Source organism: Gopherus evgoodei, chromosome 14, assembly GCF_007399415.2.
Source record: "Gopherus evgoodei ecotype Sinaloan lineage chromosome 14, rGopEvg1_v1.p, whole genome shotgun sequence".
Classification (NCBI taxonomy): domain Eukaryota; kingdom Metazoa; phylum Chordata; order Testudines; family Testudinidae; genus Gopherus; species Gopherus evgoodei.
Window position 1 is genome coordinate 22,879,332 of NC_044335.1, and position 72,089 is coordinate 22,951,420.

Genomic DNA, 72,089 nt, shown 5'->3' on the forward strand with positions numbered 1-72,089 from the left:
AGCACTTGCTCTGCTCTGAGCTCATCGCTATCAGGAGATGTGAGGTTTCTACAGAGGTCAAAGGAACAGAAGAAAGTTTCAGAAATCAGGCTTTGACCTCACCTGACTGGACATTATCTGCCAATCCACTGCACTTTACTGGCATCCCCTGGTCTCTGACTGTAGCAGACAGTCTATGTGCCCACACTCTGAATGTATGTTTAAACAGAGAAGCTGATAAGGAGCGCTTGTCTGTCAGCAGGATCTGAAGCCCACGGCTCTTTGAGAGCACTTGGGTTTACTTGGCGGGTCATGCTGACTCCTTGTGAACCATTTATCATCAGAAAAAACTCCAGAGCGGTTGGCACCATGCCAGCGTCTTCCCTCCACCCCCTCCAGCGTATTGATCCTACATCAAAACAGACTCTGTCTCAGCTCACAAAGCAACAGAACATTTTGCATAACCGCTGTATGGGAGAGCAAGCCAGACCATTGTGCAGTAACCTGGAACCTGTTAGGTGATTCCTATATATTTTACTGTTTTCTGCCAAAAATGTGGATAGGCTAAAAAAGGAGGGAGGGGGGCTTTGGCATTGTGTTCCAGCCTTCATCCTTCCACTGAGGGCATGATTCAAGAAAGCATTTTAGCTCGTGCTTAAGTCCCTTGACATCAAAGGAATTTAAGCCTGCGTTTAAGCGTGCTCCCGAAAAGGGATGGTTTAATTAAAAGTAAATGGCATACTTATGTACTCTGCTGAGTCAGGACTTTAATGAAACTAAAACTGAAGTTCAGATTTACACTAGGCTTTAGTGGAAATGAGAATCAGACATGGAGTCTTTCCAGAATCAGGCTCTATATGAGGATAGGGAGATTCTCCACACCCATTGGTTGACCCTTCACTGAGAAAATACTAGGTGAGCCAGTGCATAATTGTGATCAATTAGTACAAAATGTCACTGACACTAGCCTAGTATTCCCCCTTTTTGCCCTTTGGTTTCGTCTACAATGGATGGTTGTTTCCTACCACTCCCCCACCAGTGTAATTACAGTAGTTACCCTGGTGTAAACTCTGCATGCGCACACACTGCCCTGGTGTAAACTCTGCATGCAGCCGCACTGCACTGGTGCATAAAAACAATTTGTACCAATGCAGCTTACCTCAGTCTGAGACTATGGCTACACTTGACAGCTTACAGTGGCGAAGCTGCACTGACATAGCCTTCTAGTGTAGCCGTTCTAAGCCTCCAGGAAAGAAATCACCTGTCAATTTAATTAATCCACCCACAATGAGCAGCAGTAGCTATGTCAGCAGGAGAAGCTCTCTCGCCGACATAGTGCTGTCCACACCAGCGCTTAGGTTGGTGTAACTTACGTCACTCAGGGGTGGTTTATTCACACCCAAGTGACATACATTATACCAACATAAGTACTGTAGACTTAGCTTCCAAAGGGGCTCAGAAAAACTCCAACGTAGATAATTCCGTAGCTTTGCTACCCCAGTGACACTTCTGGACTCACAGGGGTGAGCTTCAGCCCTTTAAATGCTCTTCAGGTTCACTGAATCTAAACCTTAAAGGATTTTTACAAAGTGTTAATAGTCTGCAGTGACTCTATATAATCCAGCACAGAGGTGTGAGTTATCACACCCCATTGTCATCTCATTAGTCTGCAGACCTCAGAGAGCACAGATGTATCCTGTGTTCTGATTGGTGTGCAGTCTGTCCCATTAACTACCCAGTGCAGTGCCCACATGCAGCTGTCCACTCACAGGATGGACAGCGAACATCCTTAACATGAGCAAGCACAATTCATTGTGTAACTTTAGATTGCAGCAGGTTATCACTGTGAATTTCCCCTTAATCTTGTTCATTAGTGCACCTGACAATGGCTTTGTTAACTTTATCTCCACACTTTGCCTCAGGCAGTTCAACGAACACCTGGAAGTTTGTATCTGGTAACCAGCCAGGGAAGACTTTTCAGGAAAATGTAGTAGGGTTCTTCAATGTTTCTAAGAGTAAAACTGGTTTTTGGTAGCCAATTTTCAGTGTTGTTGTAGCTGTGCTGGTCCCAGGATATTAGAGAGACAAGGTGAATGAGGACATTTCTTTTATTGGACCCACTTCTGATGGTGAAAGAGAGAACCTTCTGAGCACATACAGAGCTTTCTTTTCCTTTTTTTCCCCCAGGTCTTGGAAAGGTACTAAGGCTACGTCTACACTACAGGATAAATTCGAATTAGCTTAAACCGATTTTATAAAACACATATTATAAAGTCAATTGTGCGTGTCCACACTAGGCACATTAATTCGGTGGTGTGCGTCCATGGTCTGAGGCTAGCGTCGATTTCTGGAGCAGTGCACTGTGGGTAGCTACTGTAAAATAATGAGGCCAATAACATCGATGTGCGTCCACATTAACCCTAATCCGATATAGTAATATCGATTTTAGCGTTACTCCTCTCATTTTGTAAGAGTACAGAAATCTATTTAAAGAGCCCTTTAAATTGATATAAAGAGCAGTGTAGTGTGGACGGGTGCAGCATTAAATCGATTTAACGCTGTTAAAATCGATTTAACAGCGTAGTGGAGACCAGGCCTTAGGTACTAAATACCAGGTGGAAAAGATTGTTTAGCATAAGGAGCTAACATGTAAATGACCATTCAAAGTGAAATGGGCAGTTAACACTTCTGAAGTCATAGGACAAGAAAGGATTAGAGGGATATAGATTGTTGTAATGAATCATAAATCCAGCATCTTAATGAAGACCATGATTTTTACGGTCTAACAAAAGTTATGAATTTTTAGCTCCCAGGTTTGTCTGTTGAACGTGGTGTGCAGGTTTCTTTGGAGGACAAAGACTGAGAGGTCAGGTATGAAGGGATCATTTTGTGAAAAGTGTTCACCTGTCAGTGATATGTTTTTGTTTTTTATTGTTTTTCTGGGCCCATTCATTCAAGACCATAGCGATTGTTGGATTTCACCCACATAGTGGTTATTGGGGCATTTAGTGCTCTGGATGAGGTACACCACATGTTGTAATAGGCATGTGTAGGACCCATGGTGTAGACGTGCAGACTCACCCCTGTGGTGCCTTCTGCTGGTCTCTCAGGGAATTAGCTCTTTTTCCAGTCAGGAGCTCCCTCTGCAGGCCAATGATCTGCCTGTCCTCTTGGTCCCCCACGTTCCTCCCTGGACCCCGGTGCCTTTTTAACTGGGGTGCTGCCCCTGGCAGTACCCCACCAATCTGGGCCTCCCTCCCCTGTGGAACCCCCAACCCACTATCCCCCCTTTGCCTCAGTTTTGGCTACTGCCCAGTCTCCATCTAGCCCCCATTCACTGCGGCAGACTGCAATACCAGCCACTCATCATAGGCAAAGGGGTTTGGACCTGGTGCCTTTGCCTACCCCTGGCTGCCCCCTGCAACCCCCAGTACCTATCAGCCTTGTGCTAGGCCACAACCTGGGGCTTTCCAGGCAGGAGCTCCCCAGCTCCTCTGCCTTTCCCCAGCCCTGCTTTCCTCAGGTACCCTGTGTCTAGCTCCTTGTAGCTAGGCCCTTCTCCCTCTACAGGCAGAGGAAGACTGGTTGGGTGCCTGGCTCACAGCCTTTTTATACAGGCCTGCTGTGGCCTGACTGGGGCATGGCCCAGCTGCAGCTGTTTCCCCAATCAGCCCGTCTTTTAGAGCTGCAGCTTTCAAGCCCCCCCAGGCTGCTTTTTAAACCCCTCAGGACAGGAGCAGGTAACAATCTTGCTACACATGGATACTGAAAGGTGTGTTGTGGAGGATATTGATCATTGTATCAATGAAGATATGTTTGCAGGTTTTGCATCTGTTGTTTTGGCACAATCTGGTGCTGCTTTGAGTTGGTGGGTCTTGATCTATTGGGAGCTTGCTTCTGATGATAGCTTGGAGAGATTGTAGGGCTGGGGGGGCTGAAGGCCAGAAGAGAGGGTTTGAGAAAGGTTTCTTTCAGGATGGGGTCACCACTGAGTATAGGATGTAATTGTTTAATGACACCCTATATGGGTTCTAGTATGGGGAGATAGGTGACATCTAGGGATCTGTGGTTGGAGGTATTTTTTTCCCCTCTATATTGAAGCAAGTTCTCTCAAGATATTTGGGTGGCCTATTCCATGATGCAATCTACTTCTCTGGTGGAGTGTCCTTGTTTGGTGAAGGTGATTTTCAGTGTATTAAGATGTGTATCTTGGACTTTCTCCTCAGAGCATATTCTGTGGTATCTGAGTGCCTGGCTGTAGATAACAGATTTCTTAATGTGTTTGGGGTGTTTAATGGATCTCTGAAAACAAATGTGGTGATCTGTGGGTTTCTTGAGTATATAACTGTCTGTAGGGTTCTACTGCTGAAGTTTATCATGATGTCCAGGAAGGGAATGCTGGTGCACTGAATCCTGCCGTAACAACAGATGCAAAACCTGCAGACATATCTACATTGCCACAACACACTTTTCAAGATCCATGGATCCTACAGATGCCTACTACATGTGGTGTATCTCATCCACTGCACTAAATGCCCTAATATGAACTATGTGCGTGAGACTAGATAATCACTAGGCTTTTGAATGAACTCGCCCTTAAAAAAAAAAAGACAAAAGATTAAAACAGCATATCACCCATGGATGTGAAACACTTTTCACAAAATGACCACTCCATATCTGATTACTTAGTCCTTGTCCTCAAAGGAAACCTGCACAACATCTTCAACAGATGAATGTGGGAGTTTAAATTCCTAATCTTGCCAGCCACTGAAAATCAATAAAGACGCTAGAGTTATGGTTTATTACAACAATCTGTTACTAACACCCCTTTTTTATCTATGACTGCAGAGGTTTTAACAAGCCACTTCACCTTGAAGGGGTCTCTTAGAATATGTGTTTACTCCTTGTTCTAAATAATCTGGTCCACCTTGTACTTAGCTGTGATGCTGTGAGGCCTGGCCTACACTAAAAAAAATAAGGCTATGTCTACACTACAGACTACGATGGATAATTTATGTTGCTCAAGGGTATGAATAAACCATCCCCCTGAACGACATAAGTTACACCAACATAAGGGCTCATAGGTGCTGTGCTATGTCGGCAGAAGAGCTTCTCCCACTGACATAGCTTCTACTGCTCGTGGTGGTGGATTTTTTATGTCAATGGGAGAGATGTTTCCCACTGACAAAGAGGGTCTTTGCCAGAGGTGCTGCAGCTGTATTGGTACAGCTGTGCAGTTGCAGTGCTGTACATATTGACATGGCCATAGGTTGATTTAACTACACTGTTTACGGGTGCGAAAAATCCACACACCAAATGGCGCTGTTAAACTAACCAAAGTAGCCATGTAGGCAGCACTAGATCAACAGAAGAATTCTTCTGTCAACCTAGCTCCCGTCTTTTGGGGAATGGGTAGTGTCTAAACAGAATCACTACAGCAGTGAAGCTGTGCTGCTATAGAATTTTAAGTGTAGACAAGCCCTGAGTACCTTTCTCAGACCTGAAAAGCTCTGTGTAGCTAAAAAGCTTGTCTCTTTCACCAATAGAAATTAGTCTAATAAAAGATATGACCTCACCAACGTTGTTTCTCTAATATCCTGGGACCAACACAGCTACAACACCACTGCAAATAATAAATTACATCCCACAGGTGTTAGATCAGCGAGGAAGAAGCATTAAAAAACAGCCAAGCATGCTGCAGTACAGGGTCCATGAGTGACATTCATTTATCATCTATATATAATTAGGGCCAAATTGTGGCATTTACACTGTGCTGTTCACTCCTTCTGTACTGTAAGGGAGGTGTAGAAGGGTAACACTGCAATGGGCGTGTTCAATTATCCTAAAACTCAAATGCATGACTATTCATGGCAAGCTAACATTAAAGGGGGTTGGAATATGCCCAAAGAAAAGTAATGAATGAATTCCAGTGTATATTCATGAGATTGTGCTTGCACCTAGGACTAGTTCAAACTCTGACTTTAAACATAAATGTGTAAGGAATCATTCCAGAGTTCTCATCTCAATGCACTTTTGTACACATCTCAAAACTACTACAAAAGCTGGTTGGAAAATGGTGTTTAAAAAATGTGTATGGAAAACGTTCTGCTGATATTTTCAGTTTTTTGAAAAAATGTTGGCCAATGCCAACTGCTACAAATTTCAGAATGAGTCAATGTGATTATGTTATTCAGTATGACTATGTGATTCACAGTCCCTGCCCTGGAGAAGCCCAGGAGTGGAACAGTAGGGTTGATGATAACGGGACCAAGGTGCATCTGCAGATCTATCAATCAGGTGGGGAGATGGGGGCACTCTGATTACCAGTAGGAGTGACATCTTTCTTGCTCCTGTTCCCTGGACTAGGAGCATTCTGATGCAATGGGACAGAAGGTTACATTTATTGGGTCTACAAATACCTACTGTCATTTTAAACCATATTTTACTATCAACTAAGGAAGGCACAAAGCCCTGCAGGGTATCACAAACAGCAGCACTGCTGTTCTAGTATTGCCACTCTCCGAAGAGAAAGCTACACATCAGAAACACCGAGTGAGGAAGGCACAAAGAAAGCAGTAACATACTGGCAGAGTGTGAAAAGCATCTGGGGTGTTGAAAGCATTTGGAAAACGGCTGCTGCCTGCCTTGCAATAGGCACTCTGCCGCCTGGTTGTGTAACATATACACTTTCTATGTTGTATCCTGCTAACAAACACTCTTGGTTGGCCTTGATGCTGTTTAGGTCAGTCACCGTCTTCAGCGTTTTGTTGATTGCCTGTTCTTTTTACGAACGTGGCATGGCATCTTCTGGTAAGTGATCTCAGAACATGCAAAAAGATGGTTTACTCAGTTTAACCATTGTTAAATTAAATGTTCTGTCTCTAGCTTCATTGTCTTCTGAGTTCATTACAAATTAATTATTAAAAGGCATCTATTGAATTTTAATATGCATAAAAGTAAAGACCTTTCCAGTTGCCATGCAACTAACTGGGACTCACAAAACAAAAATGTAATGTTTTAATTTTTATGACTAACCTCATATTTCTAGAAATAATGGCTCAACAGTAAACCATGCAACAAAGGAGAGGTGTAGTGTTAAAGACGTAGTGGATTAACTTTTTAATAGCTGGAAGCCTGTCTTCTTAACATTAATTTGACTAGAAAGCTAGATAAAGCCATAAACATTTTACCTCTGGAGACTTGGATTTGCATTCTGCATAGATGACACATATATAATCATCTATGGCCCAATCCTGAGAGGCCTTATAGACTATTATAGTCGAGAGAGCTCAGCAACTTGCAGGATAATACCTATAATTCTAGCACTTAAAAATAGGAAAGAAATTTGAATATTCAAGTTCATCCTTGACACTACAGGACTGTTTCATATAGACAGGATTGTTCTCTGTGTCCCATCTACTTTTAAATCTCTCAACCACTGGAGCTTTCAGCATATTCCTTGGGAGTCTTGAATTACAGGAACAATATTACAAATACATGATGCATTTATCACAACACATTTCAGTTTTACAACACTATCGCTTTAAAGTTGGAAGGCATCTTCTAATGGGTTGTGACTGAGCTAATGCAAATATATGAAACTTTATGCAATTTTTTTCTGTTTGTGGGTCAGCAGGTGAGTAAATCCCAAACCAGGAATCCTATATTTCCTCTCTCAGAACCAATGATCTTTGCTTTCTCACTCTAAACAACTGGTCTTGTTGTAAACAGATCCCAAGTCCTGCAATATCATTTACACCAAGAACTTCTTCAGTGGTTGATTTCTCCTGCTGTCGCCACACCAAACTGCTTGCTGCATGTTGAAGATCTGCAGATTCCAATAGATACAAATGCTGGTTTTTTAACTTATTTTTGCAAAGTTTTCTCTTCCATTTCCTCTCCTGTTTTCCTGCTGACAGCCCTGCCAAGGAGCAGTCATTCTCAGGTTATAATTTAAATCACAGGAGTGAATACTTGTACCAAATTTGTGTAAATGATTGATGGGTGTAGCTGGTAATTTAATTCATTAATTAATTTCTTCCCACATACAATTTATATAAGTAGTGATTATGGTCTTAACACATCTAATATTATTCCTTAATCCACTCAAAAGAAATGTTTGGCATTTAACTTTATAATAAAAGGTATCAATGAGGAACTGTCACGACTGTTTTCAGTAGTGATATCTAATTACTGTAGCTTGCTGTAGGCGATCTTGTTAAATTCTAGTTGAATGACTAAGTATTCCTGACAAGTTTAATACATTATTAAAGGTGTAATTTCTCAGTTATTGCTTGTGTAATTCTAAGTTAATAACGTGATATCTAAATTAATCACTTTTATGTTTATTGAACTTTGGTAAATTCACTTTGAGGCTCGGCTTGATATTTACTTTGTGGTCACCTCTCTCGCTTACTCTAAACTTAAAGGAAAATGGTACCTGTTTTCTCAGCTCCACCCGGTGAAACTTTCTATCAGGAATAAAGGTTGAAACATGTGTAATCAAGGATTGATCCTAAACGTTTTGCTGGCCAAGACAGAAAACGTTTCCCTGCCCCAAGTGGCAGAATCAAAAAAACAAAAACAAAACAGAAGAGACTCTAAGATTCATTTAAGGTTCAACCCAATACCCAGCATCAAGGTGTTGGATGTCTAATGAATGGGCTCAAGGATCTGATCCTTTGCATTTGTAAGTTGTATTAATTGAAATAATTAGTAGATCTAAATCTCCCTAGAGCTTTTAGCTCCTTTATATAATTTCTCTTGAGTGGCTCACTCCTTTTCCTTTGCCTCACTCTGTGAACACAGCCCATTGCACTATGCATCACACATTCTACAGCCCTTCATCTCCTAGGGCCGACTGTGTGGGTGCACTGCAGATATTGTCTACCTCACATCTACCAAATGAAAACCTTGACAAGCTAAAGTGGAATCATTATACAGTCAGTGAATCTGAGGTTATAAATCTCACTTCATATCCATTTGGAAGAAGGATCTTCAATTAAGCAAAAATTGATTTTCTAATGATTTTTTTTTTTTTTGCTCATGATTGGTGGACTGTTTGAAACTGCTCCAGCCCGACAAAGTACAGGGAGAACAATTAAATATGTGTCTTAGTTGACAGCAAGACTGTTTTTAAGTAAGTGAATGCAATTTAGCCCTTTCATTTTTGGCAAGAACAGAATCTTAAAATAATTATGGGGATAGAAAACTGCCCTTTTGTTAAATACTGCCAATGTCAGGCCTGCGGGGGAACCATACGAGGGAATGCTGTGAATGGTTGGGAACTCCTCATCTTATGGAATCCCATCACTCTCCTTCATTGAATACCACAATTAAGGTACTATGGTCTATTCTTATAAATAGGCCTGGCACTATTAGTGCCAACAGATACTTAGTAGACTGGACATTGTGTTCCTATTATTGATCTTTCCTGGGTAATGAGGGGCTCACCTTCTTTCCATGGACTTGGGCTCATGCCCTAAGTGAGGGACAGATGGCACTGGCTTAGTTCCAGGAATAACATGCACAAGTGCAGGGTAAATTGACCCAAACTACTCAGCAAATATATTTCAATCCTGATTTATAGTAATCCCTGGGTTTTTTTCAGCCTCTATTCAGCAGAGACTGCCAATAGGCCCAATTCTCAAAGGTCAGATCAAGCTTTGAATTTCCCCAAAGTTTCTGGATGTTGAGACCCAGGGTTTTTGTTTGGGCCCATCTTCACAAATTCTGCTTTGTGATGTGGACAGAAAAGGGCTAAAATAGGATCAAATCACATTCACATGTGACCCAAGCCTAGATTTAGACCATAGTCTCCACTGAAACATTGGTGTGCTAAACTACTATGCCATATAAACTCTCTGGAGTCAGTTCTGATCTTATGTAAACTGCTGTGAATTAGGTGGGACTACTGAAGTCCTTGAAACAACATTATTCATATTTATATTATTATGATGCATAACAGCACCAGTCATTGATCAGGATCCCATTGTGCTAGATGCTGTACAAACTCAGAACAAAAAAACAGTCCCTGCCTCAGTCTAAGTATGACATAAGAGACAACAGATTGATAGGCAGATGGGTGAGTACATTGAAACAATGAGGCAATATTGGTCACTATGACAGGCAGACGTCTCAGCGCACCAGTGCACTTACTACTCTCAAGCTTTGTGTAGGTATCACAGCCTCTTCTAAAACTGGTGTTGAGAACAGACTAAATCTAATTCTAATTCTGCCAGGATTACAGTGCTCAGTGTTTCAAAAGTGGATTTAGGAAAGGTCTCAAATTATAATCTCCTTACCTGCCCGAGAGAATCTGTATAGCCAGGGGATGACGTGTATTGCCAAGGGATGGCTTTCTCTCTCTTTTTTCTTGCTCTTAGCCATATCAAAAATCTGAATATTGCAGGCCTGCTGTGGAATGAAGGATGAAGCAATCAGGTGAAAGGTATATAGCTCCAGACACGCTGCTAGGCATAACTCAGGCATTAGGTACTTTAACCCTAGGGCTGGAAGCCCTACCCATACGAATCCTAACCCTAGCTCAAAGTGCCCTACCCATAGGAAACCTAACCCTCACTGCAAGTGCCCTACAGTAAGGTACACAAACCCTAGGGAGGGAAGCTCTACCCATAGGAACCGTAACCCTAGCTCCAAGGGCCATAGACATAGGAAACCTAATCTTAGGGCGGGAAGCCGTACCCATAGGAACTGTAAACCTAGCTCCAAGTGCCTTACCCATTGGAAACCTAACGCTAGCTCAAAGTGCCCTACTCTTATGAACCCCAATACTAGCTCCAAGAGCCCTATCCATAGGAAACCTGACGGTAGGGCGGGGTGACTTTCTCATAGGAACCCTAAACATAGCTCCAAGTGATCTACTCATAGGAACCCTAACACTAGATCCAAGTGCCCTACCAATAGGAACCCTAACCCTAGGTTGGAAAGGCCTACCAATTGTAACCCTAACCCTACTCCAAGTGCCCAACCCATAGGAACCCTAACCCTAGCTCCAAGTGCCATATCCATAGGAACCCTAACCATAGGTCAGTAAGGCCTACCCATAGGAACCCTAAGACTATCTCCAAGTGCCCTAACCCTAGCTCCAAATGCCCTACCCAAAGGAAACCTAATCCGAGGGCGGGAAGTCCTACTCATAAGAGCCCTAACCCTAGGGCGGGAAGGCCTACTCATAGGAACCTTAACCCTAGTTCGAAGTGCCCTCCCATATGAACTCTGACCCTAGCTCCAAGTGCCCTACCCATAGGAACCCTAACCCTAGCTTCAACTGCCCTACTCATAGGAACTCTAACCCTTGCTCCAAGTGCCCTACCCATAGGAACCCTAACCACAGGTCGGTAAGGCCTACCCATACAAACCCAAACCCTAGCTCCAGGTGTACTACACACGGAAACCATAACCCTAGAGCGGGAAGGCCTACACATAGGAAGTCTAACCCTAGCGCGGGAAGGCCTACTCATAGGAACCCTAACCCCAGCTCCAAGTGCCCTACCCATAGAAACCCAAAAGCTAGCTACAAGTGCCCTATCCATAGGAACCCTAAACCTAGCTCCAAGTGCCCTACCCATAGGAACCCTGACCCTAGCTACGAGTGCCCTACCCATAGGAACCCTAACCCTAGGTTGGGAAGGAGTACCCATAGCAACCCTACCCCTAGCTCCAAGTCCCCACCCATAGGAATCTTAACCCTAGGGCGGGAAGGCCTATCCATAGGAACCCTATCCCTAGCTCCAAGTGCCCTACCCATAGGAACCCTAAACCTATGTTGGGAAGGCATATCCTTAGGAAGCCTAAAGCCTAGGGAGGAAAGGGCTACCCGTAGGAACCCTAAACCTAGCTCCAACTCCTCTACCAATAGCATCCCTAACCCTAGTTTCATGCATCCTACCCATAGGAACCCTAACCCTAGGTTGGGAACACCAACCCATTGTAACTCTAACCCTAGCTCCAAGTGCCCTACCCATAGGAACCCTAACCCTAGGATGGTAAGGAATACCCATAGGAACCCTAACCCTAGCTCAAAGTTCCCTAACCATAGGAACCCTAACCCTAGCTCCAAGTGGCCTATCCATAGGAACCCTAACCCTAGGATGGTAAGGAATACCCATAGGAACCCTAACCCTAGCTCCAAGTCCCCTACCCATAAGAACTCTAAAACTAGCTCCAAGTGCCCTACCCATAGGAACCCTGACCCTCGCTCCAAGTGCCCTACCCATAGGAACTCTAACCCTTACTCCAAGTGCCCTACCCATAGGAACCCTAACCCTAGATCCAGGTGACCTACCGATAGGAACCCTAACCCTAGGGCGAAAAGGCTTACCCATAGCAACCCTAGCCCAAGGGTGGGAAGGTGTATCCATAGGAACTCTAACCCTAGGTCGGGAAGGGCTACCCATACAAACCCTAACCCTAGCTCCAAGTCCCCTACCCATAGGAATGCTAATCCTAGGATGGAAAGTTCAACCCGTAAGAACCCTAACTCTAGGGTGGAAAGGCCTACCCATAGGAACTCTAACCCTAGCTCTAAGTGCCTTATCCATAGGAACCCTAACCCTCCGTCGGGAAGGCCTACCCTTAGGAACTTTAACTCTAGCTCCAAGTGCACTACCTATAGGAACCCTAACCTAGGTCCAAGTGCCCTACCCAGAAGAACCTAAAACCTAGGGCGGGACGGCCTACCCATAGGAACACAAACCATAGCTCAAAGTGCCCTACTCATAGCAACCCTAACCCTAGCCCCAAGTTCCTTACACATAGGAACCCTAACCTTAGGTTGGGAAGGCCTGACCAAAGGAACCCTACCCTAACTCCAAGTGTCCTACTCATAGGAACCCTAAGAATAGCTCCAAGAGGAAAAACCTTAGGACTGGAAGGCTTTCCCATAGGAACCCTAACCCTATCTCAAAGTGCCCTACACATTCGAACCCTAACCCTAGGTCGGGAAGCCCTACCGATAAGAACCCTAACCCTAGCTCCAACAGCGCTACCCATAGGAACCCTAATCCTAGCTCCACGTGCCCTACCCAGAGGAACCCTAATCCTAGGGCAGGAGGGCTTATCCATAGCAACACTAACCCTAGGGCGGGAAGGTCTACCCATAGGAACCCTAACTCTTCGTTGGGAAGGCCTACCCAAAGGAACACTAACCCTAACTCCAAGTGTGCTACCCATGGGAACCCAAATCTTAGCTCCAACTGCACTATCCATAGGAAGCCTAACCCTAGGTCGGGAAGGCCTATCCATTGTAACCCTAACCCTATCTCCAAGTGCCCTACCCATAGGAACCCTAACCCTAGGTTGGGAAGGAATACCCATAGGAACCTTAACCCTAGCTCCAAGTGCCCTGCCCATAGGAACCCTAACCCTAGGGTGTGAAGGCCTACCCATAGGATCCCTAACCCAAGGGCAGGAAGGCATAACAATAGGAACCCTACCCTTAGCTACAAGTGCCTTACCCATAGAAACCCTAACGCTAGCTCCAAGTGCCCTACCCATAGGTACCCTACCCTAGCGCGGAAAGGCCTACACTTAGGAACCCTAACCCTAGTTTGGGAAGGCCAACCCATAGCAACTCTAAACCTAGTTCCAAGTGCCCTTCCCATAGGAACCCTAACCCTAGATCCAAATTCCCTCCCCATAGGAACTATAACCTTATGTTGGGAAGGCCTATCCATAGGAACCGTAACCCTAAGTTAGGAAGGCTTATCCATAGGAACCCTAAATCTAGCTCCAAGTGCCCTACCCATAGTATCCCTAAACCTAGTGTGGAAAGGCCAGCCCATAGGAACCCTAACCTTAGCTCCAAGTGCCCTACCCATAGGAACCTGAACCCTACCTCCAAGTACCCTACCCATAGGAACCATAGTCCTACGGTGGGAAGTGCTACCCATAAGAACCCTAAATCTAGGGCGGGAAGGCCTATCCATAGGAACCCTAACCCTAGGTCAGTAAGGCCTACCTATAGGAACCCTATCCCTAGCTGCTAGTGCCCAACTCATACAAATCCTTACGCTAGATCCAAGTGCCCTATCCAGAAGAATCCTCACCCTAGGTCTGGATGCTCTACCCATAGGAACACTAACCACAGGTCCAAGTGCCCTACCCATAGGAACCCTAACCATAGCTCCAAGTTCCCTACCCATAGGATCCCTAACCCTAGGGTGGGAAGGCCTACCAATAGGAACCCTAACCCTAGGGCAGGAAGAACTACTCATAGAAACCCTAACCCTTGGTAGGGAAGGCCTACCAAAAGGAACCTTAACCCTAAGTACAAGTGTCCTTCCCATAGTAACACTAATCCTATTTCCAAGTGACCTACCCATAGGACCTACCCTATCTCCAAGTGCCTAAAAGGTAGAAACCCTAACCCTAGGGTGCGATTTACTACCCATAGCAACCCTAACCCAAGGGCGGGAAGGCCTACCCATAGGAACCCTAACCCTATGTCAGGAAGGGCTACCCAAAGGAAGTCCTACCCATAGGAACCCTAACCCTATCTCCAAGTGCCTAACCCATATGAACCCTAACCCTAGGTCGGGAAGGGCTACCAGAAGGAATACTGACCCTAACTACAAGTGTGCTAACCATGGGAACCCTAACTATAGCTCCACGTGCCCTACCTATAGGATCCCTAACCATAGGTCGGGAAGGTGTACCCATTGGATCTCTAACCCTAGATCCAAGTGCTCTACCCATAGGAACCTTGACACTAGGTCAGGAAGGCGTACCCATAGGAACCGTAACCCAAACTCCAAGTTGTTTACCCATGGAAACCCTAACCATAGCTCCAAGTGTCCCATCCAGAGGAAACCTATCCCTAGGTCGGGATGGCCTGCCCATAAGAACCCTAACCCTAGGACGGGAAGGCTTACCCTTTGGAACCCAAATTCTACTGCAGGAAGTCCTATCCATAGGAACCCTAACCCTAGCTACAAGTGCCCGACCCATTGGAACCCAAACCCCTTGGAACCCTAACTCTAGGTCAGGAAGGGCTACTCAAAGGAACCCTGACACTAACTACAAGTGCGCTACCTATGGGAACGCTAACCCTAGCTCCAACTGCCCTACCCATAGGAACCCTAACCCTAGCTTGGTAAGGCCAATCCATAGCAACCTTATCCAATCATAGCAACCCATGGGAACTCAAACCCTAGTTCCAAGTGCCCTATCCATAGCAACCCTAAACCTACGTCGCCAAGGCCTACCCATAAGAACCCTAACCCTAGCTCCAAGCGCCCTACCCATAGCAACCCATAGTCCTGCTCTAGGGTTAGGGTTCTTCTGCGTAGGGCACTTGGACCTAGGGTTATGTTTCCTATGGGAAGAACTACTCATAGGAAAAATAACCCTTGGTAGGGAAGGCCTACCAAAAGGAACCCTAACCCTAAGTACAAGTGCCCTTCCCATAGTAACACTAACCCTATTTCCAAGTGACCTACCCATAGGACCTACCCTATCTCCAAGTGCCTAAAAGGTAGGAACCCTAACTCTAGGGTGCGATTTGCTACCCATAGCAACCCTAACCCAAGGGCGGGAAGGCCTACCCATAGGAACCCTAACCTTATGTCAGGAAGGGCTACCCAAAGGAATCCTGACCCTAACTACAAGTGCGCTAACCATGGGAATCCTAACTATAGCCCCATGTGCCGTACCCTAGATCGGGAAGGCCTAACTGAAGCTCCATGGAAACCCTAACCATAACTCCAAGTGCATTATCCATAGGAATCCTAATCCTAGGAAGGGAAGGTCTACCCATTGGAACCCAAAATCTAGTGCGGGAAGGCCTACCCATAAGAACCCTAACCCTAGATACAAGTGCCCTATGCACAGGAACCCTAACTCTACCTCTAAGTGCCCTACCATAGGAACCCTAACCCTAGGTCAGGAAGGGCTATCAAAAGGAACCCTGACCCTAACTACGAGTGCGCTACCCATGGGAACCCTAACCCTAGCTCAAAGTGCTCTACCCATACGAACCCTAACCTTAGGTCGGGAAGGACTACCTATAGGAACTCTAACCCTAGCTCCAAGTTCCCTATCCATGGAAACCCTAACCATAGTTCCAAGTGCCCTATCCATAGAAAACCTAACCCTAGGTCGGGATGGCCTGCCCATAGGACCCCTAACCCTAGTTCCAAGTACCCTAGCCAAAAGAATCCTAACCCTAGTTCCAAGTGCCCAACCCATAGGACCCCTAACCCCAGGGTGGGAAGGGCTACCCATGGGAACCCAAACCCTAGTTCCAAGTGCCCTACACATACCAGTGCTAAACCTAGGTTGCCAAGGCCTACCCATAAGAACCCTAACCCTAGCTCCAAGAACCCAACCCATAGGAACTTTAACCCTAGCTACAAGTGCCTTTCTCATAGGAATCTTAACCCTAGGTCGGGAAGGCCTACCCATAGCAACCCTAAACCCAGCTCCAAGTGCAATTCTCATAGGAACGCAAACACTAGCTCAAAGTCCCCACGCATAGGAACCCTAATCCTAGGATGGGAAGGCCAACCCATTGGAACCCTAATGCTAGGGCAGGAGGGCCTACCCATAGGAACCCTAACCCTAGCTCCAAGTGCCCTGCCCATAGGAACCCTAACTCTAGGGTGGGAAGGCCTATACATAGGAACCCAAACCCTAGGTGAGGAAGGGCTACCCAAAGGAACCCTGACCCTAACTACAAGTGCACTACCCATGGGAACCCTAACTCTAGCTCCAAATGTCCTACCCATAGGAACCCTAATCCTAGATCGAGAAGGCCTACCCATAGGAACTCTAACCCTAGCTCCAAGTGCTCACCCATAGGAACCTTAACCCTAAGTTGAGAGGGACTACCCATAGGAAACCTAACCCTAGCTCCAAGTTTCCTACCCATGGAAACTTTAACCATAGCTCCAAGTGCCCTACCCATATGACCCTAACCCTAGGTTGGCAAAGCCTACCCATAAGAACCCTAACCCTAGCTCCAAGAGCCCTACCCTTAGTAACCCTAACCATTGCTACAAGTGCCCTACCCGTAGGAACCCTAACCCTAACTCCAAGTGCCCGACCCATAGGAACCCTATGCCTAGGTTGGGAAGGCCTACCCATAGGACCGTAACTCTAGTTCAAAGTGCCCTACCCATAGAAACCCTAACCCTAAGGTGGGAAGGCCTACCCATAGGAACCCTAACCCGAGCTCCAAGTGCCCTACATATAAGAGTCATAACCCTAGGGCGTGAAGTCCTACCCATAGGAACCCTAACCCTAGCTCTGAGTGCCCTACCCATAGGAACCCTAACCCTATTATGGGAAGGCCTACAAATAGAACCCTAACCCTTGCTTCAAGGTTCTTACCCATAGGATCCGTAACCCTAGGTAGAGGAGGCCAACCCATAGGAACCCTACTCTAGTTCCAAGTGCCCTACCCATATGAATCCTAACCCTAGGGCAGGAAGGCCTACGCATAGGAACCCTAACCCAAGGGCAGGAAGGCCTAACCATAGGAACCCTAACGCTAACTCCAAGTGCCCTACCCATAGGAAGCCTAACCCTAGGTCGGGAAGGCCTCCCTATAGGAACCCTAACCCTAGCTCCAAGTGCCCTACCCATAGGAACCCTAACCCTAGCTCAAAGTGCCTTTCCCTTAGGAACCCTAACCCTAGGGCGTGAAAGGCTACCAATAGGAACCCTAATCCTAGGGGGGGAATGCCTAACCATAGGAACCCTAACCCTAACCCTAGGTAGGGAAGGCCTACCTATAGGAACCCTAACCCTAGCTCCAAGTGCCCTTCCCATAGGAAATGTAACCCCAGCTCCAACAGCCCTACCCATAGGAATCCTAACCCTAAGACGGGAAGGACTACCCATAGGACCACTAACCCCTGGGCGGAAAGGGCTAACAGTAGGAACACTAATCATACCTTCAAGGGACCTACCCATAGGAAACCTAACCCTAGTTCCAAGTGCCCTACTCATAGGAACCCTATCCATAGCTTCAAGTGCCCTACCCATAGGAACCCTAACACTAGCTCCAATTGCCCTTCCTATAGGAACCTTAACCTTATGACAGGAAGGCCTATCCATAGGAACCCTAACCCTAAGTCAGAACGGCCTACCCATAGGAAACCTAACCCTACCTCCAAGTGCCCTACGCATAGGAACCCTAATCCTAGGGTGGGAAGGCCTACACTTAGGAACCCTAAACCTAGCTCCAAGTGCCCTTCTCATTGGAACCCTAAACCTATATCCAAGTGGACAGCCCATAGGAATCCTAACTCTAGCTCAAAGTGGCCGCTCCATAGGAACCCTAACCCTAGCTCCAAGTGCCCTGCCCATAGGAATCCTAACCCTAGCTCCAAGTGGCCACCACACAGGAATCCTAACCCTAGCTCCAAGTGGCCGCTCCATAGGAACCCTAACCCTAGAGTGGGAAGTCCTACCCATAGGAATCCTAAACCTAGGCCGGGAAGCCCTACCCATAGGATCACTTATCGTAGTTCCTAGTGCCCTACCCATAGGAACCCTAACCCAAGAACTAAAGTCCATACCCATATGAACCCTTACCCTAGCTCCCAGTGCCCTACCCATAGGAACCCTAACTGTAGCTCCAAGTGCCCTACCCATAGGAACCCTAACTCAAGGGCGGGAAGGCTTAGCATAGGAACGCTAAACCTAGGGCGGGAAGACCTACCAACAGGAACCCTAACCCTAGCTCCAAGCTCCCTACCCACTGGAACCCTAACCCTAGCTCCAAGGTCCCTACCAATAGGAACCCTAACTTTAGCTCCAATTGCCCTACCCATTGGAACATTAACCCTACCTCCAAGTGCCTTACTCATAATGACCCACACCCTAAGGCAGGAAGGCCTACCCATAGGATCGCAAACCCTAGTTCGAGAAGCCCTGCCCATAGGAACCCTAACCCTAGATCCAAGTGCCCTACCCTAGGGAACCCTAACCCTGGTGAAGGACGGCCTACCCATCGGTCCCTTAACACTATCTCCAAGCACTCTACCTATAGGAACCCTAACCCTCGGACGGGAAGACCTACCAATAGGAATCATAACCCTAGCTCCAGGTGCCCTATCCATAGGAACCATAACCCTAGGCCTGAAACTCTACCAAAAGAATCCCTAACCCTAGCTCCAATGTCCCTATAAATAGGAATCCTAACCTTAGCTCCAAGGTCCCTACGCATAGGAACCCTAACCCTAGCTCCAAGTACCCTACCCATAGGAACTTTAATCCTAGCTTTATGTGCCCTACCCATAGGAACCCTAATGCTAGGGCCGGAAGCCCTACCCATAAGAACGTTAACCTTAGGGCGCGAAGGCCTACCCATAGGAACCCTAACCCTAGCTCAAAGTGCCCTATCCATAGGAACCATAACATTAGGGCAGGACGCCCTACCCATAGGAACCCTAATCTAAGGGGTAAAGTCCTACCCATAGGAACCCTAACTCTAGCTCCAAGTGACGTACCCATAGGAACCTGAACCTTAGGGCAGGAAGCCCTACCCATAGAAATCCTAAACCTAGCTCCAAGGTCCCTACCCATAGGAACTATAACCCTAGGCCTGAAACCCCACCCATTGGATCCCTAACCATAGCTCCAAGGTCCCTACCCATAGTAATCAAAGCCCTAGGCCTGAAGCCCTACCCATAGGAACCCTAACCCTAGCTAAAAGGTCCCTACCTGTAGGAACCCTAACTCTAGCTCCAAGTGCCCTAATCATAGGAATTCTAACCCTAGCTGAATGTGCCTAACCCATAGCAACCCTAACCGTAGCTCCAAGTGCCCTACCCATAACAACCCAAATGCTAGCTACAGGTGCCGTACCCATAACAACCCAAACCCTAGCTACAAGTGCCCTACCCATAGGAACCCTTATCCTAAGGCTGGAAGGCCTACCCAAAGGAACCCTAACCCTAGCTCCAAGGTCCCTACACTTCGGAAACCTAGCCCTAGCTCCAAGAGCCCTGTCCATAGGAACAATTATCCTAGGGCGGAAAGGCCTACCCATAGGAACCCTAACCCTAGCTCCAAGTGCCCTACCCTTAGGAACCCTAAACCTAGGTCCAAGTGTGTTATGCTTAGGAACTCTAAACCTAGGGCGGAAAGCCCTATCCATAGGAACCCTAACCATCGCTCCAAGTGCCCTACACTTAGGAAACGTAACTATAGATCCAAATGTCCTACCTATAGAAACTCTAACACAAGGGTGGGGCACCCTACCCGTAGGAACCCTCACCCTAGCTCCAAGTGCCCTACCCAAAGGAACCCTAACCCTAGCTGCAATAGTCCTACCCACAGGAACACTAACCCTAGCTTCAAGTACCATACCTTAAGGAAACCTAACCTTAGGGCGGGAAGAACTATCCATAGGAACCCTAAACCTAGCCCCAAGTGCCCTACCCATAGGAACCCTAAATCTAGCTCAAAGTGCCCTACACATAGGATCCTAAGCCTAGCTCCAAGTGCCATACCCTTTTGAACCCTAACCTTAGGGTGGTAAGCCCTACCCATAGGAACTCTAACCCTAGCTGCAAGTGTCCTACCAATAGGAACCCTAACCCTAACTCCAGTGTTCTACCGTTAGGAACCCTAACCCTTGGGCAGGGTGCCCTACCCACAGGAAACCTAATCCTAGCTCCAAGTGTCCTACTCATAGGAATCCTAAACCTAGCTCCAAGTGTCCTACCTGCACGAACTCTAATCTAGCTCCAAGTACCCTACCTATAGAAGCCCAAAGCCTAGCTCCAAGTGCCTCATGCTTAGGAACTCTAACCCTTGGGCGTGAGGCTCTACGTATAGGAGCCCTAACTCTAGCTCCAAGTGCCCTAGCATTAGGAACCCTAACCCTAGACCGGAGATTCCTACCCATAGGAACCTTAACCCTAGCACCAAGTTCCCTAACCCACAGGTCTACCCACAGGTCTGCTCACCCTAGCTCCAAGTGTCCTACCCATAGGAACCCTAACTCTAGCTCCAAGTGGCCTACCGATAGGAACACTAATCCTAGCTCCAAGTTCCCTACCCATAGGAAATCTATCCCTAGCTCCAAGTGCCCTACCCATAGGATCTCTAAGCCTAGCTCCAAGTGCCCTACCCATAGGAACCCTAACCCTAGCTCCAATTTCCCTACCCACAGTAACACTAACCCTAGCTCAAAGTACCCTACCTTAATGAAACCTAACTCTAGGGCGAGAAGACCTTCCCATAAAATCCCTAACCCTATCTGCAAGTGCCCTACCCATAGGAACCCTAACCCTAGTGCCAAGTGCCCTACCCATAGGATCTCTAAGCCTAGCTCCAAGTGCCGTACCCATAGGAACCCTTACCCTAGGGCGGGAAGCCCTACCCATAGGAACCGTAAGCCTAGCTCCAAGAGTCCTACCCTTAAGAACTCTAAACCTAGGGTGTGAATCCCTACCCACAGGAAGTCTAACCCTAGCTCCAAATGCCCTGCCCTTAGAAACCCTAACCCTAGGGAGGGAAGCCCTACCCATAGGAACCCTAACCCTAGGGCGGGGAGCCCTACCCATAGGAACTGTAAGCCTAGCTCCAAGTGTCCTAGTCTTAAAAACTCTAAACCTAGGGTGTGAATCCCTACCCACAGGAACCCTAACCGTAGCTCCAAGTGCCCTACCTGTTGCAACCCTAACCCTAGCTCTAAGTGCCCTACCCTTAGGAACCCTAGCCTTAGGGCGAGAATCCCTATCGATAGGAACCCTAACCCTAGGCAGGGTGCGTTACCCATAGGAACGCTAACACTGTCTCCAATTGTCCTACCCTTAGGAACTCTAAACCTAGGGCGGGAAGCCCTACCCTTTGGAACCCTAACCCTAGTTCCAAGTGCCCTACCCTTAGAATCCCTAACGCTAGGGCGGGAAGCCGTACCTATAGGAAACCTATTCACGGCTGGCTTTATGCCTATTCCACCAATTACCCTGAGTCAGGGCCTGCACCTAAGAGGGCCTCACACCCAGTGAGAATCCCTTCCCTGGCTAGAGGACCCTTTTTAATCTTTACTCACCCGGCGGCAGGTCCTTCACTCGCTCCAGGTCTTAGACGGCGGGTCTTTCAGTGCCACCAAGGACCCGGAGTGAGTGAAGGACCCACTTCTGAAGTGGCACCAAAGACTTGGAGCACCGCCCAGTGAGTACAAGCCTGTAGTGATGTGTACCTCCCCTCCAGCCCAGAGGAGGAAAAGCCCAGCTGGAGGCCAGAGTGGGCGGAGCTAAAGAGCTCTGAGCCCGCCCCGCAAAAGGTCAGGTGCCGACCCAGAACTATAAAGGCCGGCCCTCAGAACTCAGTCAGGTCTCAGTAGCCGGAGCAAGCAGACGTCCCTCAGGGAGCTCAACACTGGGAACTTCTGCGACTCAGAGCAGCCACCCAGACTGGCCTGAGCGCCCCCGCGCCTGCTACCCGGAGGAGCCGCCAGAGCTACCCTGGGCCGACTTTCCGGAGGAGTTGCCAGACCTACCACCCAGCCCCGGCCGCGACGAGCCCCTGCTCCTGGACCCTGCAGTGGCTGACGTCAGGACCCAGGTAGGTCCCAAGGGGGAGTTTGGAAGTAGCCCGGGGGCAGCTGACACCAGTCTGGCTGCAGCCTTACCAGAACCTATGTCAGTGTGTTGCAGCCAGGATCCCCACTGACTGATCCATGGATCATTAGCCGCTGCTAGGACCCCAGGCTGGGACACAGTGGAGTGGGAGGGCCTGTGTCCTCCCTGCCATCCCAGTCCGGCAGACTCCCCCTCTCCCTGGCCTGACGATGCCGAAGCTAGTGTTTGCTGCCCCGTCCTGACCTAGAGCTGGGCCTTAACTGTGATTGTTGCTCAGCCCTGCCTAAGGGCCTGAGCTTCCTGACTCAGTGTTTGCTGCCCTGCCCTGACTGAGAGCCAGGCTCATAGCAGGTATTATGGCTCAGCCCTATCGAAGGACCTGAGCCCTTGTCCCCACAGGGTAGGCGACTGCTGCGAGGACTGCCAGGCTATTTTCCCGGACCCACCTGTCTGTAGTGAGCTGGTGTGGCTCCCCTCCTCCCCCTGCAGAGAGGATCGAGCCCCGGCTGCACTCATGTACAAAGCCCCATGTGTTTTTTTACTTTTTTTTTTTTTTGGTTTAAGTCATCCTTTCTGGGGCCCCATCAAAACTGTTTGAATTGGGCCCTGCACTTCCTAAAGTCGGCCCTGCTCACGCCTGCATACCACACTTATCAAAGAGAAGTGATACAAGGAAAAGCTTTTCTCTGATTGGCTGGGTCATGGTCTAATAGGCCTAAAAGGGCTGGAAAATATTAGATGCATGGTCTTTGCATGAAAAGCACCCCTGTGAAGAGGGATAACATGAGGCCCACGTATCACTGAATTCCCAGGTCTGGTTTACACTTATACTGGAATAGCTGTGTTGGTCAGGAGTGTGAACAAAACACACACCCCCGCATCATAAGTGCCGACTCCGTGGGTGCACTGGGGCTGGCGCAGCCACGTGGAAAAAGTGGTGGGTGCTGAGCATTCAGCAGCAGGCTTCCTATCAGCATCTCTCCCTCCCCTCGTGCCTTCTGCCCATCACGATGAGCTGTTTCGTGGCATTTAGGAAGCTGGGGGGAGGGAGTGGGAGAAGCAAGGACAGGGTGCACTCAGGGAAGGGGCCAGAAAGAGGCGGGCAGGGGTGGGAAAAGGTGGGGTGGGGCAGGAGTGGGGCTTTGGCGGAAGGGCAGGGCCTGGGTCAGAGCTGGGGGTCGAGCACCCCCCGGCACGTTGGTAAATCAGCACCTGTGCCCCCTAGTGATGTAGCTATGCCAACAAAAACTTCAGTAGAGTTGCAACTATGCCAACAGGATAATGCACCCATCATGCATATTGTCTCACTACAGAGTTTCCTACTATTTTGCCTTGTGTTTCTAAGCTGGCCATTACACATTTAAACAGTACATTAAGTTGATCTCTAAGGCTTGAGTCCTAATAAATAAGACATAAGGATAGTGCAAATCCTGGTAGCTCCAGCTAGTAGAATCAGAGTGATATTTCCTTGACTCAATCAAGCGGCATCCCATTTTCTATTAGCCTAACAAGGAAAGTTTTGAGATTTTTAGCTTGCTTTCCCCTAAAATGTTAATTTCACCAGTGCCCTCATATAATTCTGCTTGATCTGACCTGAATCTGACTTATCACAGTTTCCAAACTACTTTTCACTCAGCGGTTAATTAAAAGATTAGGTCCCTGACACACTGCTTACAGCCCTTAGTGGCACCCATTAGCCCAGCTAGACTAATTCTCCTGAAAACCAGACCTCCTTATATGCCTGGGGTGAAAAGTTCAGATCCAATTCCTTAAATCTTTAACGTTCACTGTTGGTTCATTATTTGAACCTAGTTTTCTGTAAGAGTCTGTATTCAAATTTAGGCATGGAAAGTAATTCAAGAAAAACCAGTTTCTCATACAGATTTTGCACTTGCCAGCATGCTGCAACTGTGACTTCGTGCTGCCCTTTGCAACTGTAACAGAAAAGCGGGTGAGCGAGGAAATGAAGATTTTCTTTTCAGCTTCTAATGGACCTGGGGTTGTAATGAACATTCAGTGAAGAGATACTTTGTTGGTCCTGTGGATGTACTTCTGCACAGTGCAACACCCATGCTTGCTGACTGCCCTTGAGAAGTGGTATGGAAGCTTTTAAATGTACAGAGATAGCATGACATGGCAAAAAGACTTCAATTAGGAAAGTAGGGGAAAGGAAAGAGATACTTGCCCATGATAATTAAAACCTCTGCCATGCAGCACTATCACAGTAAGATTTAGCCTTTCCTGTACACATACGCTCTGCCCTTTTAACTAGAGATGGAACCAAGCTGCAAATTCAGGTATTGATCTGAATTTCAAATGGGGAACTTACCAGCACCCAGGTTTTAATTTAGTCCATTTAAATGGACAAAGGGGCAGATGCAAAATACAGATCCAGAGCCAGATTAAGATTCTGAACCCTCCAATGCTCAGGGATATTTGCATTGGGCCCATCACAGAGATGAAGGGCAAGCCATAATATATAGAACTGGACCTGGTTGGATTCCAAAAGCCCTGAGGCTCAGATGTCTGGGTCCCAAACTTTGATTCAAGCCCATCTCTACCATACCGAGATAGAACTAGAAGCAAAGTCCAGTTTATTGGATGTGTGGGAAGGGGAACAGACGACATTTAATAATTGAAACTATGTAGCTGTGCAAAACTTCTACTTAAGTTAAGAAGAGTTGTCATTAAACTCAACCTTTCCCCACCCCCACCGCCTGATTTCAGAAGAGCTCAGGCACCAATGACGACCTTATGTATTTCTTTTAATTATTCTAAAGTAACCTCCTCCAGACCCAAGACAAGCCCTCAGCTACTTCAAGCAAAGACATTCTAATGATTTCGATTAAATCTTGGCCTCTCCCCAGCAGAACACAAATTAAAAGCATTACTAGGAGGATACAAGCCTCAGTGCTTGGAAGCGTTATATAAAAAATGAGGAAAGTTGCCAAGGGCTTGTTGTCATTTCATATGCAGTGGGGGAGGATTAACCCCATGGTGGCTTTCTGTAGCCTAAGAAGACAGCTCCGATTATATGTCAGCATTCCCATTAGGTTCCTTCCTCCCACTTGTTTGCCCCTGTTACACTTGAAACTCATTTGAACCGACAGCTGCAAAAATTGCTTTTTGCAGTCTTGTTTTAATGAGACCCCATCAAGTAATTTAGGCCCCAAATTGGACCACCTTGTATCATTATAATTTGGTTAAGAGATGTCTGCTGGATTCTAAGAACCATCTGTCTACTGGGGCTTCAACCCTGCTTCAATATGCATCCTCAATTGTGAATGAGCAATTTTTACTTCTGTATACGTGTCAGCCCTCAGCAGGAGTCATCAGCCAGATTTCAACCCAGGAAAATTCAGCATTACATCATGAACCTCTCACTGAGCGGAAAGAGTAACTTCGTCAGCTGGCAGCAGTAGTAGGCTATTAACCCCTAGTGGTCCAGTCACTAATGAGGCATGGCACTCATTTTGCCCATGTAATACACATGCACATCAAATTGTATTAGGCATCTGCCTACCATTGACGCACGTATAAATTCTGTTTCTGGGACTAAACACAGGGATTTTCCATGTGAAATTGCAGGCACAAATGTAAAGCTTGCTTTTGAAACACAGTCCTACAAATTTTTTTTAAAAATCCATTGTGATGTTGCCAAGTTTAAAAAAAAGACAACATTGCCCATGCATGATCATAAAGATTTGTATAATACCACTCAAAGAGCTATATTGTTGTCTAGCGGTAAGAACAATAGGCTAGGCATCAGGTGAACTAGTTTAAACTCCTGGCTCTTGAACTGGCACAGATTGAGACCCTGGGAATATTTAACCTCTCTATGCTTCCCTTTCAGTTTTCCTCACTTGTAGATTAAAGATAACAATTCTGAACCTTGGTAAAGGGCTTCAAGATCTTCTGATGAGAAAACCCATCTAACTCCAAAAACCAGCTGTTGTTAATAAATAAAAATGATGTATTAATGATTGTCGTTGCTGATCTGCACAGGTTTCCAACAAAGACAGCACCAGAGAACCTGCCTACCCTGGACCAGATTGTCTACAACCTTGCACCTTGGGTAGCGATCTGCACCCAAGCGAGGTGAGGTAAATGTGCTATGAGATCCGAACTCTCAATGCACTTACTCCCACATTGCACAGTGGTAACTAAGTACCCAAGGGGCTCAGCAGTGGAGGATCAGAACTGTTCCATCAGTAGTAGTGCTTCAGACATGTGGAAACAAAGACAAGCCACATTGTCTCATGTCATGTTCTGTGAACAACAGAGGGTCAAGATCTATTGAATTTTCAGCTAGAGAAGGATTACAGTAAGAAATGCTATTTTCAGGCTTTTGGCTGAGAATTAAAAACAAAAGCTTAAAAACACCCCAGCAAAACCATAAAAGCTAGATTAAAAAACAAAAAACTTGACAGTATGTTTTGAAATGTGGTTGAGATGATATAGTGCTACTCAGAGACTGCGTGGGGGAGCTGAAACAGCCTTGCAATTCCTCACTCACCAAATTTATACTAACAAAAACAAGGAAGCACTAAAACATCAGGGTATTATCTCAATGAGATAACTAAAGAAAGTTTCATGTTTTAAAAACTCATCATCATCATTGTATTTTTCCTGAAACAGAGAAGTGTGATAAAATATCAGACACCTTTCCACACAAGGCCGTTCTCTTGAAGTAAGCAGTTAGCTAATTTTGTTCAAATCTTTAAAGAGATCATTGTGCTGTGTCTTACTCAACATATTTTCTTCCTATCTGGGCCTTGTCTGCACTAGCACTCATTATTATAGTTCTATGCATTGCAGAAGCACCTAGAGACCCCTGTAAGGGACTAAGGGTTGAATTGTACTAAGCACCACGTCCACACACACACACCAAAAAGTCTATCCCTGATCCAAACAGCTTACAGTCCCAGTTCTGCAAGGGACTGAGACACATGCCTAACTTTAAGCACAATTCGTACAAGAAGGAGTGAGTATCAGCAGAGGGAAAATTAGTTTTCATAGTGACCCATCCACTCCCAGTCTTTATTCAGGCCTAATTTGATGGTGTCCAGTTTGCAAATTAATTCCAGTTCTGAAGTTTCTCATTGAAGTCTGTTTTTGAAAATTTTTTGTTGAAGAATTGCCACTTTTAAGTCTGTTATTGAGTGTCCAGGGAGACCAAAGTGCTTTCCTACTGGTTTGTGGATGTTACAATTCTTGATGTCTGATTTGTGTCCATTTATTCTTTTGTGTAGAGACCACATGTGCCAAACTGGAAGCACATGAACCGTCCCAATAATCCCAATGGGATCAACTGTTGGAAATGGGCGACATCAACCTTGATTGCATTGGCCTCGTTAGCACTACAAAAGTAATTTTCCCTCTCTCGATATTCACCCCTTCTTATCAACAGTTGAGAACAGGCCACATCCACCTTAATTGAATTGGCCTCTGTAGCAGGGTGGACTCCTGCTCTGGGAGAGAAAGGGTTGAAACAGCCTTGGCAAGGGACCATAGCTGGAGCCGGAAGCCTGGGCTGATGGCAGGAGTGGCTGCAGCTGGGGGCCACACCCCAAACTGAGCCACAAGGCCTAATAAGGCGGCCAGGGAAGCCAGAAGCAGAAGGAGTCTCTCTCTGACTGGAGAGAGAGACAGGCCTGGCTGCTTAGGAACTCACCCAGGGGATCTAGAGGAAGGCAGGGCTGGGTGAAAAGCCTTAGGAGCAGGGAACCCCTAGGCCAGCAACTCCCCAGGCTGCAGGACCTAATTCTAGGCCTCCAAGGTAGTGGACTTGCAGAGGGGCAGCCGGAGGGTGGGTAAAGGCAGCCAGGCCAACCCCCCTTTGCCTATGATGAGTGGCTGATACTGCAGTCTGCCCCAGGGTGTGGGGGCTAGACAATGACTGGGCAGTAGCCAATACTGAGGCAAAGTGGGGATAGTGAGGTGGGGTTCCCCTGGGAAGGGGGAGACCCAGTTAAAGGGGCACCGAGGTCCAGGGAGGGGCCTGGGGCCAGCAGAGGACAGGTGGATCACTGGTCTGCAGAGGGTGCTCCGTAGCTGGAATCAAGCTAATTCCCCAAAGCAACCAGCAGGAGGTGCTGCAGAGGTGAGTCCACATGTTTACAGCCTCATTAGCACTGACCCCCACACACACTTGGTAAGGCAACTACCATCTTTTCATGTGTTGTGAAATATATGGTGCTTACTGTATTTTTCACTCCATGTATCTGATGAAGTGGATTTTAGTCCACAAAAGCTTATGCCCAAATAAATTTGCTAGTCTCTAAGGTGCCATGAGGACTTCTCGTTTTTGCTGATACAGACTAACACAGCTACCACTCTGAAATCTTTCCGAATTGAGGCCCAAACAAAGCAATTCGAGAGGATGGCTCCAATCTATCAGTTCCTGGGATATGAGGACAGCACACTCCTGCTGCACCATTCAGGGTTAGATGACACCCTGGTAACATGCTTGCATCCAATCTCCCCTAGTGCATCCAATGTCACTACCACTAACAGAGCTTAACTGGTGGGAAAATCCCAATGTAGGTGCACCTGTCCTATCCCACAATAAGTATCCCTCACAGACATTGTACCACTTTACAGGTAAAGCAGATCCATACCTTCCCAGGGTGGGAGCTCTGCAGAGAAGTTTGGTCATTTTGGAAGTCTTAGGATGGTGCACTGAACTCCACCTCCTCTTTTTGACTAGCTCATTCTACTGTACTTTCCAACTCACTGTGCAAAACAAACGTAAAGTGTGATCATTCTGATTTTATGCCCACTTTTCAGGGCTGTAAAAGACCAGGATGCAAAGTGCTGGAAAATCAAGTGTAGTTATTATTGATCTCAGGATAGAGGGGCAGCATCCTGATGTCACACACCATTTGCTATGCTTATGCCTTTAAATTTGAAGAACAAGTAAACCCTGAGAAAGACCTTCTCAGAACAAGAGCCCTGATTCTGCAGCTGAGTCTAGTACACCAGTTAGACATAGGTGCAACTCTACAGTACAGTGAAGATTTACATTGGTCTGCCCTCAGTATCAAGCCTATGCTACTACTTGTGCTCAAACAACTTTGTGCATGTAGTCATTCATGTGCTCACTTTTCCACACTCTCGCTCAAGTACATAAATAATGTATTTTACCCCTACAAGTGGAGTGCAAATGACTTTTGTGGATCTCAATTGTCCAGGCAAGTAGCAGTGAGCAAAAATTCTGTGCCTGCAAATATTTGCTGAAGGGAGCCCCCTTAATGCATTATTTGCTTTGTGAGCAGTAAGGTTATTTACATAGATTCACTGAGGAGAATTGCTCTAAGAAGTTACTAAGTCATATTTTTGGCAGAGGATAAGGGGATACAGAAGCATTTACAAAAGCAACAATAGAACTAGACAACCTCTTAATCAATTTATGCAGTTCCCATTTTTATAGCAGATGAAACAATAAATATTGAATGAAGGAAGTTAATCTGCTCCTACAAATTAAATAAAAAGTTACCAAACAAACCCATGCAGGTGTGTGGGTTCCTGCCAGCTCTGCCTCCATATTTTGAATCCCTAGTTCTAGACCAGTGTTATTCTATAAGGTGGTCTTGTCCTTTGGGATTCAATACACTTTGAAGATTGAGCCTGACTTTGGAGGAGTCTGAAAAACAATGGCGGAGGCTAAGAGATCGTTCCTCAAAGTGGAGCTGGTTGAAATCTTTCATTCATAAACCTGCCTTCCTACACCCTCCTTTGTTCCATTTCCTATTGTCATTTCTCCCTTTCAGCCCATTTCTTTCTTTTTTTTCCATTCTGCCACTAAAAGGGAGAAGTAAAACCCACATTGAAAAATTGTTATGGGGGGAAGTTGTTGAAAAATAGAAAATTTCAATTTTTTTATGAAACATGCTTACCGGCTCCACTCCAAACTTGCTTAAAACCAGCATCTTCCTTAAATCCATGATCCCCATTTCTAATATGCTGCTTTATATTTAATAAGCTCCAGTCTACCCTTCTGCTTTTTTATCTTCCTACTTTTGGTTTGGAAGTCACTTCAGAGGAGAGAAAGACAGCTCTTACCACCCAAGTGTGATGAGCCCCATGCAGAAATGTGTGGTTAAAGCTTTCCTTCTTTGCTTCATCACAAGTTCATTCTTTATGCCCTTTCATGTCTTGCTGTTGTATTGCATTGATGCTTATTTCCTTGCCTTCTGAGCTACACAGGAAGTAAATTCCCTAATTTATTAGTGCATCCCAAACAATTTAGGCTGTCTAATCAGAAAATAATTCCCTACACTGCCTTAAAAAAAAAAAGCCCACTCCTCTCTTTTATCAATCATGGGACTGAAATAAAGCAGCAACTATATACAAAGAAAGTGACAGATGTCTTATTTATGTATTGGTCCCTTTAAGACAGCAATGAAACTGTCATGCCAAACAATACATCTCTCATTAGTTCAAAGTACAAACAAGCTGAAAAGTGGCAGGAGAAAAAGTCAATCAAATCTGCTTGATGAAATAAACTAATTAGGTAAATTACACCTCAATAATGATGTTAATTGTGCAGACATCATACCCTGCAGTGCTACTGCTGTTCAGTACGTCTTCTGGCTGTGTAACATTAGCGTTTGATTCCTAGTGCTGATGCCAACTCACTCAGGGGCATAACGTTTGCAAGGCGCCAGAGGTCACTGGCAGTGGAGATCAAACCTGTGACTCCCAGATCTAAAAGCATGCACCCTCTGTCACTCCTCTATTAACTCTAGGGCTGTACTGACTCATAAACCTGTATGATGTCCAGCCACAAGACAGAGGACAAAGTTATGCTGGGTAAGTGTGGTTTACACTTAGCTGATACTAAGGGCTCTGCCCATCCAATCAGGCTTCCAATATTTACAAGTTTAAAATATGCTTCCCACAAATATATTCTAATATTCACTTAAAATACAGTGTTTCAAAAAACCTCACCCAAGTTGCTCCTCTGTGCAACCTCATGCCTTAAGTAGTTCCATTAGTTTCAGGTACTCAGCACCAGTAAGGGTATCAGAATATGGCATTAAGAGATCTTTGAATGCAACTCCATTTAAACACCAATGGGAGGAAGAAATGAAAAAAACAACCCTAGAGGCAAGACTCTTCCCTATTCCAGGATATGGTGAGTGCAGGATGTGGATGGCGGGCACAGGGGAAACTAGCTACAGATTTCTGTTTCTAAGACTGCCCCTAGTCCACCCCAGACATAACCCTTATCCTGGGAGAGAAGGGGGCATGTGGCATTAGGTACAGCTTTGCTTGCTTTAAGCCCATTAAGACTTCATCTCTATCATGAGTATTCTCATCTGGAACCAGATTATGTGCCAAGGGGGCAGAACTGGGACTGAGAGTCTGGGATTGTAATGATGTAAGAGGCACAAATATTTGGAAGTCAGTAGAGCTACCCAGCTAAGAACTGGGTATATTTAGTGCAAATAGGATATAATTTTAGAAGTGAAGTTCTACTCCAGAAATAGCTTTATACTAATATAAAAATTAATACAAATTTAGCAAATATACAAAAAAAATTATAGGCCTGTTTCACCATTGAATTAGTTCAGTTAATTTCAACTCATTGAAAGCAATGGTGGCAGACTAGAATAAAATTAGTTATGCACTGCCGAATCAGATCTCAAAAGTTTATTTCCCTTGATATTATGGAGATCATAAATAACTTGTGACACTAAGGTCACACAGAAGGTAAAAACTCTGACTGCACTGCAGATCAAGAGATACATTTCCCTCTCCAGTGGCATATGTCCTGACCTTGAACTCCTGACCGCCCTGGAGGAGTTTGAACCCTGTCTTTTGTTGCGAATTAGATGCTTCCAAATCTTAGCTACATTAAAAGAAAATTAACATAGAGATGTGTCCTGTGGCTTTTGTGCTTAGGATGTTCACATCCGTGGATAAAAAGCCCAACAGTGGGCTCAGAAAGAGAGAAAGACCTCTGTGAAAATTGATTTCAGATGAAAATTGATTATAGTTTTTGTAAGACAGAGAAAAATTCAGTTTACAGAAGCAAGAAAAATGACAAACATTCAGTTCATATGCTAGCCTAAAACCCACTGAGATTATCTGGCTAGGATACCTCTGTCAGTTGACTGTCTCCATTCTATAGAACCAGGCTTTGTTTAGAGTTATACTTGTACAACATAGGGTAGTGGGGTTTTTTGGACTGCAAATACAACACAGCCTCTGACGCAGAGTTGGAATTTCATTTACAGTAATATCACTCTAGTATTTGGCTAAACACTTATGAAAAAAATGGAGAGCCAGGTTCAGTGGCTAAAGGGCAATTTTTATTTTCATGTAATTTTTTTAATGTTTGGAGGCTTGTACTTGTCAAGGTTAAGAGACTGGCAGCTTCAGAAGCTGCAGTCTTTTGTCAGCTTGTGAAAATGGTGCAACGGGGACTGTGCTCCCAGAGGGCAGTGCTCACTGGGAGCTAAGCCAGCCTGTCCTTGGATTTTTTCCCCCCATCAAGGTTCAGAAAGGTGCTTCTCCTTCCTGACCCATTTCAGCACCAAGTATGTCAGACACTGTTATTTAATAGAAATGGATGACTACACTGGACAGCTTCATGAGAACAGCGGATCAACATTGAAAGCGCTGACATATAACAGAATGGGAAACAACCCTTATTAAAGAATGTGACAATTTTACAGTAATAAAAATGCTACCTTTCTATGTACCTCAGGATTTTATACTGCCACTCATCTCTGTAGAATGCAAGCACTGTCCTCTTAAAATCCACAGCAAGACCCTAATGGACTTCATAAAGTCTGACACCTCTCCCTTTTTGGGGTAAAAACTCTCCTTGGGGTAGGGTTTGAGTTTAAGTTTCATTAATTTATATTTGCTGTTTTTTGTTTAGGTTGATTTGTTTCAGGACTTGTTGGCTGGTTGGGTAGAAAGGGTAGCAGGGTTGGGTCATTCTCATAGTGGAAAGGCTTTTTGAAGGGGCAGATTTTGTAGAGGCTTGCCTTATCTCCTCTGGGAGCATGCCCTACAGCTGGATCCCCTCAGGCCCATGTAATGCTGCTGTAAAGTGTAAATTGGGATTCAAAAGGAGCTTAATGAGGTTTAATACTTATGGGATTCGAGGCTGAACTTGAGAATCTCAGCCACAGGCCAGAGGATGATAGCGTTGTCTCTCAGGAGGGAAAGTTAAGACTTTGAGGAAAGTGCCCCATAGCAGTTAACTCCCAGCCACAGCTAAGTCAGTGAATCAGTGATGTCTCTGGTGTGGTGGATTTTTCTTTTGTGGAGCAACAGTAAGGGAGAAAGAGGAGAGCCACTTTCCTTTTCTCCTCACTAAACTTTGAGATTCAGTTCTGTGATGGAGGCTTTTCCATTCTTCTCATTCACTCTCACAGAGGTGGGTTCAACAACAATCCCCTTCCCCCCCTAAAATACAAATCACAAGAGCCATTTCCAGGAGAGGGAGGGGAATAAAAGCATAGCTCAGTTCTTCCATACTCTGCCCATAAGAGGCTTCCCTCTGGTTCACCTGGCATAGGAGCTATGGATTGCTGCGTGTAAGGAGGGGAGCTGCAGTGTGCCGATTTCAAAGCTAGCCACGAGATGGGAATTCTGGTCATGGATTAAGCCCTCAAAGTTCCTCTCTCTCCCCACCAGCTCCCCACCACCCTAGCGGCTGACAAATGTAACGACTCCCACACTTCTGGTTTTCTCTCACCCCTCCATAATCCATGGTGCTTCAAGTGGGTGAGTCAAAGCAACAGGGCAGAAGAACATTGCAGAAGATTGAGAGGCGGGAAAGACAATTGAGCTCACTTCCCATTAATAACTGGTTAGGATAATGAGACTAGATTATCAGGCGATTCCACAACCCTCAGATAGTGGCAACTACTGACCTGGACCTGGATTTTAAGCCAATGACTTATAATAGAGGTGAAATCTCCATTTTTCATTATGGCTCCCCTGAGCCATCATCCCCATTGGCACTACAAGAATCCCTTTGTCCAGACCCTATGCCATACTGAGTCTATACATACTATGTGAGCCTGTGCTTATTGCCAGAGTTGGGTCCAAGATGCCTCTGAACTTATCCAGTATTTGGATCCAAGGTTTTCGCTTGGTGTATTACAGAAACAGAGGCGGGTTGTCATGATTGGCTCCATGGTTGAACTTTCTCAAGACTCAGGGGCAGCTGGATGTATAGTTACTAACTGCTGTAGTTAATCCGGGGGAAGGGTGGGAACAGTTAAGGAAATAGGAACCCAGGAAACAAACACTGCTATAGGTGCCTTGGCCACTTACCATCCTAGTAAAGTTTGGGTCGGGGGAAAGGAAACAGGATCGGGCTAAATCTCACTCAGAATATGTTACTGGATTCCCAGGGCAGGCAATACTGCAAGGAGAGAGGGCTCCTCTGCGCATTGCTGTCCTCTCAGGCTCTTTCCCTTCCCCAAGCAGTGTGAGGTGTTTTAAGGCATCTATAAAGAAAAACACCCACAAATGCTGATTTAATAAAGGGTCAGGGAGAGTGAGGTGGGAGTGGAAAATTTCTGCATCCTGACCTGTGCAACACACAGTGTTTCAACAGCTCTTGCAAAGCCTTTTACAACAAGATCAGGCTGCCAGCACCTTGCAAAACAAGTTTGCCAAAACAGCAAGGCTGAGGATGTTCCTGCTATCCAGTGAAAAGCATTACAACAGCAAACAGAAGAATATAGGGGAAGATGTTTGGAATTTTTATTGTTACTTAAATAGAGAAAAACAGGCAGAGAACTCAGTGTTCACTCACACAGGAAAATCTCATTCAGGCTAAAACAGTTTAGTTAAAATTAATAATAGAAAAAGAGCAAGAAAAAAGTACTTTGAGCTAAATTCTCCATTTGGCAAGAATGGGGCTGGGGCAGGGCAAAGCTAGTTTTAAGCCTTCTTTTTCATCTCCTCTATTCTGGCCCCAGCCACCAGCATAAGGTAGAGCAGCCCCAGGGCTGCTGAAGTGCATGCTGCACTGAAATGAATCCATTACACAGATGAGAATATCCAGAGAGCAGTGCACTCCGGCCATGGCCCTGCCTGGTCACATCACATACATGGGGAGGAGGGGATGCTGCAAAAAAAAAAAAGCGGGGGGGGGAATGGAGCCATTATGGAAGCTCTGTGCTACCCAGGCTTAGAGAGTGGTGTGGACATATCTTTGGGTGCTTTGGAAATCCCCACCCCGACTACCACATTTTCTTCATTGCTCAGGTGACAGGTTGCCACATATAGGAAAACAACTTATAACTCTTTGTGCTCCTATTTTTAAAGGAAAAAATACACTCCATTTCTTTTTGCTATTAACGCTCAAAGAGAAAGTCGTTTCTGATATTAGGGTTACATGCTGAATGCTACCAGCATTCTCATCCGAATGTCATTTAACCTACCCAGCATTTTAGTGCTGAATCCTCAGCGGCACTAGTTCTGGAAGTGACACCCACTTCTCACTGTACAAAGAAAACCAATATGTGTGCCATGTGTTTGTCATATGTTTGCTAAGCTCTATTGCCAAGTATTGTTGTCAGTAGATGCTATACATACAGGGCCTGATCTTGAAACAATGTAGTCATAAGTGTACACTCCAAGGCCTACACAACTGCATACCTAACTTGTATGCATGATCATAGCAACTGTGTGTGCAAATGGAGTAATTATGCCTGCAAATAACTATTTCTTGCATGTGCAATTATCTGATTTGCGAGCAAATTAGACATTGCCCAGCATTTGCACTTTGCATGTGTAACTGTGCAATTAATTTGTTTGATAGTTAGCCCCATACACACCCAAATGCAGCTCTGCTATATATTATAGACATGTATGAAACAGGAATGAGAAAGAATGGGCAAGATCCCAAATAAAAGATAGGAGGGTACTGTTAACAGAATAAAGCTTTATATAGACATAGATGCGCACGTTAGTTGGAATTTCTCCCAAATATTTAAACATTTAAACAATCTCTTCTTCTCCTCTTCCTTTCTTCAGTGTAAAAGAAATAGCTTGATTAATTTATAGTCTGTGCTCAGGTGTGTAAAATAAGAATGTAGAGGCTTCCATCTCTAGATTACCATTTGGGCTGGATTCAAACTAACAGTGACCAAAAGTTGTTACTAGGGCAGAGAACTCTTCACTGGGACCAGGAAAGAGAATTTCCTCTGGGACAGAAGGAAGATAACTAGAACCACAGTCACTTCAAAAAAAAAAATCTGTGGACGTTTTTGACTTTGTCAACAACAAAAAAATCCCCAACTTCATGTGTGTGTTGACAAAAGTCAAAAACGTCCACAGATTTTATTTTTTTTTTAAAAAGAGAGAGCGGGGGTTGGTTCTAGTTGTTATCCTCCTGCTGTCCTAGTTCTCAGCCAGAGGTCTGGGGCCGTGAGCAGGTTTCAGGGGATCTGCCAAGCAGGGTCAGTGTTAGACTGTCTGGGGCCCAGGGCAGAAAGTTGAAGCCCCCCTGTGTGGGCCTGAAGCCTAGGGTCCTGAACCCCACTACCCCGTGCTCAATCCAAAGCCTGGGCAATTTAGCTTTGAGGGGCCCCTGTGGCATGGGGCACTTGTGGCCCTGCTTGCTACCCCCTAATTTTGGCAGTGGCTTTTATATGCAGAAAAACAGTTATTGTGGCACTGGTGGGCTGAGGAGTTTTTACAGCATGTTGGGGGGGAGGGAGGGCTCAGAAAGAAAAAGGCTGAGAATCCCTGTCCTAGAGGAAATTATCTCAGTCCAGACCTATTTGAAGAGTTGTCTGTATCACAAAGAAAGAAGAAAAAATAAAACCACCCTCACTCTTTTCCCCTGGGGGAGGGCAGGGGAGAGAGCAAGCACACACACACGTACGTAGAGTTAGCAGGGAAACTAAACTGCACTGGTGTTACTAAGATATGAGGCAATAAAGTCCAGTCCATTCGGTACTTGGCTGCACTCAAGAGACCTGAATGCCAGTCTTGGCTCTGCCATTGGCCTGTTGTCTAGTCTTGGGCAAGTCACCTCATCTCTATTTCCCTCCCCCTCTTCTTCTGTTTTGTGTATTTAGATTCTAAACATTGTAGGGCATGGACTGTCTGTTATTAGCTGTATAGGCATGTGGTCCCGTAAGGGAGCCTTGAACATGTAAACTGATTGTGTGGGGTCAAGGGAACACGATGAGCTTCACTTCCACAACAGGAGGCTGAGAGACACTTAGGAGCACGTGCACATTTTACAGTAAAATAAGTCAGTTACATTTGGGATGCATCCTAGAGAGTCAGCACTCTAAGGCCTAGTCTCCACAAGACCAAGCATTATAGATCAATTGCTCCTGTCAACTCTGCTCCCATCCACACACAAACCCCTCACTTGTATGCGGTGATGGGAGTAACAGGAGCTGACACAACTACAGGCACGGGGTAGACCTCGAGTGAGCTCAGCTCGTCAGCTGCTGTCATGCCTGCTCCATGCTGTGGGTACAGGCTAGCACCACGACAATGTTCAAGAGCCATTAGCTGTCCGGTGACTTCCCACAACTCCAGGGCCTCTTGCCAAATCTTTTTTTACTTACCATCTATCTAGTCCCTGGTGCCAGACTGGAAGTGACCTGTCACTTAAGCAACACCAGTCACAGCCTCCTTAAAATTCTCCAACTGGCCTTCTGCAAAACGGGGTGATTATGATGGACACAAGTCCATTGGAAGGGGATTTTATATTTTAAAGTCTACCCCCAAAATACTAAAAGAAGCTCTGTTAACCTCTTTAGCAGGAGCCAGCAGCTGCTTTGCCACATTATGCCTACTTCCAAATAAGGTAACTGGGTGTGCTACTTGTTAGTTGGGTGCCTATGCATATATTTGCATGTGCATTAAACTGACCCAAGCACACGGTCGCAGTACTTTGATTGGACATGCAATCCTCTGTAGCACCTTTGTACACTGATCTGCAAATCTGACTCATCAAATCATGCTCATGCACTCCCAGCATTTAGCACCTCCAAGAGTGTCTGTGGACTCGGGACCAAGGGACAGAGAGATGAAGATCCAAGTTAGTGATTAACAAGCTATTTCCCATTGTATGTACACTTTGAAAAATAATCTCATGATAAATAATGTAGTTCTCAAAAGTTTTGTTTCACCCCAGAGCAAAAACAATAAATAACCTGACAGAGCTTTTATCAATCAATTTTCATTCAGTTTCTTTCCATTTAAAAAATCTTGGGAAGCTCTGAGTAACATTAGCAGCAATCAAATTAGAAGAAAAACAGCAGTATTTTGTAAAGGAGTGTGGCTGAGATGTTTAGCAATTTGTTGTGGATAAAGGATAGATCACGCTGAATAACTGTATTGCAAATCACAATGTCCCATGGGATTCATTTGCTTTTTCAGCTACAAAGCCTCAGTGTCTTACTCTTTGACTTGGAAGGGTCTGATTTTTGTATTAATTTTCATTAATAATATTGACAAGGGCTGTGCAAAAAACAAATATTTCATGATATGTAAATAATAGCAGCTTACTTTGGCCAGCGATTTATTTTCCCCATCCTAGGTATGTGATTATCATGATGTGAACACCACGCTCTTCATGGAGTTCTGATGTTGTCATTATTAAGCAATGCAAATTATCATTTTGATCCTGAGCCAGTCTACCTGCCTGGCCTGATCTCCGTTGGACTGGTGCAAATCCAGAATAATTCCACAGGAGTACCTCTGGTTTTACACCTGTCTGCCTGAAATCAGAAACTTGCCCAATATACAAAAAAGCGCAGAACTGCAGGACATTGGCACCTGCGTAGATTTGAAAGTTAGATGCAATAGTGTTACCATGGCCCCTTCCCCACCCTGTGCAGGAATTTATGAGCAAAGAAATAGAAATTCACTGTTTGATCCCTAAGCCCAGCAGATTTTAGATTTGCTTACAGTTCAGCACAGAAAAACAAAGAGCAAGGGAGATAAGAATGCAGAAACATCCATCATTTGCAGATACAAATGTACAACATTGACCACAAAGAAGAGGGAATTTTTTTTAAGTTAAAACAATAGGAATGTGGTTTGGAAATAGCAATACTTATTTCAATTGCAGATATTGTGCAATGAAACCACCAAATACTCAGCATACCCAATTACTATTGTTGAGGGAAAATACTTGTTTGAAATAAAGAAGCCCCAAGTAATAGGCTACTTACAAAACTTTTATTGTGTTTAACCAAGCTTAATGTCTCAGTGGAATTACAAACTGCTTAGAGACCAATTTGATAGGCATCCAATATGGGCCCAATCCAGGTCTCAGGGAAGTTAAGTCAACTCAGTTACATTGCTCAGCCAACGTACCCCAGGTGTAGACTGCACTGGGTCAATGGAAGAATTCTGTCAATCTAGCTACTGCCTCTCAGGAAGGTGGATTAACAACAGCAATGGGAGAACCCCTCCCATCGGTGTAGGTAGTGTCTACATTGAAGTGCTACAGTGGCACAGCTGCAGTTTTGCAGTTGTTCCATGGTAGCATTTCAAAATGTAGACAGTCCTTTATCGTCCCATGTAAACCAGGCCTTAGCACTTCTCTACACAAGAAAATTGGGTCACCATAGCGACATCGCTCAGGGATGTGAAAACTATGCCGCTAAGGGGTGTGGATTTAAGCCAGCCTAAGTCCTTGTGTAGCTAGCACTAGGCTGATGGGAGAATTCTTCCGTTGACATAGCTCCTGCCTCTCGGGGAGGTGAATTACCTATGCCAATAGGAGAACCCCTCTCATCGGCATAGGTAGTGTCTACACTGAAGCATTATACCAGCACAGCTGTGCCGCTGTAGAGTTTTAAGTATAGAGAAGCCCTAAGTCACCTTTCTAGCAGGATAGTTACATCCACAACAGGTGTTGTAGCAATGTAACTATTTCATCTGGGAGGGGAAGGGAAGGCGAAAGAGAGGGAAATCTCACTCCTAGCCATAATAATTATACCAATGCAAAGTCTGTGTAGATCCAGGCCTCAGCCTCCACCCAGGAGTAAAATAACTCTGCACTATCACCATCCCCCACCAAAAAAAAACCCCATGGAGTTTTACAAATTAATACATTTTAGAATCTTTCTGGCTTCAGAGTCTTTAGGGTTTAAATCTTCAAGTTTTTCTCCACAACCACAAGGGCTAGAAAGTTAGCTTTTTTTTTTTTTTAAATGAGAATCTCAAATTTATAAAACTCCAGAAGATCAGGCCAAAAAACCCCTAAATGTCACATGAATCATGATAACATATCCTGAGCATTGGCAACACTGGGCCTTGTCTATACATTAACTTACAACTGGCTAAACTAATGGGGTTTTTGTTTGTTTGTTTGTTCTATTTTAAACCCATTTACTGTAGAGCTAGTCAAAAAAGTCACAGGGGATTTGTGCAAAAATTTCACTAATTTTGTTTTCCTTTTTGATTAATTTCTAAGTATCAATGAAATTTTCAAATATTTCAACCAATTTGGGTGTACTTTTTCTTTAAGTCTATACTATGAAGTCAGGCAAGAGGGAGAGTAAAATTTTCCAGGCAGAGGCTCCAGAGTAAAACAGGGAGAGGTACAGAATTTAGAAATAACTGTTTTCCTGATTATAATGAAAGTCCTTGTTCAGTGTTGGAAGAAAACAACTCTGTGATTTGTTACCATTGTCACATGACAGTGTTAAACAAACAATTTTTAATGAAGCTACCATGTCTCTTTTCTGTGACATGAAGAACCCACATTTTGAGCTGGTTGTACTTATGGAAACCAAGAAAATTTTAGGAGGATTTAAATAATGGCATGTAACCCTTCTGCCCCTCTGAGTTGGCAGTCTCAAGGGCCGGGTTCTGTATCCAGGGGTTCCGTTTCAATAACACAGTGCATAACCGGCTCAAGCCCCCACCCAGTGACCTGGGACACTTACATACCAGACCCCCCTGGGCGCCTCTAGGAGGCAATACTTCCCCTCTCACAAGCACGGAGTCTGAGTGTAGCAAAATCCTTTTAATAAAGGAAGGAAACAACGTAGCATCCCATTGGAGAAACACCACAAAAAGGATTATAACACAAACTATAAGCAAAAACCCACCTCCAAGTACTTTTGGCAATGTCCTTTCCCCCTTAGGGTCTTAAGCCCAATCACCCCAAAGACCAACAACCCGAAAGTCTCTGGTCAGTGCCACCCCAGAATTCAAAAGTTTATCTGCAGAGTTTTACCCCCACAGCCTGGGTGGAAATGGCGGGGGGGAAAGTCCACACAAGGTGTTAAGGGGCACCTTACGTGGGCCAGCGCCAACTGCTCTGCCTCTCCATAGAGTTCTGCTGCAGTCTTCACCACGACCAGCTCCACTACACCAGCTGTGCCCCTCCTCCAAATGTCCCTGCAAACCACTTCACTCCGCTCACTGTTCCATGGGCTGCTCCAACATGCTGCAAACTGCTCCGCTCTGTCAGCCACTTAATTATAGGTCTTCAGGCTTCCCCACTAGTTAACACAGCACTCAGTGATTTCAGCTCTTAGTAGGGAAGCCCTAGTGCTGGTGCACCATTGACCGAACATGAATTCATCTCAACAGTCTCTAGATGGTCTCCTAATGGAATACAAAATTAGCTCTACTCTTTTACAGTGGAGAGAGGACGCTGTGCAATTGATGTTCCAGGCCCTCAAAAGGGGCCCATACCATCTGGCACACACACCAATCCTCAACCTCTCTCAAGTCACTGGGTTTTGGAACCCATGTCCCTTGTCTAGCAAGTGTCACTTAATTGATATTGAGACTTCTCTGTCATAAAGCAGTCTCATAGTTCCTCATTCACATAATCAGGTGGCAACACTTTATTTATCCTGCCCCAATAACAAAGAAATTTGGGATCCCAGAGCTGTCAAAATAACCATCCCAGGCTGCCTTGGGCTATGCTGGGTGTGCCCATGCAAATATCTGAGATTTCACACTTCCTGAAATTCTTTCCACACTTCCCATAATTCACCAGATGTCAGGGTAGAGCTCATCCTGACTCTGTTTACGGGAGCAAACTTTAAATTTAATTTTTAACTTTAAATTTCATTGAACTTGAAGATGATACTGCCAAGTTAAAGATCATATATTTTTAAATAATCAAGCATCCTTTCTTGCATCTTATTAAAAGAGAATTTTAAAAAAATCATCATTTATGCTGTTTGTTTACTCTTTCATTGCAAGCAGCTTGGAATATAAAAACAGGCCCATGAGACCAGACACAGTCTTATAAGCTTTCCAAGCAGAGAGCTCTCACTGAATTCAGTGGGAGTCCCATGCATCCAATGCCGGAGGGCCCATTTCATTTCTGTTTATAATTAGTTCCCTTTCTAGTGCCCTAGCATTAGCAAAATATGCAGCATTTGTAAGATAACTTTTAAGTCCCAAGTACATTTTTTCTATTGGATTTTTTCCTCCAACATTCGCATTCTTCGCTGATGCAGCAGGTCAGGGATACCTTAGCCTGAAGCTGCTCTTTAACCATGTCTCACCTGGGGCGGGGTTTGTACATCCCATCACAGGTGGGTTCTCTGCTTGATTGATCTGCTTCTTCTCTGGGATCCTGCCATGAAATATGTTGAATTTGTGACATCTCAAAGATCTTGCTGGCTCTATTCTGTGATGTTACAAATACGAGAGAAGGACTTCACTGCTGGATCCAGCAGAAGGGTATAGTTTGCTCAGGATGGATAGACGGGGAAAAAGGGAGGAGGTGTTGCCTTATATATTAAAAATGTACACACTTGGACTGAGGTGGAGATGGACATAGGAGACGGAAGTGTTGAGAGTCTTTGGGTTAGGATAAAAGGGGTAAAAAACAAGGGTGATGTCGTGCTAGGAGTCTAGCCAGGCCATCTAACCAGGCCATCTAACCAGGTGGAAGAGGTGGATGAGGCTTTTTTTAAACAACTAACAAAATAATCCAAAGCCCAAGATTTGGTGGTGATGGGGGACTTCAACTATCCAGATATATGTTGGGAAAATAAGACCGCGGGGCACAGACTATCCAATAAGTTCCTGGACTGCATTGCAGACAACTTTTTATTTCAGAAGGTTGAAAAAGCTACTGGGGGGAAGCTGTTCTAGACTTGATTTTAACAAATAGGGAGGAACTTGTTGAGAATTTGAAAGTAGAAGGAGGCTTGGGTGAAAGTGATCATGAAATCATAGAGTTTGCAATTCTAAGGAAGGGTAGAAGGGAGTACAGCAAAATAGAGACAATGGATTTCAGGAAGGTGGATTTTGGTAAACTCACAGAGCTGATAGGTAAGGTCCCATGGGAATCAAGGCTGAGGGGAAAAACAGCTGAGGAGAGTTGGCAGTTTTTCAAAGGGACACTATTAAGGGCCCAAAAGCAAGCTATTCCGATGGGTAGGAAAGATAGAAAATGTGGCAAAAGACCACCTTGGCTTAACCACAAGATCTTGCATGACCTACAAAATAAAAAGGAGTCATATAAAAAATGGAAACTAGGTCAGATTACAAAGGATTAATATAGGCAAATAACACAGGAATGCAGGGGCAAGATTAGAAAGGCAAAGGCACAAAATGAGCTCAAACTAGCTATGGGAATAAAGGGAAACAAGAAGACTTTTTAGAAGCAAGAGGAAGACCAAGAACAGGGTAGGTCCACTGCTCAGTGAGAAGGGAGAAACAGTAACAGGAAACTTGGAAATGGCAGACATGCTTAATGACTTCTTTGTTTCAGTCTTCACTGAGAAGTCTGAAGGAATGTCTAACATAGTGAATGCTTATGGGAAGGGGGTAGGTTTAGAAGATAAAATAAAAAAAGAGCAAGTTAAAAATCACTTAGAAAAGTTAGATGCCTGAAAGTCACTAGGGCCTAATGAAATGCATCCTAGAATACTCAAGGAGCTAATAGAGGAGGTATCTGAGCCTCTAGCTATTATCTTTGGAAATCATGGGAGACAGGAGAGATTCCAGAAGACTGGAAAAGGGCAAATATAGTGCCCATCTATAAAAAGGGAAATAAAAACAACCCAGGAAACTACAGACCAGTTAGTTTAACTTCTGTGCCAGGGAAGATAATGGAGCAAGTAATTAAGGAAATCATCTGCAAACACTTGGAAGATGGTAAGGTGATAGGGAATAGCCAGCATGGATTTGTAAAGAACAAATCGTGTCAAACCAATCTGATAGCTTTCTTTGATAGGATAATGAGTCTTGTGGATAAAGGAGAAGCGGTGGATGTGGTATACCTAGACTTTAGCAAGGCATTTGTTAGTCTCGCATGATATCCTTACTGATAAACTAGGCAAATACAATTTAGATGGGACTACTATAAGGTGGGTGCATAACTGGCTGGATAACCATACTCAGAGAGTAGTTATTAATGACTCCCAATCCTGCTGGAAAAGTATAACAAGTGAGGTTCCGCAGGGGTCTGTTTTGGGACTGGCTCTGTTCAATATCTTCATCAACAACTTAGATGTTGGCATAGAAAGTACGCTTATTAAGTTTGCAGATGATATCAAACTGGGAGGGATTGCAACCGCTTTGGAGGACAGGGTCAAAATACAAAATGATCTGGACAAGTTGGAGAAATGGTCTGAGGTAAACCGGATGAAGTTCAATAAAGACAAATGCAAAGTGCTCCACTTAGGAAGGAACAATCAGTTTCACACATACAGAATGGGAAGAGACTGTCTAGGAAGGAGTATGGCAGAAAGAGATCTAGGGGTCATAGTGGACCACAAGCTAAATATGAGTCAACAGTGTGATACTCTTGCAAAAAAAGCAAACGTGATTCTAGGATGCATTAACAGATGTGTTGTAAACAAGACACGAGAAGTCATTCTTCCGCTCTACTCTGCGCTGGTTAGTCCTCAACTGGAGTATTGTGTCCAATTCTGGGCACCGCATTTCAAGAAAGATGTGGAGAAATTGGAGAGGGTCCAGAGAAGAGCAACAAGAATGATTAAAGGTCTTGAGAACATGACCTATGAAGGAAGGCTGAAGGAATTGGGTTTGTTTAGTTTGAAAAAGAGAAGACTGAGAGGGGACATGATAGCAGTTTTCAGGTATCTAAAAGGGTGTCACCAAGAGGAGGGAGAAAACTTGTTCACCTTAGCCTCTAATGATAGAACAAGAAGCAATGGGCTTAAACTGCAGCAAGGGAGATTTAGGTTGGACATCAGGAAAAAGTTCCTAACTGTCAGGGTAGTTAAACACTGGAATAAATTGCTTAGGGAGGTTGTGGAATCTCCATCTCTGGAGATATTTAAGAGTAGGTTAGATAAATGTCTATCAGGGATGGTCTAGACAGTATTTGGTCCTGCCATGAGGGCAGGGGACTGGACTCAATGACCTCTCGAGGTCCCTTCCAGTCCTAGAGTCTATGAATCAGCTCAGATCATAGGAAAGAGCATCTGATCAAAGACATATCTATAGTGACGGTGAAAGGAACACAGAGAATGACACAATTGTGTGTATGTATGTGCTAACTTCCTCTCTAGCGGGGATGAGACCTCCCAGGCAACCATACTTAGCACTTTACAGTACTTCATATTGCTTAAATGTATCTGGGCAAATAGCTGGACTTTGTAAATGACTTCATGGAGCATTTCTCTTAATATCAGTTTTCTGTAAGACATTTTATTATAATAATGGGGGAAGTGTTCAAAGATGCAAAGAGGAGTTAACCTCTCATTGACTTTAAATGGGAATTGGGTGTCTAACTGCCCTTTAGGTCTACAAAATATATTCTTCATCATAAACAACATATCTTCAAGTCTCTCTCCAAACTATTTGACAGTGTCCCTTTAGATGGGGAATCCCTCTCCCCATCAGTATACTAACACATTAGGTGCTGTACAGTCACATAGAGAGAGACAGCCTTTGTCCTGAATAGATGAATTTTTCATCTACCTTTTCTTGTAATGCATTTTGGCATCCGTTGTCAGGGCATCTTGTGAATCCATACAAATGATCACTCTGCACTGCTTGGCCACTGTTAGCACACAGGCAACTGGGTGTGGATGTGCTCAGGTTCCATCTACTGCCAAGACTCACAAATATTATAGGAACAAGAGGAAACAGCAGAACAAAGGAGAAAACTAGAGGGGAGGAAAGAGATATTGTGACTAATTCTCTATGTTTTAGGTGCAAATCAGCAAATCATACTTATGCTGCATCAGCTTTCTCCCCGGGTGCCAAGTGCAGCTGTCCAGTGGGACCTGAGTCTAATAAAGACAAGGCTATTGGTGTAAAATAATGCTTTTTGTGGAGTAAAACTTTTACTTTGAATTACTTGATCAGCATTTAACCTCCTACCGGCTCAAGCCCAGCACAAGCCCACAGAATTAAATTCATTATTATTCATTATTCAAACACCATCCCTTTGTTTTCTGGAATAGCTTTGTAGCTTGGAGTCAAATGAGCTAAAGTAAAATTATGTGACTTGGCATTGAAAATATATTACCTCAGCTGCCAGAACGGATTTAGCAGAATATGTGAGCAGTTCGTCACTTCTTCCACAACTGCCTTCATGCACACAAAGGGGTATGACAGCTCCTGAGTTATGAGGGGCCATTCTAAGGGCTGTGATGGATTAGATTGTTTTATGCACTGACTTAAGATCTCATTTCCTGCAACATTCACAAGTGCTTTCTCCGCGGCTGGATGGAAACCTGCTCTGTCCTATGTATATTGCCCTCCCTTGTTAGCTGGAGAAAACTATAGGATCAGGGAACTCACGCTGGTAAGAGCTCTCATTTGGTCAGGGGCTCAAGGGAGGTCTCCAAATAGGCTGGGACATATAAAAGCTGGCAAGGGGGTTCTCCTGACCCTTTTTACTTAGTCCTAATGGATTTATTCTAGAATAACAGTGGCTTAAAGTGAGCACAGGACTGGGAGCTGAGGACTCAGTTCTAATCAGAGCTCTGACACTCATTCCAGGTGTCATCCTGCAGATCTTACAATGCAATACCCCCATTGACTTCGAATGGACTGCTGGACTGGCCCCTACCTCTGTGGTTTTGGACAAGTTCCTTAACTACTCTGTGCCTCAGTGTCCCCATCTGTAGTATGAGGGTAGCAACGCTGATCTCATGAAGTTACTGGGAGGATTAATTGAATTAACCAGATTCTATTTAAGTGTTAATAATGCGTTATAAATAATAACTTGGTAAACATGGATATTTGAGTAAAATCTAACAAACAAATCAGCTACCTAAAAATTAATAGAGCCTTTGTTTAAGGGGAAAAAAGAAAAGTATGAAACAATTCTCGAATTACAGATCATGTACCATAAGCACATGGTCACTAACACATAATCATGGGCTAATAGTCTGTTTTTTCCTGTTCTTTCCTTGAGCTGTATCATAATAGAATCTATGAACTGCAAGCTTCATGGTAATTAATCTTTGAACTACTTGTTAACTTCAAGAGTGAGCTGAATACCAAGTTGTGGGTATTTGCAATTCCTGTCTTTACTAACGGTGTGTGAAAAAAACTCCTATCAAATGCATAATGAAACCAAGAAACATCAAGCACAATTCTGCTCTCAGTGTAAATAGGGAATGAGGGCTTGTTTAAACCAAAGAAGTTTGCACTGATGAAACTATACCAACACAGTAAAAATTATTTGTCAGGTAATTCAAATCAGTACAAGCCCTATTTTATACAAGTGCTGTGGATCTACACCAAAGGTTTGAGTCAGTGTAGCTACAACAGTGGAAAACAAGCCAGTGGAGTCAGGTCTTAATTTGCCAAACTCAATGGATGCACCCTGGTGTATAATTGGTGTACATGCGAGGAAGATCAAGCCAATTTTGCTTCTGGTTTCTGAGTAATATGGGGAAGGATGGAAAGGGGAATTTTTTGGGTGCATTTCTGAGACTTTTAAGGTGGCAATATGATGTTAGTGGCATTGACAGATTCCCAGGAAGAATGAGCTATTTATGAGATAATGGGGAATCTGGAAAGTCCCATTGGACAGGGCTAAATGGAGCTGTGCAAACATTTCCTCAGAATGTGTAGAGTTGTAAGAAATTCTTTTCACCTTTTGGAAAAAGACAGAATACTGGAATTGTAACTTGTACTTGCTAAGACTTACAAGGCTTTAACATATTAGCAGCCCAGAGTTACACTGTACATATGCTTCTAAATTCAGAATGCTTCTAAAAATGTGTTTAGAATGTGGACCAGGATGTAACAGAACCTGCATCTTTGATATAATTTAATACATTCAGACTATTTAAGTCTGTCTTTATCCCACTTGCCCCTCCCCAAATCTCATTTTGAGCCCTGCCTTGTGTCCATTGGATTCAGTGGAAATCTTTCCATCCACTCCAATGAATGCTAGGTCTGTCCTTAAGACCTCAGTTCATTGGTCCATTCCTATCCAGCAACACAGGCTTAACACTGAACACACATGCCTAAGTGCTTTGCTGAACAGAGATGGTTTTAAGCAAGTTTAGCCTCCTAAAGGTTAGAATATTTCATTCTAATTTTGGTGGTTGGGCTTGGCGTGGAGATGGCTGGGTGATGTTAAGTGCCTTGTCAGATACAGGTCAGACTAGATGATTCTGGGGTTGCTTCTGGCCTTAAATTTTATGATTTGCTGAACTGGGACATAAATGCAGAGTCCTAAATACTGTCAACTTAGTTATCCATGTAATTCTAGTTTGATGGGCTATTTGGTGCCTATTTATATATAAACTACATGAATAAAATACATCACTAGGAATATTTTTAAGATATAACCATGATACATTTATGGCATAGACATGATACAGGAGGTGGATATGAAACAAACATTTGTACAGATAATTACAAGCTGAAGTGAACTTGAAGATCTAGTACCTGGAATAGCAGACAAAATTGACAAAAGATTCAACTGGATGTGCAAAATGAATGGCCAATTTAGAGATGTAATTATACATGCAAAGCATGTACTTGTGCAAGTTGTGCATGCAACTGCATATAAAATCACAGTTATCACATGCACAAGGCTGGCACACAATTTCTCACACACATCTTGAGTATATATTTATTCATTAAAGCTTTTTTTAAGTTTGTCTATTAATCCTATTAATTCAGAAGGATACCTAAAAATCAACAAATAAATAAAAATAAAAGCTTTCTTTCCCCTATGAGGACTTTCTGTGCTGCTGATTCATAGGCTCCCCATTAACATCACTTGGGAAGCATAGCTTAGAGTCAGTTAGTAACTGCTTAAGGAAGTGACCTACATGGACAAAAAGTGATGTGATCGAACACATACTGAAATCCTTGAAGTATCTTTTGCAAGAGGATAACATTTGCTTTTTGTAGAGAATGAGTGAGCTAAAACCTCTTGTCCTTCAAGAGGATTTGATATATCTGTACTGTATAAACATTGGTGGATTTCCATGAATAACTTACTTATAACAACACATATTACTATAATTATATTACTATAGTACTTATTAAATGGAAAGAGATACATATAGTTACAGTCTAGTTATATAGATGTTCAATTCCAAATGATTGTAAAGAACATAGTCATTAAGATTCAACATCTGTTTAATAAGTATCTCTTATTACATAGTTGTACTTAAGTCTACAGGCAAAATCTGATTTAACAGGAGACGTAGTTTAAATAAACTAATTATGCAAGCATGATCTAAAACCAAACTAAACATGGACCTTTGAAAGTGACACATGACTTTAATCAAAGCAAGGGCCTCAAAGTGAGTAGAACACAACCACTAGACTGACTCATTCACATATTTTGATTTCACAGCTGAAAGCAGTGAGGCCAGCACCCTCTGGTAGTTTCCTGACTGAACAACACCTACCCTGCCCATGGATCAGAAAGGGGCAAGTTGTCTCTCTGTTTCAAGTAATAGGAAATGTTGATGTGCTTTATTTGGGAAAGCTCAAGGCGTCACCTTCCCAATCATAGTGAAATCCCCTACGGTCTGTGCTATAAAATACTTTCACATGTTGATGGGTTTAAGGTGGTGGGGGCCTTACTCTAACCGAGACAGATAACTCCACAAAGGCCTCTCACTGGGTTTCCCCTTGTAGCGTCTAAACTGTCACAAACCTGAGAAACACCATTCATTTCAGGCATCAGAATTAGAGCTGTCTGGGAAACCAAATTTCAATTCTGTGAAGTTTGGAATTTTCAGAGTTTTCTTTATCCCAAATCAGGCTAAAAAGATTTTTTAAAAATAATTAATGGAAATGAAACCAACAATATTTCATTTTGGAAACACTGAAATGTGGCGATTCCAAACTAACTAGGCTCTCTGGGATCCCCAGCTGTCTGCCTAGCAAGCTGCTGTTGAGCCAGCCCAGAAAGCCCTGGCAGCTCCTAAATGAAATCAACATGCTTCGTGTCAGTTTCATTGCTGCCCACCACTGAATACTAGCTGTAAAACTCACAAAACTCTTGTTGTCAAGTTAACAAGAGTCTGGTCAGTTTCATCACTGCTATTCAGTGATGAGTCACAGTGCAACTGATAAGAATAATGTCCATTTCAATCCACAGCTACCTGGGTTTCTATGTCCCTGGCCCTGCTACAGTCTGCCAGGGGGGCAGCCAGAAACTATGCAGAGCCTGGAACATCCTGGGTTTTTGGTAGCCTACCTGGCAGGCTGACAACGAGCCAGGAGACTGGAAACCCTGGAATACTGGACTCCAAGATAGTTTGCAAGGCAGGCGATCCTGGATCAGGGATCTTAAAAGCCCAGCTCCATCAAGGCCACCGGGGTGGGGGGGTGGCAAGTGGGGCAATTTGCCTAAAGCCCCCCATGAGAGTTTTCGGTGGGTCTTTGGCAGCAGGTCCTTCAGTGCTGCCGAACACGTCCAGATCGAGTGAAGGACCCACTGCTGAAGACCCAGAGCTTCTTCCGCTCCGGGTCTTCAGCGGCAATTCGGTAGCAGAGGCTCCTTCTGCACTGGGTCTTTGGCAGCAATGCAGCAGTGGGTCCTTAACTCGCTCTGGGACCCACCGCCGAAGTGCCCCAAAGACCCGGAGCGGAAGGACCCCCACCGCCAAAGACCCCAGGCCCCCTGAATCCTCTGGGCGGCCCTGGACTCCACAGCTGCATGCCAAGCAGATGAGTTAGTAGGAAACCTGCCTGGGTTTCATCAGAAGTTTCCTGAAACTGAACTATTTTCATAAAACATCTTGATTGATAAAACTGGCAAATTTCAATGAAAAAATGTTTCATCAGATTTTTTCCAACCACCACTAATGAGAACCTCAGCTTTAATTAATTACTTTTTGAAAGGTACATTTCTAGCTCTCTTGGTTGCAGATAAAATCTTGGAAATATGAACTTGGATGCACATAAAGGTTCAAAAACCAGAAGGCAAATAAAAAAAGAAGACCGAAAAAAAAACCTTATGATTTTTAAGCCAATCTCCTGCTTTGGGGGGGGGGTGGTCTGACTTGTGATTTCTGAATGTTTGGAGATGGCAGTGCTGCACTTGATAAATTCCTGAATGCTACACCTTTTTCCATGTCTCTGTTAGAGAACTTGTTCTAGTTCCTCACAATATTTTGGTGGAAAAGATATGAGATTTCATGACAGATGTGAAATAAATACAAATCCCCAATAGAGCTAGATGAAGACCACAAAACAAACAAACAAACAAACAAAACAGATCCACAAATATTTCCTTGAATTTTTAAATATACCTGTTTCAAACACAAACAGCTTTTGGCTGTTTCTTAAAGAATTGGGTGCACAGATTCCTTCAAGAGATCCATGGCAGTAGCTGGGCTCTCAGAACTTTGAAAAATCAGGGAGGCATCCTAATATGGATGTAGGCACCTAATTGTCAACTAATGTTTTTCAAAATGTTGGCCTAAATTTTTGGATAAATTATTTGTTGAGGGGTAAGAGCTCAATTCTATTTAGCTGTGACCCAAAGTAAAGAAAGACACCCGATCTCCCTAACACCACAGAGTAACTCTGTGAGAACATGCTTCTACTGATAAAATAGCACATTTCCACATGGCAAAACAAACTAACAAAAAAGCCAGTGATTTATTAAGACTATCTCAGCTGGGACACTCCAAACTATCCAGCCTATCAACTGTGATATACTGAGTGAAGGTAACATAGTACAATGTAACAACTATATCTAGTGGTAAGTAGGTGTCCCCAGATTTTATTTCTCAACTGTAAATCTAATAAATATATACATAACTAAAATCTGATTTGATTAAATTTACTGTGGTACTAAACATATTTGAAGCTCGGTCTGTAAGTGGATATATTTTCCAAGATTAGATTCCTTGTCATTGTTCTTGATAGTCTCCATTCAGTATAAAGCTCTAAAGATTCAGGATTCTCTCTCTCTCATAGCCTCTAGCCCCCAACCCCCTTTTCTTTTGTTGTCTGATTCCCTCATCAAGCTATCACAACCTTGATCACAAGTGCACTGACTCCCTGCAATATAACAGAACATGTTCTGTGTACTACTCCAATTCAGTGTCATATGCAATAAATAGAAGGCAATGCAAATAGCTACATATTGCAGCCACATCTCCTGTTAGTGTTCAGTATAGCTGTATATAACACCAGCATAGTTTTTTAGGTTTACTGGATTATTCTAGGAGCAGTTAGTAGATTCTGACAGGACCTAGGGTAAGAGGGATGCCAGACTTACAGCTTTTGGTCTAAGCACCAAGTTAAACAGTTGCCTCTATTAATCAGGTTACTAATAAGTGTACAGAAGTGGTAAAGACAAGCATATACTCCCCAGGAATAAATGAACTCCACACTGAAATTAAACACATTCAAGTTCCATTCAAGAGCAGTGTTTGCAAACTAAGGCCTCAATCCTGTAATCAGACACATTCATTCTGACCCCTGCTCCTGTGCAAAGCTGCTATGATGTCTGTTGGCCTCCACATATGTGATTGCAGGATTTGTCTGAGATTGGGGGGAGGGAAGAAAGGAACTTGGATTGCAAGATCCTTGGGGCGGGGACTAAATTTTTGGTTGTGATTGTACACCGCCTACCACAAGGAGGTCCTGGTCCATGACAAGGACTCCTAAGCTCTACCACAATACAGATAAACAAACAGAAGAAGAATGCCGATTCTACATTTCACAGTTAGTTTGGTTTATTTATTTATTTTTATAGATGTGTATAGGTGAGGCTAGCATGAAATCCCATCTCGCAAACCCTGAGCCGCATTAGATGCAGATCTTCACAATCTGGGCCTCTTTCTACAGTGTGCCAGATCTGGATTTCCACATTTGAAGAGCTTCTGGCCTTTGGGGAAGCTCTTTATATCTAAATCTGGCCCTCAATTCTGAGTGTCTGGCTCATGTCTATTAAAAATATAGATCAGGCCCCAGAACAACATCTGACATCCTCTTTATAACCAAAAGAGTCTGCCATGATTAATGGGCTCACAATGAAAATGGTAGGAATTGAAAATGATTTGCAACCAATTCATTAAAATAGCATTAATCATGATAATTGATAGGTTAAATAATTATGGTTATAATCTGGATGTCATATGGATTTCCATAGGAATTCTGTAGTAATTCAAAATTCATTCATTAATGTCTGGCTATTTCATAGTGCCAACCATACCAGATCTTTTAATAGAACAGACATCTCTCATGATATAAAGAATTCAAGGAGCTGTAGCAGATGATGAGGGTTTCTTCCGAGAGAAAACACATTTTGGTGCAATGGCAGAATTACTTGATCATCTGAAAAATCTGTAACACCTTTCCTCCCAAATGCTTTATGCACTGGAGGTGAAATTCAGCCCCGGGAAGAGGGCCAGCACACATCCCAGACACTCTTGTATCCTACTTCAGTCCTCCAAACAAGGTGAATTGCACTCTATACAGAAGACTGCTGAAGGATCCTCAACTCTATATTTGCACAGGACAATGGCAGGGGCAGGCAGGCGAACTAGACCCCAACACAGGCCTGTTCCCTCTTGGATCTCTAGGGTCCCCGGAATGGCTTTCACCTGTGATATTGGTTTCTCTTGGTGTAACTCCAACAGGTGCTTACTGCAGCTCCTCTTGACAACACCAGCAGGCTTGCATGGAAATGACTCAACATATCATGGCAAAAGTAATTTTGTTTGAATTCAATTTAAAAAAAAAAGTGTAGCAGGCCCCAGCCCCCGAATTGTAGACCTTAGGGGGTAAAAGCAAAGTAGGCAGAGGAAGAAAAAGGCCTGCTTTAGATAGTACAGAAGAACTATTAAATAGAAGGGGTGTCTCTGTGATTTACCATTCCCCTGCTCTCTTTGTTCTGTTTTCCCCTCAACTGTCAGCTGTTTTGAAAATGGGCTGGCAGTCAGGGAGAGACAGAGAGAGAGCGAAAATGTGTGTATCCAGTTCAGGCCGGTTCCTGGCTCAGGGAAACATTTTATTGGATTTGTTACTCTTTGATGCTGATTAAGCCCATGGGGTAGAAAAAGCAAAAGAGAGGGGGAGGTTGGGGGGGAAGGGGAGAGATGCAGTTTCCCTGTGGCTGCAATGTTTTTAATTTATTATTAACCATCTCTCATGTGTTATCTGACAGTTCTGTTGAATTCTGGATGCAAGGGGAAGGGGAGCTTGCACTCCCCATTTTCCAGGGCGGATGTCCCCAAATCAAAGCCTGGGCCGTGACAGGAGTTAACTTTGTAGATACTAATTTACAACAAATAGATTACGGGGGGGAGGCGGGGTTAATTCCATAGGAGTTGGAGGGCTGAGCTGTTTCAAGGCCAGGATTACACAATGGAAATATTAGTGACAGCCTGGGAGCTGTGGGTCAAGTTGCATCTGGGAGGTGGAAGAGCTGAAGTTCTACAGTACAGCAGATCCTCAGAAAATCGATTCCTGATAGATCAATCACTACCCGCCAATCCGGTGGGTAGTGTAGGCGTACCTTAAGTGAGGCGTTCCTATACCAAGCAGGTAAAAAAATGCTATCCAAGCATAATGGTAAAGCACCAGCATTTGGAGTCTGTAGCATTTCACAGTCACGTTGCACAGGTGCAAATAACTATGCAGGGTGCAAGCCAGCTGTAGTTGGTTTTGAAAACCACCACATGTAAATTCCAACAGGCAGCTACACGTGAGAATTCTCATTCAGTTGGGAACTAGTGGCTTTTCCCAAACTCTCCCTGAAGAAACCAGGAATAGGAACAATAGAGCGCAATTCATCAGTGTCCCACAGTCACACATGCTCACTACATTTTATGCAGAGCCAGCTCTCAGCAGTACAACACACAGGAGGCAGGTTCCTCTCAGTCCCTGTGACAGTTTCTAGTGATGAAGAGGTGACTCTTGCTCTCTCTTCTATGTTTGCAGAGAGTGTGGTGCTGCAGAAGAGCCAACTCTGCCCAGCAGGGTGCAGAAACTGAAAAGGCTGGTAGAAGGTCTGCATTATGGTGTTCAGTTATGGGGTGGGAGGTCCCTACACAGCCACCAAATGGGAATTGGAGGAGGACTAGTGGATCCATGGTTTCATGTATCCACCAACCAGGTGCCGCAGGTGAACACAACCCAAGCAGTAACTAGTGTATCTCTGATGTTCCAGTAGCTGAAGATAAGATGTAATGCTTCACCACAGCCACACCTCTCACCTTCGTGGTGGCATTCTCTGTTTGTTCTTTTTTGGTTTTGCAAGCCACTGCCATGTTGTCATTGGCCCACTGGTTATCTACATAGCCCAGATATATTAATTTTCTGAAACACTACCACCCTCTGGTAAGAGTAGAGATAATGTTTCCGAGGGTATGGCTACACTTGCAGCTGTACAGCGCTGGGCGTTACAGCTGTCTTCGTACAGCTGTGTAGGGAAAGCACTGCAGTGTGGCCACACTGACAGCTACCAGTGCTACAGTGTGGCCACATTTGCACCATTTGCAGCGCTGTTGGGAGCAGTGCATTATGGGCAGGTATCCCACAGAGCACCTCGTCCCATTTTGGCGCCGTGGGTTGTGGGAAGGAAATGGAAGGGTGCGGGTCATTCTGCTTCCTGTCCCAATACCCTGTGATGCATCGCTTCACATCCCAGCAGTCACTGTTTTTCCGTCCACATTTGGCACCACTGTGACTCTCCCAACGGTTTCTGTGCAGCACGATTTCTGTGGAGCACGATTTCTGTGGGAAATGGAGCCCGAGTTGCTGAGGACCTTGCTGGTGAGTCTCGCCATCACATCACATTTGGCAGTTGAGCTATTTCTTCAGCTCCAAAGTGATAGTGAGGAGTCCGACGAGGATATCAAGTCGCCTGACGCATATGATGCTAAATTGCTTGTGGCATTCACGGAAATGCTCAGCACCGTGGAACGCCACTTTTGGGCTTGGAAAACAAGCACTGAGTAGTGGGATCACATCGTCATGGAAGTCTGGGATGATGAGCAGTGGCTGCAGACCTTTCGGATGAGAAAAGCCACTTTCATGGGACTGTGTGCTGAGCTCGCGCCCATCCTGCGGCGCAAGGACACGAGATTGAGAGCTGCCCTGCCAGTGGAGAAGCGGGTGGCTATTGCAATCTGAAAGCTGGCAACTCCAGACAGCTACCGATTGGTCGCGAACCAGTTTGGAGTGGGAAAGTCGACCATTGGAATCGTGTTGATGCAAGTTTGCAGGGCCATTAATCGCATCCTGCTAAGAAGAACTGTGACTTTGGGGAACATACAGGACATTCTGGATGGCTTTGCACAAATGGGTTTCCCTAACTGTGGAGGGGCAATAGATGGGATGCATATTCCTATTCTAGCAGCACCCCACCTAGCATTCGAGTACATTAATTGGAAGGGGTATTTCTCTATGGTTCTCCAGGCGCTTGTGGATCACCGTGGGCGTTTCATTGACATTAACACAGGCTGGCCTGGAAAGGTGCATGATGCACGCATCTTTTGGAACAGTGGCCTGTTCAGGAAGATGCAGGCCGGGACTTTTTTCCCAGACCAGAAGATCACAGTAGGGGACGTTGAAATGCCCATTGTGATCCTTGGAGATCCCGCTTACCTGTTAATGCCTTGGCTCATGAAACCGTATACAGGGAAGCTTGACAGGAGCATGGACCAGTTCAACTACAGGCTGAGCCGGTGCCGAATGACTATGGAGTGTGCTTTTGGCCGTTTAAAAGGGCGCTGGCGATCTCTGTATGGGAAGCTAGACTTGAAGGAAAGCAGCATCCCTGCGGTTATATCCGCGTGCTGTACCCTCCATAATATTTGTGAAGGGAAGGGTGAAACATTCAGTCAGGAATGGACTTCCGAGTTTGAATGCCTCGAGGCTGAATTTGCACAGCCAGAGAGCAGGGCTACTAGACAGGCCCAGCACAGGGCTACAAGGATTAGGAATGCCTTGAGGGAGGAATTTGAGGCTGAAAACCAACAGTAATGTTTGGTGCCTTGCACGGGAGTGAAGTGCAGTGGTTACAATGTTAGTAGGAATCTGCTTTTCCTAAAATGATTTGCAGTGCCTGTTTCTTTCCTGGGCTATGGTATCTTTCACTTTCTGCAATAATAAAGACTGTTTTCAAAGCCAAGAATTCATTTGTTGAAAAGAAAATAACTTTCTTGACAGACACACAACATTTTGGGAACCTAAAAGGACAGGGGGGTGGGGTGGTGAACTGTACAGTCACAGGTTTGAATATGTCCTGTCTGGAGTGCTGTGCAATGACTGCTGCACTTCAGGATCAAAATACTGCATGGTGATGGGGGCTGATTGTAGAGGGTTAAGGTCGTAGTTCTCAGGGTTGGTTAGTGAACGTACAGGTGTTGGGGGCAGCTAGTGGTGGTAAGAACCTGGATGCTGGGGAAGGGGGTTTGCAGCTGACATTGGTGCACAAGGAAAAGAGCTTTGGGATGGGGGGGGCGGCTGGCACGGTAGTGCTCTGCCTGCATGGCTACGAGTGACTGGATGGAGTCCGCTTGGCACACCAGGATGCTTATCAGCTGCTTTGTGCTTTTCTTCTTAGCCGCTGCATTTCTCTGGCGGATCCTGCTTTCCCTTTCCTTCCAGTCCTGCAGTTTTTTCCTCAGTCCTGCAGTTTTTTACTCTCTCTGGCAGAGTGATCCATAACTGCTTTCAGTATGTCTTCTTTGCTTTTCCGCGGCTTCTTCCTGAGGTTTTGTAGCCTCTGAGCAGTCGATGATACGGGCAGTCGAGTAGTCAAGGACATTTTTTGAAAGGCAAAAATGGCAACAGTTAACAGAGACAGCATTGTTTATACTCTCACCCAGACAGTTATTCCCACACAGTGAAGGAGTTTACAGTGTTCACTTTAGCATACTTTTCCCATACCAAACAGAGCACACATAACCCACAGGAGCCACGAAATGGTGAGTATGGGGGACTGATTGATTGCTTCAGGGATGTGCAGGGGTCTCTGTGCGTTGGGAAAAGCAAACTGCTGCAGGGGGCATCTACACTGAACAGTCTCCCAACATTTTCCACAGGAGTTAATCCTGGAAGATATCTCCCTGCTACGGGTCACCTGGGAAGAGCGGGATGGTCTTCTACAGCAATGCGGATTCCGCCCTGGCTCCTATGCAGCTTGCCTGTGTGCAGCAATGGTCCCCCCACCCCTCGCAGCACAGTGGCGCAGGTGCGTTAGCCTGACTGGGACAAGGACCACAGTGGCTCTCCCTATAAACTTGCGCAAGCGCATTGCCCACGCTCTAGCTGAAACTTTTGAATAGATTACCGAGGCCGATTACCGCGACGTGATAGACCACATCAATGGGCTATTCCACATCTAGGTGTGCATGCATGCAGCCCTAACCCCCCCTCCTCTTCCGAAACATTTCCATCCTGAAAATAAAAGCCGCTTACTGGTAACCCGCTCCTCTGCTTGTCCTTCACCAAGTACCGGCTGCTGCGACTGACTACCTTCCTCCTGGCTTGAGAAGAGCTCCTGGCTGCATGCCTCCTGGGACTCTGGGGTGTCTCCCCCCACCCCAGTACCCTCACTCTCAGTTTCCTCCCCCTCCCTCTCCCCCACCCTCCCCTCTCGCTCTGAAGTGTCCATCGTGGTCGTCAGGTTGGCAATGGGGTCACCTCCAAGTATTGCGTCCAGCTCCTTGTAAAAACGGCAGGTTGTGGGGGCAGCGCCGGAGCAGCGGTTTCCCTCACGGGCTTTGCAATAGGCACTCTGCAGCTCCTTCACTTTAACCCTGTACCGCACCGTGTCCCGGTCATGGCCCCTTTCCAGCATGGCCCTTGATATCTGCCCATAGGTATTGTAATTCCTACGGCTGGAGCGCAGCTGTGACTGCACAGCTTCCTCACCCCAAACACTGATGAGGTCCAGCAACTCGCCATTGCTCCATGCTGGGGCTCGTTTGGCGCGTGGAGGCATGGTCACCTGGAAAGATTCACTGATTGCACTCCACACCTGGCTGAGCAAACAGGAAGGGGATTTTTAAAATTCCCGGGGCATTTAAGGGGCTGGTCATCTGAGGCCAGGGAAGTAGAGTGCAAATTGATGAGCAGAGTGGCTGAACAGGCATTCTGGGATACCTCTGAAGGCCAATTACAGCACTTTTGGTGGCCACACTGGCGGAGCAGTGATGCATCACCAGCGCTGCAATAGTTATACCCCAGGCAGAGCAGGAGTACAGCCAACGCTGCAGCCAGGGAGATGCAGTGCTGTATGTGCCTTGCAAGTGTGGACGGTGAGTAAGTTGCAGTGCTGTAAATCCACCACCAGTGCTGCAACTCTCCAGTGTAGCCAAGCCCCTACTTGCTCCTCAGAAAGTTTTGCATTACAGGGTAAGATTTTTGACACCATGTCATATTTTGACTTTGCTGACGAGGTCAGCATCAGCTCTGAATTTAGGAAGTGATTCCAGTTAGATTCTGGCAGTGAAGAACAAAAGCAAAAAAATTACTGTTGTTAAGCAAACTTCTAAGAACTTATGCCCCCCTGCCCAAGATCTAACTGCCCACAGATTCAGGTAAGTAGCAGTTATTTGCTCATCCCATAATCGTGCCATTTGGTGACTCCACAGAGCACTACATATAATTTTAGGGAAAAATTAATGAGAAAAAAAGGCTTTGTGTGTATATATATTTTGTGCTTTATGTCAATGAGGGTTAAGGTCCACCTTGAGGGGAGGTGGGGAGCATGAAAACAAGTTTGACTTGACCACAGGCTCTTCCCCATATATTATTCCCAAGCCAGTCTATGTGTTTGTTGGCAAAACCCTTCACACCATGTTTTATCGTATTGCTAAGAATAAATCACTTGTAAATTGTTTTATAAATTATGCATAAGAAGAGACCTCATAATCTAAGTGTATTCCACAAGATAACAGGATCTCCAAAGATGGGGGGGAGGGGAGAGGAAAAGGAGCTTTTATAAATAATATATTCAGTGGTCAAAGAAAGTTATCACCTTTTTTATGAAATGTTTGGGATTCATTATGCATACAAAGTGCAGCTCTGCTGCTAGTGTGCATGATATCAAGGCCTGATCATTAGGTGTTACAGTCATGAACTAAGTGATTACTGGTGTCATTTGTTTATCTAACCAAAAGCTAGATGGCCATCTCTCATCACTGGAAACAAACAGCTGATGCATTGACCAGCCCAGCAGGAATACCAGTGATTACTCCTTGAAAGGAGACATGCCTATCACTGTGGATTTCATTTGGTATTCATTGTAATACCACTGATCTTAATGAATTCATTTGGTATTCATGTGCATGTCACATGTATTTCCAGAGATGTTCTGCTGTAATTTAGGATGGGTTAATGGACACCTCTATTAAAGTGTTATTGAAAGTTTGACATTCAAATAACCCAGTTTAAAAAAAAAATCAGACAAACCTAGATATTAAAGCTGAAGAGGGGTACAAGAGAAGCCACTGAGTTAAAGTCAAGTATGAAATGACAATTCAAGATAGCAACATTAATCTGGCTGCTAGGAAGGAAAATCTGTTCCATCTGATTCACTCCTCCTCATCCCACTCTCTACCACTAACTGTAGCTAGACCGTGAACTAATCACCAGAACTTAATGGGACCACTTTTCACTCCTGACCCAGTACTTCTGTGCTACCAGTTCACAGATCAGTGTCAATATCACATTGATGAACACAATAAAGTTTGAGTTCTTTGCTGACTTATCAGGGCTGAGGCATGGAGAGGTCCCACCCAGACTTCTGGCCTGATCGGTTTAATTTTTTCTAAATTTTCACAGTATGGAATTTTGGTAAATTTTGGGGAAAACAAACAAAAAACCCACAACCTATGAATTTTCACCCTTTGACCAGCAGTATCTTGGAACAACCTGAGGGTTTGTCTACAGTGCATCTGGGAGGACTAATTCCCAGTTCTGGTAGACGTACACATGCTAGCTCAGATCAAGCCAATACCTAAAAAAGCAGCATGGCTGTGGTGGCACATGTGATGGCTAAGCCTCTTACCCCAGGTCCCAAGGGTTGGGAAGGATTGCAGTTGGGTGTCTAGCCTGTGCCACCACTGGCATAGCCATGATAATTTTAGCACACTAGCTCAAGTAGAGCTAGTCTGTATGGCTATCCATGCTGGGAATTACATCTCCCAGCTACTCTCTAGATGCATACTAAGAAAACGGGAAGCTATTAAGGTTGCCAAAGGTCTAAAGGGCAATACTCAGTTCTGCATCACTGGCATGTTTGAGGGCCAATACCTTGTGACCCATCAGAGCTCAAAACCAGAGCATTATACAGTTGACCGGAGGAGATCCTTACTTTTCTTTCAAGGGGGATGCACAGCACTTGCTTCTACTGCCAGAAGATATTGTGATAATGTACAGAAAACTTTTTAAGATAATTCGTAGAGGTTGTTATGAAGAAATTATTTATACTTCCTTACCAACAGACACCAGCTTGTTCTTCTGAACTCATGGCACTTAAGTTGCCAGTCTTTACAGGTGCCAGAATACCAAAAGTTGTCCCAATGACATTTGGAATATCTTGGGGCTTTAAAATGTTGTGTCTAAAATATGTGCCATATACAAAATATTTGATGGTGGAAATGGGGCATAAAGGTTTTACTTCCATTCACTTGGGATGACCTGCTTAGATATTAAGACTTTGACCAAAAAGAAAATATCAACTTGTGCATAAGATGTCCAGCCTAAAACAAATGCCAATTAAAGGATTTAAACCACACCATACCATCAAGTTACATATCCCCGACCCCATACACATCCCATATATGGTGAGTGTTGTAATTACATTCAGAAACATAAATGGGGCTGGCATGGCAGAGGGCTGATCCTGCAGTCTTTCTGCTCAGCATCCTGTCACACACCGTCCCCTCCTTCTCCAACCACCATGTTTACTCATCCACATCTCCTCCCCCTGCCAGGTGGGCCCCTAAGAGGGAGTCCTCCCCCATCTTACCGGTGACCTGGCAGGTCTTCCTTGCAGGGTTCCACCATACCTCACCCGAAGACACCACATTGCATGCAAGGTTTATGCCCCTATAGCTCCACTGCCACCCACAGGTCCTCGCACCATTCACACCCGCATGTGCATCCTCCTTCCTTTCCCCCTTTCGCCTCAGAAAGGGGTTCAGGGCTGCCTCCAGCTCTCCTCTGGACACCCAGGACTTCAGGGTGTCCCCAAACCCCTCAAGCTGGACCTGATCTTGTCTTCCAGGTGCCCCCTAACAGGGAGTTCCATTGGGCCCTTTGGCTCCACTGAGGGTCCTGGGGTTGATACCTCCTCAATCTTTTGTTTCTCTGGTCCTCCCCAGCCCAGGCTCTGTTGTCTAAAGTTGTTGACCTCAGGGACCTTCTTCAGGGAGTGTCCTCCCCTTTTTATCATGGGTTTCCTCCCCAACCTCACTTCCCTCTTGGGAAGGGGTCCCAGTCAGTTCTCACCACCACGGGGTACAGAAGGCCCTCTACTACCCCTACCTGCATCCTGAGCAGAACCAGCCCCGGACCTCCAGGGGCACCTGGGTCATTGGGCACTGCCTCTTATCCTGGTGGATGCACTCCAAACTCAGTTTGGCTCCAGGAATCACCTACTCAGGCTTTACTAGCACCCTCCTTATGAGAGCAGGCTGAGGCCGTATCCACTGGGCTACACTGGGGTCTCCTCCCCATCATCAGGGGAATGGTGGACAGTTGCCTCCCTTTCCCTGGCCCTCCCATGTTGGTCCATCCTCAGAACTGGGTGAAACTGCATTCCATGTCTGGGCAGTCCCCATTTTTATGTCCGGGTTGCCTGCACTGTCGGCAGATTGTCTTGGTCACCGTGGGAGTTCCCCGGCTGGTCTCCATTTATTCTTGGGACCCTTTCTAGTTGGGGGGTTCCTTGCTTCTTCTCCCAGTGGCCTCCTCTTTATAGGGGTACTCCTCCATCCTGAGGAAGTCTGCCTCCACGTACTCCCCTGTCAGTTTCACCGCTGCCTCTGCTGTACTTGGTTGGTGCCTTCACACCCAAACGCTTATGTTCTCGGGGAGCCCATGTAAAAACTGCTCTAAGGCAAGTGCATCCATAATCTCTCCCCCCCCCCCCATCTGGGCATCAGGCCATGGCATCAGGTGGTCCAGTCCAGTACTTTCTGGATGAACACCTGGAACCTCAAACATCCATCTACTTTGCCACCCGGAACCACTGGTGGTATTTTTCAGTGGATAGTCCCACCCAATCTAGGACAGCTTCCTTCACCGCATCATAGCTTCTGGCTTTAGGACCATGTAGACTTCTTGGGCTTCACCAGCCAGGTAGGGAGCAAGCCACAGGGCTCAGTTTGCCCTGTCCCAACCTGCTCCCATGGCTACCCACTCAAATGTGCCCAGGAAGGCATCAGGATCATCTGCCAGGCTCATTTTATCAAGTCCCAGGCCCAGCCCCCAAATACCATCTCCCACTGTGGGACTCACCCTTCTCTGGAGGAGCTGCTGCTGTACAGTGGCCTATTCTTTTATAAAGTCTTGCAGGCTCTTCTGCTGCTTGGCCTGCCTGCTAAGCAAGGTCTGCCTCTCCTGCTGGGGGGCACTGTTGAAAGGTTTGCATAGCATTTTGCACCTCTTCCTCCTGTTTCACCAGCCACTCCAGGGTCTCCTCCTTCTACAGGCTGCCAAACCCTTGCTCTGGCACAGGATCCCGGACAAACCCCCATGTGTAGCCGAGCACAGCTTGTCCTCCTGGATCCTGCCTCTGCTAGGCTCAGATAAAGTCATGCAGAGAACCTCAGGTTCTGAAACCACTGGCGCTTTTATTTACAAGTTTGTGCTCCCACCACCTTCTCACCATACAGCGTATACAGCTCTGGGTTCCTTATGTCTGAACCCAGGAGAGAAGAGCTTCTCCCCACCTGTATCCTTCAATCTCCTCCGCCCCAAATTTACCAACCATAAAATAAGTTGCAAATCATGGAATAAATTGACTTCATTATGCACTGTGGGAACAGTGCTACACCCTACCCATCCTAATGTGGCATTGTTTCCATAGTAATTAAAGTATTTGGAATAGAAAAAAAATCAAGGAGAGGCTAAAAAATTCCCACAGAAACCTAAGAAAAATATGCATCATGCACAAAATATATGATGATACATTATGCCATAGAGATTTTAGTTGCCACTTGCTTGTAAAGATCTTTTCACTCTCTGTGAGTAATGCATTCATCAAATACTTACAGCAATAAAAGTCTTATTGCCATCATGGATTCTGTATGTTAGTACCCACAGAGAAAACTGCAGACTATAACCTAGCATGTGCTGTTTAAGGGTATTTTTCTAACTACTACCCTGGGAACCAAAATTCACAGATGCCTAATGTAAACTCAAACATCCCACAATTTTCTTCATTGGGGAGAAATTCAAATCTGTGCAGAGGCACTGCACAAATGTATATATTAGTTACCACTTAAATATGACTTAAGCCCTATTTTGAGGATTTTAGGTTACTACAACAAAAACAAACAAACCACCCGTGATAGTGAGTCTCAGAGCCTGGATCTACAGATCCTGGCTTGCTGGGCACTCATTACAGCACTAAACATAGCCATGTAGACATTCCTGCTCAGGCTGGACTCAAACTCTGAACACCGCTGACATCCCCAGCCAGAACCAGCACTCCAACCCAGTTCTTTTTAGCACTGTAGCATGAGCCTGAGTCCCCAAGCCCAGGTCTACAGACTTTGTTTTTGTGGCTGTTTTTTGCCATGTAGACATACCCTAGAATGGTGCATTATCTTGTGAAGGCCCTTTGCACAAGAGTTCATTTCACCTTTGGTTTTTATTTGCACAGTTTTGTGCCTGTTCTGACAACTAGTGTCTGATGTTTTGGTGATATGTAATAACTGCTTGTTTTCCTCCCCAATGCATCATGAGTGAAATCCTGCCCCCACCCCCCACCCCCAAGTCATTGGCAAAAATGCCCAATGTCTGAAGGAAGGTCAAGATTTGCCTTTAGGCATCAAAACTAATCTCTCCCTGGTGCCTCCATATTTACATGCATACTTATTTGTGCCCACAGATGGGAGTTCCAGTCAGTAAAACTTGATCACTCAAATGTTGGTAGAAAGGATACAGGAATGAATTTGTGTACAAATCTGAGCAAGTGTTCATGTGATTTTTTTCCCTGCAGTATTTGCAAAGGTCCTCAGATACCAAGGTGAGGAGGATAGATAAATAAAGAGAAAGATCCACCCCAGATCTGGTATGTAGGTATGGTGTGTGTGCACGCACAAGAAAATAAAATATCATTGTTATGGCATTAATGTTAATGTAATGGTTAATGTAATGCATATCTCCCAGGTAGAAAGCTCAGAGACTTTGGGAGGAGACAACAACAGTGTTTTAAGGGAGTAAGGGTCAAAAAGAGAAGACTGTTCTAAAATCATGGGCAGAGGTTCTGGGACAATTTTTATAATGGGGGTGCTGAAAGCAGAAACTATATATTTGGTTGTTGTTATAACTTCAATCCAAAAGGTGCTGCCACACCCCCTGAACCCCTAATTCCAGCACCCCAGTTGGAGATGAAGAGGGTGACTGACCAAGGGAGCTGTTTCTCAGCTGAGGTTTCTTCAGAAACATGTGCCATTTCGACCAGCTCTGTTGATGATAAAAAGGATTTGTGCACATTTTGTAAATAAACAAACATTGGAAAATATCCTGACTTCATATCACCCATTTCTCTACTAATGGGAAACTGGCCCACTTCAAGGACTCAAAATCTTCTACTACCCAGCTGAGGGACAACACTATATTCTGCATTCATGGTGTATCTGTAGATGGAGAGAACTCAGAATAGTTTTGGCACTGAAAAATAGGAGCTGTGAAAAAATATCAGACCTGGGTTCAACTGTATGTGAACCCTCAGTTGAATGCTTTGCATTTAGCCCACCTCTGACATATATTCTTTTAAAGCAAAGTACCATACAACTGGTCACAAGGTCTACTGCAGAGCTAGGGGCCACTACTGTAGAATTTTGAAATATGTTCAAGAAGGTTCATAAGCTGAATCAAAAGTTGCAGTTCATTAAATGCAAAACAAGCTTCCCTTCTAAAATAGTGTCGCCACACAGTCTGCTATAATCAATTCCCGTCTACTGTCAAATTAAGACAGAAGCCAATGCTTTCTCTCTAGTAATAGCTGTCTCACTCTCCAGCCATCATAAAAGGCTGTATAATTGGGTACCGCTCCAGTGAGGAGAGTTTTAATATAGCCATGGTTCCTACCTCCAGCCAGCAGGGGCCCAGAAAGGAATTTTCCCAGCCTCATCTAGTCAGCTGCACATTGACCGAGCCCTCTTACTCTGCATTCCTCCCTGAGATTAATGAGAAATGAAGGAGGTTGCCTTTAAACAGAAACTGCCTGAAATAAAGCGTAACAAACATATCCTTCTATATAGTGTTGGAAGGAGATTTTCATGGAATTATGTCTCTCTAGAAGTGATTCGTGTTAGGTGGAAGGCTGAATGGGTTGTCTGGTGGTTGAGGGAGTGAACTAGAACTCAGTAGATATGGGTTCTATTCCTGCCTATGTGGCTCAGAGTCAGTCATTCAATATCTATGTCTCAGCTTCCTACCTGAAAAATGGAGTGATAATCCTTCCCTACCTCACATAAGTGATATGGCTACAGTACAATATTTCCAACCCCAGGCAATCAAAAACGATGAGTTAGATTTCCCCCATCCAATAAATAAAAAAATCCATGACATTACCTTAAATCTCATCATTTTCAAGTCAAACAAGCAGGCAATTCAGTTTGTTTGCCTTTGGGCTTTAGGGTGTCTTCAGGTCAAATTTCCATGCATTTCTCCACCAGCCATGAGAGCTAGAAACTGACTATTTTTTAAAAATGAAATTAGAGATTCCCATGCAACAGCTGCAGGTCAATGCAAAGCCTGCATCCTATTGCATGCAGTGCTGCATTTAGCTGGCTGCACCACATCTATAACAGCACACAATCCTTCATTTTCCCTGTAAGACCCTCTTTACAAGAGTTGCCTCCCTTAGGACACCACCTGACGTGCTGAGATACCGCTGAGCCTACCTGTTATGCCAGCCTGGGCACCCTTTGTACCGGTCTTGCTGAGCTAAGCTATTAAGCCTTCTCCAGCACACACACAGGCAAGGCCACGCCCAACTGCAGAACAAAACAAAACACTGAGATCAGTTCTGGGAAGGCTCAGCTTAAGGGACTTGCCCCAGCACTCAGGTGTCCATCTCCCTTGGAGTGCAGACCCAAAGATATATCATAAAATCTGCCTCCTCCCTCAGTGTGGAGGAAGGTAAGCACAGCCTCTTACCTCCTCCCCCAAGTTATGTGACCTAGTAGTGTCACAGTTACATCCCTGGATGCTTCCCAGGAGGGAAGAGAGATTGGTATTGTCATGCTCTTCTTGTTCCTTCCTGATGGCCCATCAAATCTGATGACCAATACACACTTAGTTGTTACATAGTCCATATTCCTAACTTTAGATACATGCCTACAAATTGATAATCACATTCAGTAAATCATAGCCTTTCCAATGATACCTTACAAGACCCACCTTGCATAACGTATATCTCAGTTATGTCATATCCATATCATAAGCATATTTCCATACAGAATATCACAATGTCACAAGACTCCTCAGCACTTCATGTCTACCATCTCCAGCTCGGAGGCTACTGGTGTCTCCTTAAATTACCCAATGACAGTTCATGCATCAGTATCCATTTCAGGAGGGAACAGAGCTTCTTTCCATGCTGGGGAAATTACAAAAGGGGATTTCTGAGTTTTCCCACCTTCTTCCTGCTATTAATTCCATCAGCTCTTCCTCCTCCTTGATATTCATAGATCTGAATCTTCAAGACAACTGTCTTTTCAATTTGTTTTCCCAGTCACAAGAGTTAAAAAAAAAATCAAACAATTTAGAAAATCTGTTTGAAAATTACTCTAATTTCTCAGTTTTATGAACTCAAGAGCAGGCAAACTTACATGGGGGGAACTTGTAACAAGAAAACTCTCAGTATTAATTATAAGCCACTAAAGAAGTCTGCTATTAAATGTTTCCATCCATCCAATTCTCTATATGTGTCTTTCTAGACAGACCAAAGCAAGGTTTGGCCTCCCTCTGTACAGGAAACACTGGTTTCATTTCCCCCCCAAAGGCACCTCACACCTTTGTTTTTTGTTTGCTTGTTTTTTAAACACACACTAAAATGAGCAAAGTGATACTGTCAATTTGTCAGGAGATTGTAAAATGATAGCCAGCAAAAGCCATTGTTCTGCTCCATTTAATGTGTATGGAATATATTGCAGTGACACACTGAGGCTGGTCTTTTGAAAGGTCATGAATGAAACTACGTACAGCACATGCAATCACATAACTAACACTATGATTGCACATACAAATCAGGCAAATGCATGTGCAAGTGACACCTTGAATTCAGAATTAGCCATTTGCTTTGGCAGGTACCCAACTTAGGGTATATCTACACGACGAAATTAGGTCGATTTAATAGAAGTAGATTTTTTAAAAATCAATTTTATACAGTCGATTGTGTGTGTCCCCACTAAGCGCATTAAGTCGGCGGTGTGCGTCCACAGTACCAAGGCTAGTGTTGGCTTTCGGAGCGTTGCACTGTGGTAGCTATCCCATAGTTCCCGCAGTCTCTGCCGCCCATTGGAATTCTGGGTTGAGCTCCCAATGCCTGATGGGGCAAAAACATTGTTGCGGGTGGTTCTGGGTACATGTCGTCAGGTCCCCCTCTGTGAAAGCAACAGCAAAAAATTGTTTCTCGCCTTTTTTCCTGGGTTACCCATGCAGGTGACATACCAAAGCAAGCGTGGAGCCTGCTCAGTTCACTGTCACCGTCTGTCTCCTCAGTGCTGCTGGCAGACGTGGTACTGCAGTGCTACACAGCAGCATTGCCTTGCCTTGCCTTGCCTTGCCTTCCGGACAGCAGATGGCACAATACGACTGCTGGCCATCGTCATCGTCCTGTGGGTACTCCTGGCTGACCTCAGTTAGGTTGGTCGGGGGTGCCTGGACAAAAATGGGGATGACTCCAGGTCATTCTCTTCTTTAAGTTTCATCTAATGGAGATTCAGTCCTGCCTGGAATATCATGCCAGATGTAGGCTTCTGCCTCAGGCTGCTCTCCCAGTTGGCAGCACCAAGCGGTCGCACCTATCCCAGCCTACGCCTTGCTCCCATGGCTCATGAAGCCTGGACAGTAGTAAGGAGCAGTTCAACTATGGGCTGAGCAAGTGCATAATGGTGGTAGAATGTGCCTTTGGATGTTTAAAAGCTCACTGGCGCAGTTTACTGACCCAATTAGACCTCAGCAAAACAAATATTCCCATCATTATTACTGCTTGCTGTGTGCTCCACAATATCTATGAGAGTAAGGGGGAAACGTTTATGGCGGCATGGGAAGTTAAGGCAAATTGTCTGGCCGCTGATTATGTGCAGCCAGACACCAGGGCAGTTAGAAGAGCACAGTAGGGTGTGCTGTGCATCAGAGAAGCTTTGAAAACCGGTTCCATGACTGGCCAGGCTACTGTGTGAAAGTTCTGTTTGTTTCTCCTTGATGAAAACCCGCCACGCTGGCTCACTCTACTTCCCTGTAAGCCAACCGACCTCCCCTCCTCCCTTTGATCTCCAATTGCAGAGGCAATAAAGTCATTGTTGTTTCAAATTCATGCATTCTTTATTAATTCATCACACAAATGGGGAGATAACTGCCAAGGTAGCCCGGGAGGGATGGGGGAAGAGGGAAGCACAGGAGTGGGGTAGTTGTAGGGGCATCCCCTAGAATGGCAAGCAGCTCCTCATAGAAGTGGCATATCTGGGGCTCTGACCCAGAGCAGCCATTTGCCTTGCTGGTTCTTTGATAGGCTTCATATGGCACTGCTGCGGGTCCCTGTTATAACCTCTGTCCTTCATGCCCTTGGAGATTTTTTTCAAATATTCTGGCATTTCGTCTTTTGGGAAGGAGTTTGGATAGCACAGGTTCATCTCCCCATACAGTGATCAGATGCAGTACCTCCCATTCTGTCCATGCTGGAGCTGTTTTGCATTTCTGGTACTCCATGGTCACCTGTGCTGATGAGATCTGCATGGTCACCTGTGCTGATGAGCTCGCTATGCTGGCCAAACAGGAAATGAAATTAAAAAGTTCGCGGGGCTTTTCCAGTCTACCTGGCCAGTGCATCTGAGTTGAGAGTGCTGTCCAGAGCAGTCACAATGGAGCACTCTGGGATAGCTCCCGGAGGCCAATACTGTCGAATTGCATCCACACTACCCCAAATTCGACCCAGCAGGGTCGATTTCAGTGCTAATCCCCCTCATTGAGGAGGAGTACAGAAATTGATTTAAGAGCCTTTAAGTTGACAAAAATGGGTTCGTTGTGTGCGCGGGTGCAGGGTTAAATCAATCTAATGCTGCTAAATTCAATTAAAACTCATAGTGTGGACCAGGGCTTACTATTGAACACCCATACATGAGGGGCTCATTTTCAAAAACTCATGACCAATTTCCACCAGACACCTGACGTGCACTAGCAGCCCTCAGAGCACTTGCTGGTGGCTGAGTAACCATTTGGTTACATAGTACTGGCATTCTTCTCCTCATTTCCAGGTGCCATATCTCAGCAAAAGCCAATGATCAACACACTAATTCCATTCCTAATGTTACTGTTCCATGTTAATGACTTGCTGTAGTTGCCACAGAAGTGTTAACACAATCATCACTGAATGGGGAGTTGGACTATGGAATCATGAATGGAAGGGGAAGGTATCCGTGAGACATTTTTTCTGCTAGATATGGCCCAAGCTAAGGAGATATGAAACCCCCTTGCAGTACAGCTCTGGGAAATGTGCTGCTTCATGTGAACATTGTGTTTGCTGTCTATCTTTTTGGGTTTGAATTGAGGCTCAAAATCTCAATGCAAATAAACGGAGGATTTTGCAGGATTTTAATGAAAAGATCATAAACTGACTTAAGTGCTCTCAAAATATTTGTGACACTAGATGAACATTTTGAATGTCTGCCTGAGTTTCAGTTTTGTATCAAAAGCCAAAACCAGATCAAGTGAATTCCTGAAGATCCTCCTCTAAATAAGCTAGACATAACCAGTCATGATCTA